At 42.6% G+C, this 71218-nt stretch overlaps 2 protein-coding genes and 4 non-coding genes across 6 annotated transcripts; 5 read left to right on the top strand and 1 right to left on the bottom strand.

Annotated features, from left to right (window-relative positions):
• Positions 1-24587: 24587 nt before the first annotated feature.
• Positions 24588-34433, bottom strand: SUMO1 (small ubiquitin like modifier 1). The gene is made up of 5 exons (XM_063162383.1): positions 34320-34433; positions 29263-29337; positions 27983-28060; positions 26292-26363; positions 24588-25457 (listed from the first exon to the last, which is right to left on the bottom strand). Exons 1-5 carry the CDS (start codon positions 34329-34331, stop codon positions 25389-25391), a joined length of 306 nt encoding a protein of 101 aa, XP_063018453.1. The 5' UTR covers positions 34332-34433; the 3' UTR covers positions 24588-25388.
• Positions 34434-38270: 3837 nt separating this feature from the next.
• NOP58 (NOP58 ribonucleoprotein) lies at positions 38271-62316 on the top strand. Its single transcript, XM_063162382.1, has 15 exons — positions 38271-38380; positions 40568-40644; positions 42652-42704; positions 44805-44929; positions 45933-46069; positions 47236-47300; positions 48589-48723; positions 49585-49730; positions 50678-50804; positions 51442-51605; positions 52308-52442; positions 53639-53700; positions 56206-56339; positions 61182-61303; positions 61988-62316. The coding sequence occupies exons 1-15, from the start codon at positions 38336-38338 to the stop codon at positions 62042-62044; spliced, it is 1584 nt and encodes a 527-aa protein (XP_063018452.1). The 5' UTR covers positions 38271-38335; the 3' UTR covers positions 62045-62316.
• Positions 42948-43036, top strand: LOC134421595 (small nucleolar RNA SNORD70). Its single transcript, XR_010028626.1, has one exon. It is a non-coding gene; the product is annotated as a small nucleolar RNA SNORD70 (small nucleolar RNA).
• LOC134421596 (small nucleolar RNA SNORD70) lies at positions 47860-47947 on the top strand. Its single transcript, XR_010028627.1, has one exon. It is a non-coding gene; the product is annotated as a small nucleolar RNA SNORD70 (small nucleolar RNA).
• Positions 49826-49909, top strand: LOC134421593 (small nucleolar RNA SNORD11B). The gene has a single exon (XR_010028624.1). It is a non-coding gene; the product is annotated as a small nucleolar RNA SNORD11B (small nucleolar RNA).
• LOC134421592 (small nucleolar RNA SNORD11) lies at positions 50976-51061 on the top strand. The gene has a single exon (XR_010028623.1). It is a non-coding gene; the product is annotated as a small nucleolar RNA SNORD11 (small nucleolar RNA).
• Positions 62317-71218: the final 8902 nt, after the last annotated feature.

The raw sequence follows: 71218 nt of genomic DNA, 5'->3' as shown, positions 1-71218 counted from the left end.
GATCATCCTCAGCACAGCAGCAGGAAAACATAACAGAGGTCCCTGTCACTCTAATATTTAAGTTTGTTACATTGCAATCAAAACTCGATGACTGCAAAGGGCTATCCTGGAGTTGTCCATAAAATGAATCATGTGCATGAGTAGTCCCACATGGTTCAGTGGGTCTCATTAGTAAGTGTTAGCAGGGGTCTTAGGTCAAGATACTGCATTCCTTAAACCAGACAGATTCCCACTGAAGTGATTAGGAGCACTTCATTTGCCAAATAGAATTCTACAGGTATTTGTTTGAAGTGTGATACGAATTTACTTTAGCCATAGTTCCACCTTTCTGTAATGTTTGCAGGAAAAAGTTGAGTGCAGAGGTATTACTGACCAAAGCAAATTTCAGACCCATATTCACAAGCATTTGGATCAGAAGTTTGTGCATGCAGTACTACCACATACATTTGTCATCTGACCAAAGCATAACAAAACAGCTACTCAAATTTCTGCCTCTCACACACACATTTACTGATTCCCAGAAACATGTGAGGTTATATTTTATACATACAAAGAAATTGTTGCCCTTTTGAAACTGAAAGGTGGACTACATTCAGTGCCAGGTAAATAATTTGGTTTGATCAGTGAGCCAGTGCTGCAACAGTGAAATGTGGTAAATTAAGCAGACATCCCGCTAAATCAGCAGCAAAGGATTGAACCCTTGGTGTTATTCACTACAAATGGATCTATTGGATTATGGGTCATTAGTTCAATCACTTTTAGCAAGTACAACCAAATTGGAATGTTATTAAACATTTATCTTCGGGGGCAGATTTACGAGTGAAGATAAGGAGATATAGAGACTCCATTAGCACTGCCTATTTCAGCATGCATTCCAGTCATCAGCACCTTTCATTCATAAAAATATCTCTGGAACCCAAAGCATCCTACAGATGTCTGCCTTTACCTGCTGGTGACTGCACCCCGGCACCCTCCAGAGGCTGACCGCTCATTTTCAATACACATCTTTTGAAAACCTCTTGCTGCTCTCCTACTCCACGCTGTCAAGACAGCAGGGTCAAACCTTTTTAAAAGCACAAATCAAAAGTTGGATTTCCAACATTCAATCCTAAGGACACTGAGACAACTGAGCTTGCATCTAGAAGTAGGCCGGTCAGTATTTTTTGAAAACCTGAAAAATTATTGTATATCTAAATTTCTTTCTCCGAAGGGTTTATTTTAACTCAGCCAGGGTGTCCATGTCTGATCCGTCTCCTCCTGATCCCCACAGCGGCTAGAGCAGGAAGGCACAGGCAAAAGAACAGCGCCTGCCTGTGAGTGCCTCGGATGACTTCCGAAAAACCAAGACAAAGAAATTCTCCCAGATCTTTTGCAGGTCTTAATCGCAGGTTGACAAGGGACTCCGAACAATGGCACCAACAAAAGCGGCAGAAAGAGATCTCCCTTTACGAGAATGGTCTGTCAGGACAAGGACAGAGAAAGAACTTCAGAAGAGAAACTGGATCAATGTACCACAGTGGCTGCAGAGTGAAATGGCTCTTACTAATGCAACTGAAGTCATCACCTTCTTGCGAAGAAAAAAGGGCAGATACACAAAAGCAGTCTCCCTTCCCTCTGAGGTCAGTTTGCGTTCTTTGAAAGTTTTACCTGGCCCCCTCTCGTGCCATTAAAAAGTAAGGAATTAACTAAGCAGAAGGAGAGTTTTCACCACCCTGGTCCATTGTTTCAGCCCCTGAAGACACTAACATTTGTCACTGCTACATTTGACTTTCCTCCATATTTGTGGTTTCCACACAAGAAATCAAAATTATTTAAATTTTTATTTAAAGGTCAAATTCCAGAAGAAAATAATCACATGAGAAAGGATGGGTTGGGAGAGTTTTTGTTGCAGGTTCTGAACAAGAATGCAATCAAAGGCAGAGTGGAATTAGCTACCTTTGCCTTACCCCGATTCTGATCATTTCCTCATTCTCTTGAAAGAGAGCCTTATCCTGATTTTAAAAGCTGGGTTTAACACTATGAAAGAAGTAAGAAGCTTAAATATAATCTCAAATTCTTTGCATTGATAGGTAAGAACTAGAAAGCTGGCGATAGAAATTGAGCCTCTTTTAGTTATGATTAAAACAACAAATCTCATTCTACCGCAACTGATACATGACTTAACACATCAATAATTGCTTTTGTTACAAAATAATTGTGACAACAAGGTTAAACCAATACTCGAGACTACGTGTCAAGTATCTAGAGAGCCAAACTTGGCCCTGATTCTTATAGAAGGACCAATAATCTGAAAATGCCTTGTTTCCTAAGAGTGGATCTCAGGCCTTTTCATATCACTTTCAGTGGATCAAGACTCAGGCAAGCTAGATTGTTACTCCATTTCAAAGTCTCAGGCCAGTTTTTAAATAGTTACAGAAATACAAAGACTGCATGTTAGCTAACCTTGTGTTACGAGGGACAGCTAGCAAAGAGGACAAACCAAAACACAGCATCAACTCTTGAAATTCCCCAACAGGCAGCAGATTTCACTGCTGAAAAGTGCATTTTTATGGAAGGGTGTTGGCTCTGTTATCAACTGCCATGCCCTTACTAGCTCTTAAAAGTAGAACAAATGTTAGGAAAGGTTTTATGACTGAATGGGGAAAGGCAGGAGACAGACTATTAAAAAAAGGCATGGGAAGGAGTTTAGCACAGAGCCAAAATAATCTTGCAGCTGCATTACATTATCCCAGTGGGATGTTGCCAGGCTGGCAGCAAAGTTAAACTCTGCATTCATGAAAGGAAAGCACTGATACCACCAGCTACAACTTGCATTAAATGAGCTTCCCACACCTCAGTGCCAACCCAGCTCAATCCTGCTCTGCAACAATTTTGCTGTTTCAGCCCTGGGCCCGTTTTACACATGGCTGCCAGTCAATCTGAACAAGCTATACATCCAAACAAGCTACACCTCCACGTAATGATTTCCAATTCAGCTTCTTTCAGACCATGACAAGAAATAGTGAGGATTGCTCTATGTAAGCAATAGCCAGCAGATTGTTACTTCTCTGCAATCTGCTTCCCACCCCAACACAGTCTGAATATAAGGCTTAAAGTCTATGTCCCAGAAAAACTCCCATGTTATTCACACTAATTATTCTACAGCACCACAAAGGTACACAACACTTTCAAAATTACAAAATAGAGACATTTTCTTTTCAAGCTGGGAGAGTTTACCATATCTCAGGGTAACAGCTTTGGAAAGGGAATTTATAGAAGAAACTGGGGTAAGATATCTTGGAAAAGTTTCATAAGGTCAAACAGATCAAGTGGTAAAATGGATAAATATCAAAAGGATAAGCTATACTTAGGTAAGAAATGGCAGAAAGCCTGGAACATTTTCATGTCCTTGTCAGCGTAAGAGAGTCTCAGGGTGCCAGCTGAATATTTCCTTTCATCTGCAACTGTACCACCATGGCCATCCCTCAGACTTTTCAACACTGTCCAAAACCTACTGTATCCAGAGACTGACAGAATTTGTTGAGACCTTCCCTGCTGATGGAAAAGTGAAGGCATGATGCAAACAGCAGTGTGGAACCAACAGAAACATAACAAATGTATTTCTTCATTTTTTCACAGAGACGCAGGCTATGGAGTTGGTTTAAAGTTGCACAGCTCCTTCAGGTTACACAAGCTCTCATGGAGGCACAGATGTTAGAATAATAGAAATTTCTATGCCATTTAATTCAAAGAACTTAAAAAAAAACATTAATAAAAACAAACCCTGGGCTATAAAAGCATCTCACTAGTGAAATGCAGCTGTATTTGCCATGCAAAATTGCAGCTAATGGTTCATGGTGACATTACACAGCCATCCAAAGTCCAGAAAAGGACAGCTCCGAGGCCACATACAGGAGCTAACTTTTATTACTTGCAGTTATGAGAACTATTTCTAATAATTCATATATTAAATCTAATTCATAGTACATTGTGGCTCTCTTGATCATCTTCACAGAAAACTTGACAGTCTTTGGAGAGAGCTGACCAGAACAAAAGAGTATGCACCATTTATGTGAGTGAGAGGAATGAGAAACACTGTGGAGGAAGAGGACTTGAGTCTGTCTTCCCACAAACCTGTAACACTATCATCCCACTGCAGAGTTATATCTGTCACCAGAACAATGATATTTAGCACTTTCAAAATGTAAAGAACAATAGAGAATCCAGTTGATGCAGTCTAAATAGATGGTTAATATTCCTATGGGGAACAAAGTCCAAAGAAAAGGATGCATCTTTTAAATTCCTCACACTGACCCCCAGGCCTCAGCTGAGCACTGCCCTTGTTGTTTCTGATCTTTGAACAGTCCACAAAATCAGCCAGAGTTAACTCATCAGTGCTGGTGAGTGGGTGAATCAGTCTTTGCTTATAGTTTTGTACTGTCTCCAACTCAAGTAGGCATTGCATCACACTGGCTTACATTAAATAGTTTTCCCAGGGGTTTTTCAATATAAAAAGAGGGGATTTTTTATTAATAGATTATTCCAGAGCAGAGTTTAATGAAAATGGGACCATACTGTAAATATAGAAGACATGGAGTCCTTCATCTGCAGTGAAGGAAACACAAGGAGACCCTTTAGTGTAGATTTCTGTAATATACTGGGTCTACTGCCCTTTATGGGGAAATGCAGATAACTTTCTTTATCTTCACCCTCTCTTCCAACAGAAAATTCCCACAAAGATGCAGAACTACCTAGGCAAATTATTTAAAGATTTTTCTTAAGAACCACTAGGGAATATTTATTCACAGACAAAGAAGGTTCCCAGTTGTTTTGTTTTTATCGTCATATTTCCCTCAACAACTTTAGCATCTACAACAGAAATCAGTATCTTCTTTTGCTAGGTTCCATATGGAAGCACAGATTCCCTCTCAAGAGCAACCAGCCACAACATAATAGTGCTGGGGGGAGAATTTTTTTAAAAACAACATCTGTATTTGTAGAGATCTATAAATGAAGAGATCACTCAGTTGATACACTGTAGGTCAACTCTTCCTTTCTTTAGTGTTCACTTTTCAGCAACTGAAATCACAAGGCATGAAGTCAATAGATATGTAAGCTATTTAAATAGCACCAAGGATAAAGGTCATGCCTCTGATGTGATTTATCTTCACAGGAACCCTACCAAATCTTGGAAACCACGGCCTTGGAGATAGGAGATTCTGGAGGCTGTATAGATAAGGGGCTGGTGTATTCAAACTACAGATAGCTTTTTCCAGAGTGTATTTAAATAGCTTAGAGCAAGGTCTTAGGTAAAAACAAACAAACAAAAAAACCCAAAACCTTCCAACAATGTGATATACTCTGGCAAATGCCCATGAAGTTGTAGAGAACTGCTCTCACCTGTACTGGCTCAGAGTCTGCTGTTTTCCCAAGTATTACACAGCAGAGGAAATCAATAGTCAGGTCTTCCAGTAACTGGTGTTTCACAGCAGCTACAAGCTAGCCCAGCAAAACAAACAAAAGAAAAGGTACAAAATAATAATAAGAGTAGTAGTAATAATAAAAATCCTGCAACAAAGTAGCAAACTGGATCACTCAGAGGTCAGTCAAACAAGAACTGATGTGACTGAGAAAAGGGAGAAGGGAAAGCCTGGAGCTCCCCATAAATATCTCCAGACACCAGTTCCTAAAGAGGGAGCAGAAATAGGCAACTCCAGCACCACAACTGCACAACATCATGTAAATATGTCAGCAGATAATTTAGTAAATATTTTTAAAAAGTAGTGAAACCAGATAAACAGAAAGGAAAGCCAGTATCTCCCTGAACTTCTGTGCACATTACTGTACACATGTGAAAAAGCTGCTCACATTACTTTTTAAAGTTTGACCAGTCCTGTGAATTCTGCTACAAAAAAAAAAAACTCATTTTTGTTTCAAATTTACTCTACGAAACAGAACTCCAGTTTGTGTAACAGACAGCAATAGCACAATTAAAAAATTCCACCTGAGGCCAATTCTGTTCAGCAACCAGAGAGGAAGAGAACTAATTAAAACCATGTTCTCTAAAATCAGAAGTGGTTAGCTGCACATTCCAAATAAACATAGTATCTGTCACAGGCAACTGACCTCAAAACAGGGGAGGGAGCAAGGGAGGTGAATGTAGTTACAACAAAACACACAGTCTGAAGGAAAAAGTGATTTAAGAGCTACTAGAATCACCAGTATTTGCGTTTGGGTGAAAAGAACAGCAGATGTGGAGCTAAAGTAGATACTAAGGGCACATTCATGCAATCCTGGCAGAGATAAACCCGATGATATAATTGGGACTTCTGCCTATTTTCTTTGAGATTGGTGTCTCAGTAATTTATTAAGCTCTCTTAACCAGTAAGTCCAGATAGGAAGGATTTCAGATTAATTAACTACAGATTTAAACCTGCAAAGGGCATTCTGTATCTCAGAGACCACCTCACACCCCTGCAGGAGGGGAGGTATCTTCTGAGACAAACATGGAGGCCATTAGTGACCAATTTTGAAATTTTCCCTGCATTCCCCCAAATCTCTATAGACTGCAGCAAGCACCATTTTTGCTTCTATGGCAGTCAGAAAGCTCTTGAATCATTAACATGGGAATAACAGCATTGCTATTATTCCCAGACATTTCTTTCTTCACTTTTCAATGTTTTCTCTGTGTTATCTGTCATTACCTTATTCTTTCATTTTCCTTTTCATTAGCAATTATTATTCAAAGGAGGAAATGTAGCACAGACTGAGAATTCATTCAGCATGAATGGACAGAGACATTTGGTCTAGCAACTTCAGCAGAGGATCAGGAGTCAGGCTGCTCCCAAGACCCAGCCTGACAGTTTCCCTTTTGGTCCTTGTGCAAGTCATTTAAGGTCAAGGATTTTATCCTCCACACAGACACAACTTCAGTAGGGGTTCAATTCCTTTGCATAAAAGAAAGGGTTAATTATGCTAACACTGATGCTCCTACCTGTAGCTATGCTGTCCTTGCATGAAGGGCAGATGCTTCCTTTAGGTTTATCCTCATCACAGTCACAACACAGGAGATCATGAGCTCAAATGTTTTGTGATCACATCAATGCATAGCATGGCTTTAAAAACACCACATGCAGGGAAAAGCTCTGTGCACTACATCAGCTGGTCAAGGCACAGTTTGACTGGGATGAGAGCCTTCTCCCAGCATGACTGAAATAAAGGACATAGGGTTTTTTTCTGATCTGCTCTAGCTGCAGACTTGTGTTTGCAAACATCACACACCGGTCCCCAGCAATAACTGGTGTTGACTGGTTCACCACAGCCAACCCATGAAGGCAACTTACTGTGGTTGACATCCAAACCAAATTTCTTCTCCTTTGGTCTTAGGGAGCTGGGAGTAAGAAGGAACTCCACAGAAAGGGGCTCTGCAGTCAACAACATGTGTGGACTCCAGGTACAGCTCCCCAGTGAGGATCCCAGCCCTCCCATCAGACTGCTGTATCTTCTCTGCACACACATATGACAAACAAAGCAGCAATGCTACTTTCAGCCTGCTTTAGTTCTCCAGCTGGATGGAATAATTTTCACTTGTTTAACAATAGAGTTGGGAAAAAGACAATACTTCACTTCAGCATTAATGGGTTTGTGTTTCTTTCTACCATACAGAAGAGCAGGACCTGACAAAATAGATCCTTCTCAGGAAACGAGTCAGTTAAAAATAAGTTGTGTGAAATTTAGCCTAATTTATGTGGCACCATTTGTTAGGTGCACCATTGCTTCTCCCTCATTTTTCTTCTAGTAAACAAGAGTACTGATGCTGAATTCAGAGAGCCTCAAACTCAGGATTGTCTCTCTCTGGAGTTTCAGATTAATGCAGGATAAAGAGATTAAGTCAGACTTTGGTTCTCTGCTGCATTCCTCTGACATACCATGGATACCTGAGGCAGAACAACAAGGTAGCATCAATTCTGTGAAAGGTGCGAGATTTTCCATCAGTTCCTAATGTTTAAATGCAAGCTTGTACATTTCAAATCAATAAGGAATTAAGGGTGAAGGAACTTATTTTCTAAGGTGAATAGATCAAGTACAGATTAGACTGATTTAGCAAGATTTTTGTCTCCTATTCCCCTTTTCCCCCACAACCAGATATTATCTTGAGGGTCATTGCTGCACTTTTCTTTCAAGGTTAGGAGAAAAAACAAACAATATCCCATTTTTCAAAGCTTCACCAACAGTCAGGTTTCCTTGCCAAATTTTTATTATAAGAGCTGTGAGCAAACGGAGGGTTCTCCAGGTGCCTTACACCTTCCACTGATGGTTTCAAAACACAGCAAACTGCAGCACTACCACAAAAAATGAAACAAAACCCACAGATTAGTGCCTATATGTCCATCCTCCCTCATTTATTCCCCTTCCATGTTCTCACTCTGATACTGCCTCATCAACATATGCCAGCAAAAGCATTTACTTGAATGGATTTGAGCTTAAAACTAACCAAGTAAGAAAGTAAAGCAAACCTCAAGTAAACCTCAATGTAACCTCATTAAAAAGCCATACATGCCTTTTCGCTGGGCAAAGGATGCAGTTATTTAGTGTCAGCTGCAAAATATTAATGAAAATAACTCTCAAAAAGAGTTATACTGGAACGCTCTGATCTAAACTGCTACATTCTCAAAGCTTTTTGAGAAGTGATATACAGAGACTTTTGAAAACATGCTATTTTTCTCCCTTCTGGAGAAGCAGGATCACACTTATCTTCCTGGCCAAAGTCAGAACCCCCCTGAACCCCATCCTCAGTACCAGTACTGGCACCTCCTCTCAACTAGTGCTTCATATCGAGTACTAGGTGGGAGGAGGAAGTTCAGGCACAAGTTTAGAGGGCATTGGCTATTTGGCATTCACTCACCACACAGGCATTAAGCAGAATGTGATTTATTTTATTTTCAAAGCTGAATGAACTGCCATGAAGAAAGGCACCATTACTGTGTGCTAAAAATATCCAAGCACAGGGGGAGCACAGAGGAGTTGGTGCACTGTAAATTCATATTCCAACATATTGCACACTAACTTTCCTGTACAGACAAGCCCTTAGACTAATGGGCACCTGGGAGTCTTCAAGTCTGAGTGCCCAATAAATAAAAAGCCTATTTTATTTTATTTTTTTTACTAGTGCTCTGGAACCAAGCTCTGATGTCCCTACTCAGACAATGCTTCCATTGAAATCAAGTCTTGGTCTATTATTAAATACTATTCCTTTTTCAGCTGCAAGCTTTCCAGGTTAGAGGATAGGGATTTCATATCAAGTCAAATCATTAATCTCTGTCCAAGGGAATTGTGCAGACATTTATTTTGATTTTATATAGGTACCTTGATACTGCTTAATTCAACAGACTTGTGCTGGTGCCTACTAAAGTAACTCCCTGCATATCCACCAACTTCCAACTCAGATGAACAGAGAACAAAAACAAAGCAAAACAAACAAAAAATTTTCAAAGTTGATCTCCTTTTAAAAACTGTTCCAGACTCAGATTTGTTTCGGACAAAGTCAGGGACTATGTTCGAAAATCATTAACACAGCTTTCAGTTCTACTCTCCCAAGCTATAAGAACACAGTGAACACTCAGAGCAGACAATGGTGTGTTAGAAGGCTCCACTGCACTGAGTTCAAAGTACCTTGAGGCTCAGTTGTGTGAGCTGCCTCCCCCAACCACAGCAATCTCCCATACCGAGACAAGCTTGAGTAGAGCCCACTGAACTCAGTGAAACCGCCAGACAAGAACTGCCAAAAGTTCACAACCCGATTTATCAATTTCCCAGCCCCAGCGAGCAGTCCTGTTTCAGCAAACCTGGCTACCCATATCCTGGCACTGCCCAGCATTATCTGCAATTCTGCACAGCTGCAGGGAAGTGACTGTAGAGGTGAGGCTTGGGCTAAAAAAGGAGACCTGTCCAGCATTTGAGTGTCAGCTCTAGCTGCAAGAAGATGCTCAGATTTTGACACAAGAACTCCAGGTAGCACACAAAGGAAACAATCACATCCATGGTATTTTAACTCCCTGCTATACTTTGTGCTTTTTTAGAATGATGGGTCAATGGCAAACATTTTCCTTCTAGGCGGTTCACTCATTTTTACAGTGGTGTTCATGGTAAGTTTGACAGCTTTATCTTTTCTCAGCTACTTACAGCTGCAACTCCATTACTTTGAAGTCAACTTGGATTTGGTTGGAATGAAGTGCAGACATCAGTGACTAGGCTTAGCATGTCACCTGCATTTGTTATCTTGCAGTAGACAATTTAATCAATTATAGTTTTTTGTCTAGGCACCAGTACAAGACAAAAACGCTGATCAGCATTTCACGGGGTTGTTTCTTCACTGCTAGCAGGCCATTTAACATCTGATAGACCATATAAAAAGGTCTTCCCAGGGGCTTAGAGTGTTTGGGCTGTTCTTTTTATAGTGCAGAAGGTCATTAATGAGCAAGCAAATGCAGTGTGGAAATAGCTAGACCAGTCTTGTTGAGTTAATAAGAAACTGTCATTCTGCTTCAGTACCTTCTCATTAAGCCTAGCAGTGCTCACGTCTAAGGAGACTGATGGTACAAATCTATTTTAATGCTCAATTTAATTCCTCAAGACTTGAATCAAAGAAAGTTTACGACTCCCTTTTTTCCCTTGGCTTTATCTGTTCAGCAATTTCTGAGAAAAAAAACCACATTATTTTCTTTTACAAATGCAGCTCAGAAGCTGAAATTCATATTTTGAAAAAGAGCCGGATGTACCTTGACTTTTCTGAACAGAAGAACAGGCACCACAAAACAAATTTTGTCCTCTTCTTCTCATAAAAGTCTATAAAGATAGACACCATATTATCATCCCATGCATATTTTTATGCAGTAGAGTCTTAAAATAGCTTAGTTGTTGGATTTAAGTGTCACACAAATTAAATTCTCCATTGCTTAAATAGGATCAAGGAACAGATACCACCTATAATTGAGTAAGAAGATCTGATCATGCAATGACAACAATAAAATCAGAAACCCACTTCTTGCTAAGAACAACAAAAGCTTTATTAACTCCTTAACTGCTCTCCTATGCCCCACTTATTTTAGGTGCTCGGACTAGAATCTTAACTGCATTCACCTGCCTTTGTTGTTACCTCTGCAGAGAATCAGCTACCTGCTGTTCAGAGCTTTTGTTGCCAGATCCATTTTCTCTTAAGCAGCTTTCACTGCTGTGATAACTATTCCAAGGAACTGACTTAATAGAAGCTCAGCATCACCCAGATGCCAGGAAAATGCTGCTCAAATGCTTAAAATTATGCACAAATGATTCATGTGCAACAGAGGTGTCCCTCAGCCTGGCCATACAGCTCAGTTAAGTGACGATGGGGTAACACATAACATCCTTGCTGTCCAGCTGCTGATGCTTGGTCACTGCGGGCTCTGTTTCTACCATCACCTCAGATGAGGCACAGAAAGCCATGCTGGCACCAATGCAGCATTTGCTAACTTTGGCCTAGCTTTAGGCATATGGATGTCCAAGAGAAGAGGGAAGGAACAGATTAGCGAGAAGTTCATCAAAGGAAATTGATGGAAAAGAATCACATGTTCCCTTTTGTACTCTACATGCACAAAACTTTCATGTGTGTATCAGGCCAGAACTGCTAACACTGAGCAGGGTGAGTTCTCTCCTGCTGTTTTGAACACTAAAGAAAACAGTCCAGTGCATTAGTGAGGGAGTTTCACTCTCTTCTCTGTTATTCTCCAGCATTTGTTAGCTGAAGCTCTTAACTCTCCTGGCTACCCATTGCTCACACCAGGGAAGTTCCTAAAGCACACCTTTTCACACAGCATGGGTTTCATCTCATAGTTGATTTCTCCTTTCTGAACTCCACACATACAGAATTTCTTGTTAGTAAGCCTGTAAGGACTGTACATCCCAGCTCTGAAAACTCCCTCCAGGGCTCTTTCCACAGAACTCATTTTTATGTTAGTTTCTTTTGCTTTTCTTCTCCTTACAACAACCTTCCAAGAAGCCCCTGGATCTTTCAAGGCAAAGCACCACTTCCTGCAGTGCAGATACTGTGGTAAGGACCTGAAGTTGCTAAAGATTTGAAACCTCAAATCATGAAGGTTATAGGAAGGTGAAAAGCATTTAAAAGACTTAAAAAGAGGTGAGCAAGATAAGGTGCAACCCAACACACCAAAAATATTGCAGGATCCCAGTAATGTAAATAAACAGTTTTTACTATAGGCCGTACTGGTTTTGTGGGATGCTTTAGAAACCCACTGATCTGAGATAACTTCAGAGAACTCTCCCATTACTGTAATTCCGTGAGTGTTTCCCGTTATTCGTTATTCACTGTTGCAGATTCAGAGCAAGAAAACTACAGACTTTTTCCCTCCCAACTACACATTTGCCAGAGCAGCACTGGTGATTTCCTCAGTACTAGAACTCTTGAAGGTAGTGCAGCTCCCAGGGAGAGGAAAAAGGGTGATGTTAGTCAAATCTATAGTACATACCCCCCATTACCTCAAAGCAGATTTAGGCTAGTGTTAGAATCATACCAAGCATTGTCACAATCCATTCTGCACCGTGTCAAAGCACAGTGGTGACAGCATGAGACCACAGAAGGAGCAGCATGGCTGCAGTAACTACCAAAAAAAGACTTGATCTGCATTTTTCCTAGTGAGGAAGATTGGGACAGCAAGGCAGCAGAAGTATATAGCCCCTAAGAACAATAAGACCTAAACATCCAGAGCAGCAAGCATACATGCTGTTATTGTTCCTGATACTTTCTGAAGCTGCTCAGCTCTGTGAAAAAGTAATTTACATACTTCCTGCAATATGAAATGATAAGAAATAAAATGTAAAATATTAGTGAGAAATATAAAAATATTAGCGAGAATTCACACAAGGTGTAAGAGCTTCTGAAGGATCAAACAAATGTGAACAAAACCAACATTGTCTCAGGAAGTTTCTTTTTTGTGTTGTGGTTGTCATTGGAAAAAAATACTCATCTTTAAAGTCGTCTCTCCATTTTGGTATTTTTATTCCATAGCCTGCATGAAATAGGTTAGGCTTTTCTTACCATATATTGTTGACCCTGGGTACCTGAAATTGTTCTCCTGAAGTCAGAACTCCATACATAAAGAAGAAACTCTGTTAAGCAATACGTAATTTCCTTGCTCTTGCCTTTGCACTTTAACCTTTAGTGACAATCATAAGATATGTCAGCAAAATGCTGGTTTCCGTGCTGCCATCACTGCTTCTTTCCAGCTGTGTCATCAGGGCCAGCCTCAGGTTGTACAGGGCTCTCTCTATGTGCCAGTATCACACACAAGCTGATACCTGACTCCTTCCTCAATTATCACTGAGTCCATAAAATCAGCCAGCATGGAGGAACTATGCAGGCGTTGCCTCCTTTCTGGAGACAAAGATACTGGAGTTTTTCTCCCTCAGGCAAGAAATAAGAAGTGTGAGATGTGATTTGTGATGAAATTCAGAACCACACTAAACTTGCCTGGTTTCAGATTTCATTACCCCCACAGTAGAAGGGTTTGGCAAAGTAAGAAATTCTGCCAATTAAGAACACATAACATCAAGAGTTCAGGAAGCTTCCAGCATGCAGCAAGATGAGAAGTTTCAGCTTTGGTCAAGCTTTCTGTTGAGATTTGTTCGGGTTTTCAATTTTTACAGGGTTTTGCTTCTGGACCATGAAGCTGTCAAGAAACTACACATACCCCAACAAAAGTAAATAGACCCATTTCAGCTTTGCAAATAGTCCTGGGCAACAGAACAGCTGGGAATGCTGTGTTCCTTGCAATATGCCAAAAAGGACTGGTGCACAGTCACAAGGAACAGTCAGAAGCTCAGAGCAGGGTGATAGCAACTGCCCCACCTAAGGATGCACACTTTCAACATTGCTAACTGACAATTTAAAGAAGAACAGTTCATAGTTCATGTTGTTAGGCTGAATTTGAACCCCAGCACATTTGACATCAGTTCCAAGACTCATAACTACATACTTGGAATTCATGTCTTTCTTTCTCTGCCCTTTCCTGACCAATGTCCCATGGCACATGAGATTGCCCCCACAGTATAAATTCTTTTGAGACAAGCTCTGCACATACCTTGGGGTAAGTTATTAAAGCCTACACACTACAGGAAGTATAAAAACAGCTGAGGCATGGATCTGGGCCTTTAATGTTGGGTGATCCCTGTGCAAATTTGTCCAGATATTGTGGGGAGGGGGAGCAAGTTTTTAGAAAGTGAAGATCCTTCTCTACAAGAATTATCTCCTTTGAAATCCACGTGAGCTTTTAGAGTCACACTGTTCAGCGTTGTGCCCTGCCAGCAAGTTGTACCATGTATGGAGCTTTCCACACATCCTTGAAATAATGGCTCTCTCTGCTGGTGCCTTGACATCCTGTACCACAGGCCAGCTCTGAGGGGAAAAGCACTGAATATCCCCAAGCAGAATGGCTTCCTTTTCTCAGGAAAAATCCTGCTCCTTCCTCTTCAGGACTGAAGTTCATTCTTTTAACACAGGTTTCCCATGTAGTGCCCTTAAAATATATATTGAGAGAACAATCTTTTACTGCTAAATAATTGCTTATTTCTACAGTTTACTTTACTCTTGTACTTTCAGATAAACCTAGCAAGAAAACTGGGGCTTCATCAGGAAGAGATGGAGATTGCTGCTTACCTGCAAGGGCTTACAGATGTGCAAAACACATTGAGAGGTTAAGGCCGGAGTAAAACAAAACCTCAGGATTTTTCTGCACCTTCCTAAGCTTTCTCTTAAGTAGAATCAAGTCTAAATTTTGATTGTTCATTTTATTGTTACTCTCTCTGATCTTTCAGTTTTTTAGATACAGGATATAGAGCTTGAATCTGAAACAACAGTTGAGATCTCCCAGTCATCAGGAAATGCAGGAAACATTCAGAATAAAAACAAGTAACTCTGAAAAGCACTAAACAGAGAGAAGGAAAGAAAATACCCAATTGACAGCAACTTTGATCTTGTAAATCCCTATGGCAGCAAAACTTCCTGCCCCTTCCCCTGCAATGTCTTTGACTATCTATTACTGTTAAAAACTGGTTTCAATCATGGTTCAGACACCAATGGCAATATATTAAGTGCTGTCTGACTTGTGGTACAGATTCTGTCTGCTTTGTACCATCAGGACAAAGTTAAGGTGGCAAAACAATCACTCACTTGCAGAAATTGTACACAGTCAACTCTCAAGTGATGTATGTGTGCACAGAAGTGCAGATACTACTGATTAATGGTAGAACAGCACTGTTCCTTACACACCCTCCCAAGGCCCTGCAGCCCTGAAAAAGCACAGCTGGAGGAGCAGAGGACAAGCTCTGTCTCAAAGCACACTGTAAGATGCCATCCCTTCTCCCTCAGCTGTTGGTCTAACCAGGGCTCTTAGGGGTAAAGGGGACCAGGAGGTCTCAGTGCACAGTACACAGCCTCCCTGGTACACTGAGAACAGGTAGCAGCCAAAACAAAGACCAGCAACTCCCCAAGGGCAAACAGCAGTTCCCCACACAAATCAGTGGACATTGGTTTAACTCTCACATAAATCCTTAACTGTAATGTATACAGGAGAACAGTTGCCTTTATTTTTTCCTCAGCATTTCTGCGTCACTGGGAGAGATTTAGATAAAACCACAACACTTGGGTCCTATTTATGATTTGTTTTCACACTTACCTGCACTACAAAAAAAAAACCCAACATAAATATAAAAATATTGACAGAAAGATCAGATTTACCTCTAGACTGAAATGTTTGTTCCCTGAAAGAACAATCACCACAGTATCTCCAGCATTCCAGTTTTCCCTGGCTCAGGCCATCTTGCCTCCAAGAGCCACCCCAGCCAGCACCTCCCACACTGCAGCAGGCAGGAGCAGAGGGGCTGTGGAGATGAGAAAGGGTGCTTGCAGGTGCTGGCAGGGACATGTGCTGAAGAAACTCCCATGAAATGAGTATAAAAACAGAGAACAAAGACTTACCCAGTGTGTCCTTCCTTCCTGGCTGTGGCTACTGCAGCCCGGCAACCCTGCCACCACCATCCACCGTGCAAAATGGCTGCTGCCTCCTCAGGGCACCTGTGGCCACCATGGAGGGACAGCCGGGCTCCCTCCCCTCACGGTGCCTTTGCAGCCACACTGAGGGACAATCGGGCTCCCCTCACAGGTGCTGTCCCACCTACACTGAGGGACAGCCAGGCTCCCCTCACAGGTGCCTTTGCAGCCACACTGAGGGACAGCCAGGCTCCCCTCACAGGTGTCTTTGCAGCCACACCGAGGGACAGCCAGGCTCCCCTCACAGGTGTCTTTGCAGCCACACTGAGGGACAGCCAGACTCTCTCTCCCCTCACAGGCGCTGTCCCAGCTCCCTCAGCACATCCTCACCCCTCGAGGCTCCCGCTCAGAGGGGCAGCAGGGGCTCAGTCCCGGGACAGGGCACTGAGGGCCGCCATTCCCCAGCTCCCCCTCTCGGCTGATCCCACAGCCTCACAGCCGGCATGGCTTCACACAACACCTGCCCCTAGGGCTGCCCCATGCCAGAAAGAGCTCCCCAGCTGCCCCAGCTCATTTTTCACCCTAAGCACAGGTGTAGCCAAGCTCAGGTAACTTCAACTCTCTTTTACTCTCACTAGCAAGAGGATTTGTGTTTTTTTTCATGTACTTCAGCATCACTCACACAGGCAGGTACGGCATTTCCCTCACACCAGGTATCCATGGCTTTTTGCTCACCTGCCCCAATTTCATGCTCCCCTGCCAATTGGCCAAGGCAGAGGTGCTGGGAAGAGCTGTGGGAGGGAGCCTGGGAGCATGAAGAGCCCTCAGCCCACCCATCCCACTGCCCACTGAGTCCAGACCCCCAAAACCTGCAATTCCAGGACTGTAAATACCCAAGATCAGTCTCACAAAAAACCTGGAGCCCAAAAGCACTCCCCAGTGCCTTCTTTAAAAGAGACACCACACAGCAAAGTAAAGCAGCTGTTCAGGTATGCATCTTAAATCTCTAAATCTCCTGGAAAAGTTTTCCTCAGCCCTAGTTTAGAACTGCAGAAATACTGGCTGTCAATAGCACTCCCATTTCACCATTGTGATCCTCCAGCTGACCACTCAGCTAACAGAGATTTATGCTTTTTTAGACTTTACCTGTTTCCTCAGTGTCCTCTTTTCTGGGGCTGGAGGAAACCCCTGTACCTGCCTCCTCCCTTGCTACAACTTCAAAAACATGAAAAAAATACAGGAAGAAATATAAAGTATGCAGAAGTTCAAGAATACAGCTCAAGTAACAATATTTTGGGACAATAAATACTAGCAAATTAGCATAAGAATTATCAGGTATCACAAAGGCAAGTATCTACTGGAAGAAAAAAAAATATATAAAAAAATTATATAAAACATTTACTATATAGTGAAAACAGGCACCATTGGTCACAGTGACTGGAAAACTCCCACAGAGTCAAAACAACTTTAATAAGTACTTAAAGCATATATCTTTCAGAAATTTTAAATCTCTGTTAATAACAGATAAATAATCATTTACAGAATATAATTAATAATGCACCTAAAGTTTATATTCTTGTTCAGATTCTTCCTGAAAAATGCCAAGAAGAGAAATATTCACAGGAAAGAGAACAAAAAAGGCAGAAAGGCAATGTCAGAAGTGAAGAGGAAGAAGGAACAATAACAGAAATGGAGAAGAGCAGTAGGAACAAATGGAAAAAGTGAAGGTAGATCTGGAAAAGGAACAAGAGAGGAGCACAGAGGACTTGTAGTTAGTTACAGGATAATGTTCTCATTGAGAAGGGAACATTTGAATGGAATGAGGACAGAGCTACTGTTGTCTTTGCTTTCCGTTTGCAAGCCAGGAACATGTATCTACACCTAAGGATGTTTCAGCATGAAAAAACAGACAACAACAAAGCATCTTCTAACATTACAGAAGACTAACAACAGAGTGTGAAGAAGCCAGCAAACTGCTTCAGCACTCCCGGGCAAATTCCGAACTCTCAAACACGTGCATAGATAAAGTTCCATATTTTAGCAGCATATTAGATTTTTCTTAAGTTTAGTACTGCATGTATGTCTTCTAAATTAACTTTAAAAAATATTTTAATCCATTGTCATTACTCTGAATTCTGACTTTTCAAAGTCTTTGTTGATAATGAAAAAAATCAGTATCAACAGTGAATCAAAGGCATTAAACAAATTTAGGTTTTCAACCTACTGTACCTAGCTTACAGTGAGTTCATGAAGATGATATTCCACACTTTCCATACAACACTAAACCCACTACTGAGTGTTTTGCCTGACAAAAACCTCAGGACGTGGTTATAAAGATCTTGTAGCAATGTAGGTTATTCCTTAATTATATAAGTATATTCCATTTTTTAAAAAATTTATATGTGTATATATATATATATATATATATAAAGGCATTAAGAGCACTTTTGTTCTTTACCTCTGCTGACATAGCTTTAGGAAAAAGTCCAAAACCAAACGCAACAAACACTTGAGGCAAAGCTCTGGGAAACCGATCAGTATCAGAAACAAGCTCTGGTGCAGTATAATTATCACATTTCTAATCACCTTTTGAAATGTTCTGCTCCCACAAACAGCGCATTTGACACCATCTCGTCCTTCGCGTCCCTCGGGTAATTTGTCATTGGAACGGCATTTCCCGGGAACAACAGCGACCTCCTCGGGTGGCCTCGCGGAGCTGCAGCCTACCTGGAAATGCCCGAAGGCACCGCAGCGCGTTCCCGGGAAAACAGGCATCCCCGAGAACGCCAGCAGGAGAAGCCGCATGTTTTAACCACATGTCTGAAAAGAAAGGCTTAAAAACTTATATACTTTTAAATTTAATTAGTGTCATGCCCCGCCTAACTTTAATTCAGGAAAAGCAAATAGGCATTCAAGTGAAACTGCTGGACTGAGAACACCAAGATGGCTGGGAAATACCTTGAACCACATTCAGTGAGGTGGAAGACCTTTAGTTTTATTTTTCTTAACTTCCCATTCCCAAAATATGGAGAATATTCCTTTGCTTCATGAACCTCCTTGATTTTCTTTGATGCTCCCTACTCTCAGTGCGAATCCTCCTGCAAAAATAGCCCATTTTACTGTCATTCTGTTTACATTTAAATGTCAGCCAAGGCTTTCCATTGCCTCATTTGTTGCATAGCTCGGGTTCTTGTTCTGAGTTTGTGACCTTGTTACACTAAGATGCATTTCAGTTTTTTTCTGCCAGCTCTTATTTTCCTAACTGTTCCTATGTACTCCTCCATCCCTTTTCTCCAAATCTTTGTTCCATGTAAGCCGCATACCCATATCCTGTAATCCTCATATCCTTCTCAAAAGCACATGTGAAAAACGCAACACAGGTTTTTGCCCCTTTACAAATAGCATCAAGGAAAGTAGACAGTAATTTTAAAAAATATTTCTGAACCAACCAGATATATGCTACACAACACTAATCAGCACCTATTCTCCCTTTATTCTCAGTTCTCTCCCCTCACTTTGGCAATCTGCTGAGCTCCTCTGGCTAGGATCTGCTCTTCTGGCAAGAATGCTCAGCAAACCCAAGGTTGCTATAGCAATTAATAATCATTTATATTTTAGTTTACAGAAACAGAAACTAGAGGAGTGGAGGTGCCATGAGGAGGAGGTGGCAGCAAAGAAGTCACAATTAGGGAAAACAGCACAAGAACATATTTGGCAGCAGCAGGATTACCACAGGAAGCTTCTGCAGTTCCAGAAGAAGCAACAGCTAGAGGAACAGGGAGCAGCAGATGGTCTCTAGAAAGACTGATGCTTACTTTAGCAGTAGATGGTTCATTAGAATGGAGGATTTCTGGTAAAGACTTGGCCTGTGTATCTATCTGCCTGAAATTCCTGTGACACTACATCCCAAACTTGCAGTACCTAAGCTGCTTCTCTGTTAAACAGATATGGTAACAATAGTCCTCCATACCACAGTCCCTGCAGCCTGAAAAAAGAGAAATTCCACAGCCTATCTACGCTGCAGTGTGCAAGATTCCTGGCAATTACTACATTCATGCTACATCTGATTGTTTTGTCTCTGGAAGCCCAACTCCCAGCATCTACAGTTAAAAAAAAAAGATATTCTAACAAACAGCTGCAGAGAAAGGCTTGAACAAAACTCCAGTTACAATTAAGGAAAAACTCATGTGAGACAGTATTAAATGCTTGTAATGTCAGTATTGTAACAGTATTTTTTTATCTGTAACTCATAGTTATTTTCTAAATAGAAAGCATGTAAACAACCAATAGTTGTTGGTGATGTTTCTAAGAGGGACAAAAATGCAGACAAAAAGAAGGGGCAATGTGGTTAGAGGAAGTGTGCCAGCAGCTGGTTGACATGGCAATAGAAAACCTGGAATTCAAAGGAAAAAACTGAGAAATTGCAACATATAAGGCTGAGGAGCAAATGAAGAAAGAGGAAGATGCTAGTCTACCTCTACAGGAAGCCAAAACACAAGCACAGCTTTTAAATTTAATCAGGTATGTAGCTATTAAGCAAAAAGTTTGGTTTTTTTTTCCCTCAGTTATATCAATGCATCTCTATACCTAGCACCAGCCTATAGAAAAATAGCTCTGTAGTAGGAGTTCCATCAGTGTAGTTAACACTGGAGAGCACCACTGGTACCTCAGGAGTTAAACTGCCATCAATTCCAGCCCCAAGGTACAATACTCTTCTTTTACTATTTAACCAGTTTTTCAGTATTTCTCCAAATTGCACCAGCAATTGACATCCACCTGTCTTCTAAAATCATTTTAGTGTTTATAACATATTACAGAAAGAAACCCAACTGCATTTCCCTGAACACCTGAAGTTATGGTTACCTTTACACAATCAATCAGAGCAGTCTCCAGAGCTACAACTTCCTGCAGCACCTCCGAACACAGGAGCTGGGAGGCTGGATAGTACACATTAAAACACTGCAAACTGTCAAACAGGCCAATTTATGAGCCACAGAGCACTGCCAGGGACAAGAGGCCGAGCAAGAACTACAGCTGAGCAGCAACTGGCACCTACCACTTGCTCTACTCTTAGTGCTGTGACAGGAGGACAAGCTGGCCCACAAGGAGGTATTCTGAACCTTGCTCAAAGACAACTCCCAGGGGAAGCCCAGGCTCCTGCCCAGCCTCAGTGCTACAGAAGGCACACGTACACTGTGGCAGAGTCAAAGGAAGTGCCGGTGCACCAGCAATGAGCTCACCAAGCGTGTACATGTCAAGTCAATGCACTGGCTTTCTAACCCCAGAAGGAATTCTGTCTCTTACTAACTCCCTTTGGAGGCAAAGAACAAACCTGAATCACCCCAGCAGTCCAAGGAACATGATCAATGGAAGCTACCAGACAGGAACACACTCAACACGTCCTTCCATCCATGAGTGTTTTCTCACGTTCACCTGTTTGAAAAGCTAGGCCTGAAACAAGAATGAAAGAGTAAATGCCTGGTGCTAGGAATGTGTCACTGCAGAGTTCTTGCAGCTGCACTCAAATTCAAGGATCCAGTCTGGTTCAAGAGAAACCTTTTGGCACAGCTGCTACTCACTCACATATTTTCCTAGACTGCAGCACTGGTCTGTGTTGACATCACAACAACAGGAAGTAAAAGCATTCATGTTTGGTCAGCCAATAGAAATTAATCCAGACAGACCTGAGGTGCCAAATAGATTCTTTGGTCCATTTTGTGTTAAGAGACAAAACAATGATATCACCAGGTTACAAAAAGGTATGAAGACCTCAGTGCTGACTTCAGGAGGAATTCTGCAAAACAGCAAGTTGCAATAAACATGCTACTGTAAGAAGCAGCTAGATTTCAGATTCAGCAATAAAAAGACTACAAAGATTACAGAGAAACTGTAGCAAAGTGTGGTTTGTTTTTTTTTTTTTTTTTTTGCGCTTCCCTGATATTTTCTAGCAAAGTGTAACACTTGTAGATTCAATTCATATTGCAGTTCCTGTAGAGTTTCCTGTGGAGAAGTGTTTTGAGTTTTTGCAGTCTCTAAACTGGAGCTGAACTTCGTTAGATATACATTAAGTACTGGTTCTAAAGCAAACCAAAACCAGTCTAAACATCCACCACAATTCCTTCCTACTGGTCTCTGTAGAGTGCTTCAGAGGTTGATTTTCTCATTTAAGGAAACTTACCTGAACAGCAATAATTCAAGCGTGCACACAGAAGATGCACAGCACAGATCAACATATATATTTTAATACTGTATTCTTAAATAATATCCATTTAAATTATGAAAAGCTAAAAACTACAGTAAACAACTGTAGCATTTCTAAAACAATATATGGCTAGTCAAAATTCATGGCAGAATTTATGTGTTAGCATTATCTAACATTAACTGAAGTCTAAATCCTGCCAACATTTATGCATTTAACTTAAAAACATCCTAATTTTATCAAACTGGTGATCATGCAGACATGTTTATACTGAGAATACACAAATCCTCCAGGCACAGCAGCTTTGAGAAAAGCTGTTAAGACGGATGGTTTTGTAAAGTTCCTTTCAATAAAGCTTTTATACATCACCATAGTGAAAATTAAATATATTGTCACAATTCAAAAGAAAGTATTAGCTTCCACCTTCTGTTCCATTAACTGACTCAGTGAAGAGGGTTTTGTTCTCCCAACACTTTTTTAAAGGAGTTAAAACCAACCTATTTCCAATATACAAGTAAGCAAAGACAAAAATTGCAAGAGGAAAGATTTTCTGGTTTTCTCCAACATATGAAATCCAACTTTATTCCCAGTTACAGCATTGGAAACTGTGAGTGCTTTAAAACTTCCGCTCTAGACCATGTTTTTAAAAAGAAATTCTTTGAAAAGGACTAGGTCTTTCAAAAAGAAAAGAAAGAAAAAAAAAAGTCTAGCTTCTTGACTTCAAAACTCAGGTTGGTTTTACTTTAAAATTCAGATGTCAACCTGTAATTCCAAAGAATTAACTTCTTTAAAAAGGGCACTAGTGGATCTGCAGCACATGTATCTTCTCAATTTGCACAGAGTTCTCAATATTAATCTTTGAGGCAGGGGACAGTTTTCCCCTTATAATTGTTCTATCAAGTTCTATCAGCAAAGGCATGACTTTAGACCAGCAGCTCTATTGAGGCTCTTTGAGGCTTCACAATCAGCCTGAGAAAGAGGTCAAATCAGTCTGTCACTGGTTCCACATGCACTCACTAAAGAGATGTATTTTAGGACAAGGTTACAGAACAAAAAGCAATCTTCGCCTTGAGCTTCATCCTACTGAAGCTGCATTTTGCAGAAAACCCTCCTCCACAGTCTCAAGAGAACCAAATGCAGTGCTTCAGCTAGAAAGCTGATATAAATGAGCATATAAAAACTGATTTGGAAGAGGAAAGTGAGCAGCTAGAAGCAAAGATAGTCAGGGCAGCCACTTGAGTACTAGCATCAAACCCCAGGGACGTGGATTGAGTTCTCAGCTCTGCTTTCAGCTTCCACAGTGACCCCAGCAGCTGCACTTCAGTTCCTAGTTTGCAGAAGAGAGATAATAGGAACTTGCCTACAAAAAAAAGCATTATACCAATTTTAATTTAAAAGATGATCTGGTAATTGTCACGAGGCTGTTTTATTTCTGGTATTCTGAAGCAAATGTATTTAGAATTTTAAAAAGCAATAGGAGGTAGATGCAGAAAAGTTGTGTCATTCTACGTCATCATAGCAATCTCTCTTTCCTTAAGAACTGAATTACATAAAATACTTTAAGAAAACCCCATATTCTGACATTTTGTAAACAAAAATTTTAATCTTTAAAAAATTGCTTAGTGCAACTACGCATACAAAATTACTAAATCAGGAACAGGACAACCACAAACATGAAAGAAAATGCACTCTAGCTTTACAGCAAATGCCATTTTTAAAAAAAAGTACTTAAAACCTGCTATTTTATCCAAGTATGCCAGCACGTGCTTGTAATTGAAGCTGGCATTTATATGGAACTTGATTTACCAAAGAAGTCCTATTCACCTGCAAAAGAGGTGAAGCAGAGAGAGTAGTGAAATCTTCTCTTCACACTACTCTGCTCATTATCTCCCACCTCAGCTTTCATATCGAGTAACAAGTTCTCCAACTGACCATTTATAACCTGCAGGCAGCTGGAACATGTAGACCCTGATAAATTATGCCCAATGAACTGTCATGACACTTCCATGTCATCAACCATAGATTATTTAATGGTACCATATCATATGAAATGTAGACATTAAAAGCCATCTTTATTTACTTCCAAGTTGCATTTTCAGTTTAAATTCTGTGCATGAAGTGAAGATTTACGTAACTGTACGTGAATAGTCTCTTCTAAGAAAAGAAACAGCTAGCAGTCTCTAAGAGTCACCTGAAAAACAAGCAGATCAAGTATTTTACGAGGGCAAGTAGGAAAAAAAATATTTATGAGGTATATTTACAGAGCACAGTTTTTTTCTGGCTTCAACTTATAGTCACAGGAAAAGCATACCCTAATTAGAACTTCTAATGGTTTTGCTCATTTCCAATCCTTTGAAAAGAAAATGCAAGTTGTTTATAAAATTGGTTTTCTTGTTTATTTTAAATGAAGCTGGTACAGACAATGTCCATTTAAAACCCACGTCCCAGGCCAAAAGGTACAAACAAGCGTGTCAAAGTAACACCAGTTGGCTGCTGTGAACATTCCTGCATGGATACCTGCGCGCACTAATTGCTATATGAGGTTAAAATGCTTCTGAGCTCTTCTGGTAATATTTAAAAATCATTAGAGTTTTCAATTTCACGTCTTCAGCAAAGCCATCTCTGGAGGAAGGAACAGATGACAACAGTTCTAGCTTTTCCATTTCCAACTCGTCGATCTTCCTCATTGGGCCATCAGCATAATTTAAGCAAAATAGCTCTGAGTTATGGATACACAACTTCTCCACAGTTTAGTTCTCTGAAAAACTTCATCTCGCACTGAAAGTTATAGTCCAGGAGTGAGACAGTCACACATCAAAACTTCAGGGCAGATATGGAAGTCATTAAGAACACTCGCCCACCTGGCAGATCTTACAGCCTTCGTGCCTGAAATGCACGAACCCAGTGAACATACAAATGCATGTGAGTACATGTATTCCTAAAGGGGAGGGCAGAAGGGAAGAGGGGAGCAAGGTTGCAGCTGGATCACAGAAGTTCAGCACAATGAAAACAGAAACAATAGTGTATAATGAGCACGAGAATTCAAAATACCAGACGCTTGAAAGTAAACTCCCAGAGATGGGGTGCCAGTTTCAGTGTTGAACACCACATTACAAAAGAACTATTATTTAAAAATAAAAAAGGATTAAGGGGGAAGAAAATCAGAAGGATCTAAACTGTTGAGTGACCCCCCGTCTGTTCCTGATAAACTTCAATCACATCTTCCTCCTCCATCCCCAGCTGTGAGAACAGAGAAAAAAAACAGCAAATAATTATTAATAACAATTGTATAAATCTGTGTGATGAAATCAGAGCAGGTCCTAGACAAATTATACAATGCTTTGTTCCTTTGTCCCATCATAATTCATCAAAGGGTGAAGGAAGTTTCAGTCTCCATCTCACTAGACAATATTCAAATTTTTGGGCATTTTTCTCCACACTTAGGTATTTGAGTCAAAACAAAAGCATTACAGCAAAGACCCACTTGTGGAGCAGTCCACATCAGCCTGGAAGTTGCTGGCTTTACCTTTCTCCAAGCCCCTTGTTTAGGGGGAACAAGGACATCACCAACATCACAATGAAAGCATCAGCTGTGGAGCCACATAAATTACATCTATAGTGCACTACTAGCTCACAGTGCAGCTTAACACCTACACCTTGCAACTCAAAGCCTGTTTACAACTATTCTCTCAGAGAGAGCAACTTGTTCAATTTCATAGTCAACAAGTTTGTTTGACATTTCCAGAAGGTCATTATTATGGGTTTCTTCCTGCTTTTTTGTAACAATTGGTGGAAGTCACTGGACAGAAGTAACTGTTTTCTGTTTATTTACACTTTGATCTACTAAATGTGAACTCAATACGTATTTACTCCAAAGTCATACTGAAGTTCAAGTTCAACAATGGGAAGATTCCCTTTGTGTTTTTCCCCCCCAGCAAGCAGTGACTACACCCTCCTTTCTGGGGCATTACACATGGAGGTCCAAGCAGGCTCTTTCTAAACTGCCTATCTGCTGTACTAAAAGATCCTAGTTAAAGAAATACAGTCAAACCATATTTCTAGGAAGAAACTCACCTCCTTGGGGGTATGATTATCAGTAATCCTCTGACCCTCGAAGAGAAACCTGAGTGAATTCATTGGAACACCCTAAAAAAAGAAACACACATATAAGGAAAAAGCCCAACTTATTGAATCTTGTATGGGTTTGCAAGAAAAAAACATTTTAAATCAAAACAACACAAAGTCATAAAAGAGTGTTAGTTCCTGTTACACAGGGAGCTCAGATATTCTATTGCATTCAAATAGACTACCAAGAAGTGACTCAAAAAGTATGATAGCGCCAAAATGGGTTTGTTCCAGAGTCTCAGTGGAGTTGTAGCTAAACAACCTGGACATTTCCTTAGCTTTTTTAACTTGTCTTTATTTATTAATTAAGTACTGACTATGCCCTCTCTCCCAAGATATGTTTACACAAGTATTTTTCTCAACAGTGTATCAGCCTTATTTAAGGATCCTAAGACAACAGGAGAAACACGATGTTTACTTCATGAACTCCTACCCTTGCTTTCCCAATCTTCTATGGCTACAGGAAGGAATCACAACCTTTACCATTATCAATTCTGCAAATGCTCAGCACTGCGAACAAGAAAGAGCAGAGCTGAGGGGAAGAAAAACGATCAGCATTCAAACAAAGTGAAACAAGCATCCCAAAGGTAAACAGAGTTAAAGTATGTCTATTGCACAAGGTGCCCATGTTCTGGCAGAACGTCATACTCCACATCAATAGATAAGGCAAACACCTCATCATCTTTTCCTTCTCTTACAGGTTATGAGCAAAAAAAGCTCATGTGGAATACGACACAATTTTATCACTTAGCTCTCAAATATCGTTTGCAACTAGGGAGAAAATTGTCTCAGGTAAGGACAGATCTTCACACTGTTACAACAATCCCTTTGGCCAATGGGGAAGAAATGTTCATAGTCCCTTTACCAGAGAAAGGCTACTTGACACCAAAAACTGCACTGACTGCTGCAAAGGAAATCACAGACCCTCCAGAATTCAGCTCAGGAGATAAGAGATGTGTTTACTCAAACAATTATTTCTTTCTTTAAGAAAGAATTCCACACATGCATGTTCCTTAGTCAGTAAGAATGCTGCATTAATTATTTCCAAGATGATTTAAAAAAAACCCCAGGTTTTTAAAATTAATCATAATTTTAACCATTTGGATTGTGCTACAAATGTATCTGGTGTTTGATCTTTTCTTTCCTCCTACACCAGAAAGGCAGCAAAAAATAACGTTTCATGAAAGAACACTTCAATGACAAGTTCAACTTGTCTCGAAGTATTAGGAAAAAGCCCCCAAAGTATTATTACTTATGATTATATCTCCTGAAGTGAACTCCAACACACTTATCCAAGAAAAGGCCACACAAGGCATCTATCCCCAAAGCTGAGGGCAAACTAGGCCAGGGCTTCTGGAAATAGCAGCTGTGAATCCACAGTATCTGCCACAGAATCTGGAAGTAAAGAGATGCTTTTGGTCTGTAACAACTGTCACTATTTACCAACATACACAATTAATATTGCAGATTTCTTTAACTTAGAGTATAACTTCACAATTGTCTTACATAGGAGCACTTTTACTTGTTAAAAGAAACAAGGAGATCCATTATGTTTGCACCATCAGATACCTCCAAAGTCTTTATTTGAAAGCACAGTGGGTTTTTATTTTCTTTTTAAAGAATGTCATTGTTTCACAAACCTGTCTTTGACAGTATGATTCTTTGAGTTTCTTGAGGTGTGTTGTCATTTTCACCTTGAAGTGAATTTCACTGCTGTCCTAAGGACAGAAAAGAAAAAAAATTACTCTCCTTGTAGTAACTGCTAACTTCATCTATTTTATTTTTAAACATTTCATTAAGAAAAAAAATTATATAAAACTTACATGAAACATGGAATGTGATTTAACTATCACCATGCATACCTTGGTGCATCATGATGTGAACCTCCAGGATGATTTATCAGTCACTAAATTTGCTGTGTACTTCCACAGGAAACGCTTTTTAAAAAAACAGATGGCATCGTAGCCTTAGGCTCAACATGGAGCTTTTGGATTTCAAGTTACTAAAATCCATCCATGGTTCAGTCTGTGCTGCCATCTTTACCCAGATGATATACTTATGAAATACAAACATACATATGCAGGGATGTCTGTTCTAAGATTCTTAAGAGACAAGTTAAAGCTTGCACTTCAAAATATATACGAAACCTCGTTCAATTAAGAGTAATTATCTAGAACTTAGGATACAGGCAGACTTGGCAACATGAGACTAACCTAAGGAGAACTCACAGATCTTATTATTCTGTAGTCCTTCCCACTAGCCCTAAGATGCAAGTAGCTGCAGGTGTCAAAATGGCTACAGATAAAACAGACTGCAAGAGGTTCTGTGCAAAAAGCATGTGGGCCACTTCCAGCTTTTCAATGTGTTCTTGTAACTGCTGATTAGGCCAGCAAGAGGTAAAGCAGTTTCTCTGTCAGTCCTACTTGAAAGTCATCTGCCTCCACCCAACTGCAGCAAACACTACATCTCCAACAAACAATCCTAGCTGTCATCTGAGCTAGGGGCTCTTTGCACAGAAGATGCCAACATTCTCAACATTCACATTCCAATGCAGCCACAATTCAGACTTCTAATCCACCATTCATCTAGTTGCTACATCTACCAACAGGGCAGCCAACAATCCTTTTCCCATCCCTGAAAAATAAAGCTGATCTCATGCCTAGGATACTACACAAACTTTGAGGACCTGAATTTATCAAGTTTGCCACTTATTTCATTCATACCCTTGGATAAATTAATCCCTCAATGCATAAAAAAACATACCAGAGTACACTAATACACATTTCTGGAAAATGCAACTGGAAGTAGTTTATGGCAGAGGAGGATCCACACTGAAGAGCTGAAAGCATTTGGTCATTTCTACCATGCAAAAAGTCACACCTACATCAAATGTCAACAAGCAATTATGTAAAAAACTCACCTGCCCAATGACTTTGAGTTTAATGTACTCCCCTTCTTTCTTATCTCCTAAGTCCTCAGCTGAAGGTTTTGCTTCCTGCAAGAAATACATAAAAAAACCTATTCAGTTAACAGTTTATTATTTTCACTGGACAATATGGCAGCTCTCATCCTCTATTGTGTGAAATCAGACTACTCAAGGTGTCTTCTTTGCTTCCCTGTATGTGTGTGCACAAAAATAACAGCAACATAGTATTATGAAAGGTTGTCTGTCTACCTGTGAGACGTTCAATCAATGAGAGAAAAGAAACACCATGAAGAACATAAGAAATGAGAGACAAACCATTTGGAAATAGATGACATACAAAAAGAAGTATGATTTTATACCTCTAACTCCTGGACAACCAACAGCAAAAACCCACAGGAAGCATACTAAGAGTACTACGAGGCTCTGCTATTTGATAGAAAAAAGGAACATCATGAGGAGAGTAAACAGAAAGTACTTGTAACACCCTATCAACTTAAAGAGAGTGAAACATGCAAACATTTTTCAACCCACTGCATCAAAGGTAGTCCTTATTTTCAAAAGACTGGCCAGCTAGCTTCTTTTCTATGACAAACAAAAGAACAAGTTTGTCTTAAAGACCACAATACCTCAAAGTTTAAAAAGGTGCAGGTCCAAGCACTACAGTGTTTTGATATCTTTCCAGGGTAAGAACTAACTGCACAGACAAGTTTGATTCAACAGCTTGAGCACTAAAGCTCATCAAAAGGTTTTAAGTGTTATACGCTCTAAGACATTAATTAAGGACATCAGACTTTTCATGTCACCAGTTGATAGATGAAACAAGGGAGAAATCAGGTGTTATTAACCCCATTCCTTGCCTGTCACTACATATCCTGCACCAGGCCTTTAGCTATGTTCCTCTGCAGGACAAAGGGATTTACACAGACATCAGATCTAGAGGGTGCTCCATGAAGAATTGTTCCCAAGTAATCATAACCACAGGTACCCTGCTGATCATGTTGGAAATCATCCTTTTCTAATAAACAAAACATCTACAGGTGTCTACCACAGGCTCCCATCCCAAAAGAGATTTTTTGCAAAATGTACAGAAATATCCTTTATATGGTTGGGCTTGAAATTTAGGATCGAGTGCCAAAAACACACAAAATAATAACCTTCTCTATTAAGTCCCTCCAGATAGGTCTCTAACTCCAGATTAAAACATTTTTAAGTTTTTTCCCCCTGCTCCCTAAAGAAGTTAAACACACACTACTTCTTTGAACATTAAAAGATCAGGGAAGGGCACAGGGCAAGTCAGCAACCACCCTTCCCAGCTGTACCAGTCTCAATCTGGAGTAAAGAAAGAGAGGAAGTGTTCTTTCTATCAGTTTGACTCACTGCCTCAACCCAGATCAATTCAGTTTCTACAATGGAAAGAAGTACGAGCCAGAGACTCCACCTGGTTTGAATACCTTTTATTTTTTTAATACCCATCCAGGCACAACCTAAACAGCAAGGACTGATTCATCACCCTTCAAGCTCAAATCCAAAATCTCAACCCAGGCTTTCAAAAGGCCTGACATACACAGGCCTTCAAGCAAGTCACTTGAGAAGCATGAAAGGAGTTCTTCACAGGTAACACAGTCAGATCACCTGTGCTCCATAAAGTTTTCCCTAACACATTTGGACTCTAAGCTTCTGGGACTAGTTGCAGGAATAGAAACACACTGGTATATTCACTCCTGACCAGAAAGAAAACCAAGAAGCTGCAACTTGTTCTGATAACTTGCACAGCTGTTTCAATGCAGCACTACTAACTTCTAGGAATCAGACCAAGATTCAGATCTCTACTGATCTGGTTTGTAGCTTCAAAACTAGCTCCTGTTTCACTATTACTGAAAGAACCTCTGCATGACATCTCAGGTCAGTCACTGTCTAAATTTACTTTACAAATGGCATGACAGCATATTATCCCAGCAGTAGAGGTATTTGTAGTAGTTATATAGTTCTGCACATTGTAACAGATCTACCTACTCAGTCTTCCAAGCCAAATCATCCTGTACAAGGTATTACTAATGATCATTGCTGCTATGACAGTGCCTCTGGCCAATATGAGTGATAAAACTATGATTCATATTTGATATCTACCCTCAGGGAAAGAGGGCTCTGGTATTAAAAACAAATAGGGAAAGCACCAAACAGTAGAATAAGCAGAGGGAATTGAAGTCTTCAAACCGTAAAGATGAGGGGCTTGTTTCAAGCCCCACAAGCTCTCTCACCCACAAAATAAGAGGAAAGAAAGCTGTGGCTTCAGGAGAAGAGAAAAAATATAAAGTCAAATAATAGAAGTGCCAATAATCAAAACTTAAAATAGGAGAAAAATACCTTACACTAGGATACAAGACCCAGAAGTCTGAAAATGCTCTCTGCAGTTTGTCAGTGAACTATATTGCCATTCAATGCCAAATGGTTAAGGCAACACAAAAACACTTAGGAATAAAGAAAGGAAGAGGACTGCAAAGTTGTTAAACTACTAGCATTCATTAACAAAATCCTGATCAGCAATTAGCAAGCAAGCCTCCAGACTTCTTGCCCTATGAAAAGAATGGGTGCTTTAGGGTACCTCCTGAAATAGGACATAAAAAAAGACCACCACACAAAGGGAACAGAAATACCACAACACTCCAAGTCCTAACTTTTCATTAGATGCCTGACATTTTAAAGGCTTCATTGCAGTTTTCCTGAAGAGCACAAAATAAGGCGACTAGCACTGTCCCACACTTACATAAGGACCCTAAAAAGCACGAAAAATTTCTTGGATGAAACACACTGGTATTGCTATTGCAACTAACAAAACCAAAACACACACAAAACAAACATCATGAGGCAACATATCGCAAGTTTCCTCCTCCAATCTGCAGAAGAGCTCAAACTTCAATGTCTAACCTTAAAAAAAACCAAACTCTATTCTCAGCATTTTCAAGAAAAATAATCAAAACCAAAATTACTAGAGGAACAGATGTACAACATACTTCCTAACAAAGCAAATACACTTACATTTTTTTACATACAAACTATAGCATTCTTTATAAGCAGTACATGAACAGATAACCTTTAGATTCAAATAACTCAAAAACGGCCTAAGACACTTGAAGGGAGGGGAAAACAATTTGTGTTTTGTTTCATTTTTGCTTAGATCCCACTAAGCAACCGTGTGGGTTTTATTTGAAGTCTGCTCTTCTTTCCTACTTCTCATAAAAGTCAATTTCACACTGAAAACAAAGTAATCCCTTCTTTTACTGATGATAAATGATCCCCCTTCTGACTTAATTCCAGGGCCAAAAAGAATGATACTCTAAGCAACTCACAATTTTAGGTAATCCAGTTATTCTTGTAGGATTGATAAAGAGAAGAATGAGATTTACAGTGCTGCATAACCTTATGTTATCCTTCCACTTAAGCATCTGTTTAGCTCTTGTTGCACAGTCCCCCAGAAATGAATGACACGTCTAACAGTGTTTTGCTTATCTATTAAAAATAAACAGCAGGCTCCTTATTCACAGACCTTTAAAATACATAGCCACAACAGGTTATCACATACACGGAATTTTACATACTTCAAGGAGTCCCAAAGACAAAATACACATGTGTTTTAGCAGAACTCGCCTGGGGAAGGATTCACCTAACTAATGAAAGCTGCTATTTGTTAAAACACGCCTTGGTTCACATATGCAGACAACTACAGAGCAGGTCACATGAACATCTGCCTACAAAATCTAGTTCAGAAATTGTCGGTGGGTTTGTCTGGCTTTTTTTTAAATGCAGTCACTTTCACGTATTTTGCTACAGAGACAACGCGTCCGCCTAGGAGGCGGCAATCGCCGTGCTCGCAGCTGCCCCTGTGGCAGGCACAGGCCGGAGGGGCAGCAGCAGCATTGTCAGCTGCATTGTGCCGGGAAGCCGGGGGCGGGGAGGCAGGCAGACCACCAGCGCACACGGCGCTGGCTCCTCTTCACCGCTCACACTGCACCGAGGCTGCTCCCCAAAGCACACACGGCGTGCCCTAAGCTGAGCCTTGTCTCTGGGGGCTTTTCATTTCCCGGCTGGCACCAGTACTACTCCTGACTTCACAGCACTACGAGAAACGTTTGTAGGTATTGACATTATCGCGACGGCTACGCTCCGGGAAAAGTCAAAGGTAGGAAACAGTGCCCTATGACGACAATACAAAAAAATAAAGCAAAACAGAATACCAATTAAAACCGGAACGCTGTTTTAACGTTCCAGCAGCAGGTCGCATAGCCTAAAGCAATAGTTGTAAGCAAAGCACTGTATTACGTGCCAGGCCGAGCAACCCAGGAACTTGCGGTACAAGCAACTCTTGAGGTCCCCGGCTCAGAAGACAGAAATGACGGGGGCATAACGAGAATATTACTTGGAGCGAAAGCAGGACAGAGCCTTGATAAAGGACGGGGTGTTTAATCCAGGCTAACAACGCTCAGCTGAGAAAGGAGGGGGAGAAAACCAGGCTTTCGCATTCCTAGGGCGAACAGAGGACCTGGCAAACCTAGCCTAACCCGCACAAAGCCCGCTCCGGGGGAAAACCATCCTACCACACACCCGGGAAATGGAAACGGAAAGAAAACAACAGTTGTGCAACACAGCTCATCCCTCGCTGCATTCCCGGGTTTCCAGGGCCGGGGCTGCCCCGGAGGCGATCCCGCTCCCTCCGGACGCCGCCCCGGCCCCCGAATATCCCCTCCTGGAGCCCGACCGCGCTCCTCGAGAAACACCCCGAGGGAAGAGGGAAAAAGGATTAAAATACACGGGCAGAGAGGCCCGAATCTGGCCGAGGTCGGAGATCGGCATCCATACATACACACACACTCCCCTGGGGGAACGTTTCCCCGGCGCCCTCCGGGCGACCGCGACTCCGCTCGCCCCGGGCCGGGGCTGCCCCGCGGCGGCGGAGAGTGCGGGCGGGGGGGAGGGGGGCAGGCAGCTCCTCCCGCGCCCCCGGGGCCGCCGCGCTCACCGTGCCGTCCCCCCGCGGCCGGGACAGCCGCCCGTACCTGGTCAGACATGGCTCGGCCCCGTGTCGTGCGGCAGGCTCGGCTGGGCCGCTGCAGGCGCTCCGCTCCTTTCTCTGCCCGCAGCGCAAACACAGGGCCGCGGCACGGGCGGGATTTCCGGTGCGCCTGAGCTCACTTCCCTGCCGGGCTCCGCCCGCCGCCGCGCCCGGACCTCGCTCGGAGCGGCGCCGGTACCGGCTCCCACCCAGGCCGCGGCCGAGAGGCGCGATCGCCGTTGGAAGAAGCGACGGACGTTAAGGGCACCGTGGCGACCGGAGCAGTGGGGAGAGGCCAGCGGATGGCACAACGATGCCGAAGGGGCTGCAGCATCTCTGCTCATGAGGAGAGACTGCGGGAGCTGGGCCTGTTCGGTCTGAGGAGATTGTGAGCGGATCTCATGGATCACAGAAATACCTCAAAGGCGGGTGCCAAGAGATGGTGCCAGACACTTCTCAGTGGTGCTCAGTGACAGGACGAAGAGTAACGGCCATAAACTAAAGCATAATAAGCTCCACCTCAGCTTGAGAAAGAACTTACTTACATTGAGGGTGGCAGAGCACTGGAACAGGCTGCCCAGGGAAGCCATGGAGTCTCTGTCTCTGGAGACATTCAGACCCCACCTGGACATGTTCCTGTGTCACCTGCTGCAGGTGACCCTGCCATGGCAGGGGTTGGACTCAATGCTCTCCAGAGATCCCTTCCAACCCTGACAATTCCGTGAAGTCACATAACCCTTTCCACAACAGCAGATCTTGGAGCAAAAGTCACTTTCATTCTGCCTACCTCTGATATCTTGCTGAGGTTGTTATTAAGATGGAATAACAAAACTCACTTTTCTGTTGAGACACAGTGCATTTTTTTAAAGTCATTGCAACCATGCAAGCAATGGGATATGCATGTATTAAGCAAATCTGCCCCCAGGCAGTTGCATTTGAACAAATTTGCAAAGATACATCATTAAAACAGAACAGATGCCCTGCTTTACATTGCCACAACATGGCTATTCAGAAGTGTGCACAAAAAGTAACATCTACCTTAAAGATTACATTTAGGCTGCAAGCTGTTTGGACTATAGCATGGACTCCTAACATCCCCTCTCCAACTGCTCAGGCAACTCCTACATGGCATCTCTGCTGGCACAGGCATTAGCTCTAAGAAGCCAGCAAGTAGAAAAAAACTCCACACATCAGAACCATAAAATAACGTGAATGTAAAATCAATGAACCAACAGAAATTTGCTCAATTGAAATAGGAGATTATTATCCTCATGCTACTAAACAGAGTTTTAACTTCATCAGCTACCTTTGGGAAAGGGCATTAGCTCTGGGCAGGGGGCATTCATTAACACAAACAGCTCCATGCTCTGTGCCATGTTCCCCTATAATAACACCAAACACCAAAGTGGCTGCACTCTGCCTGCATTTCTGCTTGTCACTGAATGCCAAGTTACAAACACAGCTACACCAAGAGGTGCACTTTTACCAGCCAGTGGAATAATCAGTATCTAGACTCATGGGAATTATTTTTGTTAAACAACTGTTAAAACAATTCAGAATTAACAAGGGAGGGAAAAATAAATAAAGAGAACCAAAACAAATGCTATACAGAGCTACAGAATGAAGAAGATCTTTTTTAGGCAAGGCCAAGCAGTTAGAAAAGCCAAATACGTTCATGCCATGCCAAGCTCACAGTAAGAGCTCATTATGAGCTTAATAACAAACACAATGCACCTAAATAAGCCATGCAAGGGCTCCACAACAACACACAATACTAACAAAATGGAAAATGACAAATATTCTTTCCTGAACACTACTGCTTTTTATAAATTCTGAAGGGATTTTTTAAAACAGAGTCTTACTGTGCTAAGGCCAAAGTCTCAGACCCTGGCACAAACCCAACTTGTTCAAGTAATCCCACAATAAAAGCTAACACTCACATGAGTCAGAATGCAGTTACCTATCCACATACCTAGCCATAAAGAGTTAGAATGTGCTCATCAGCATACACACTAAATGTAGTGCCACCTGTCTTGACTCCTTTCTTATTCCATTAGTTGTGGCTTCATTAGCTCTTCAGGACACAAGCCAGATTTGTACAGGATCTTCAAAGTTAATCTCCACTGAGCCTGTGAAAACTGTGGATGTACAGCAGTAAAGCCTCCACTTTTTTTCTTTTTCGACTGCTCAATTCAACATAGAATACACTTAATCAGAAAACAACAAAAGCTGTTTTAAAAATACCACATGTACTTACACGAGTTTCTTCCCACAAAACCCTAAATCAGCCTTGTATTTACACACACTGCTAATAGTACGTACCCTGATAACCTCACTGAAATCTCAGGTGTTTTATAATGTCTCTTATTTCCCTATCTGCGCTTAATCTCTGTCACCTGAAGCCAATAAAGTTCACCTCCACTGATGGATTTCTCCCAAGCTGCCGTATAGTTTAGGAGCCAGTAGCTGTAAGAGGTTTTCTCAAAGCCCCGCACATACGGTCTGTGCAAAGCTGCTTCAGTCCATCAGAAACAGATTTCTTAAAAAAGCAGACTTTAACATAAGAACAATCTGTAGTCTCATCATGCCAATTTGTTTGCCTGAGAGGGGTTAGTGCTAGCAAACAGGATGGATGCAATGTTCTAGGGCAGCCAGCTAAGTAACAGTGGCTCTTACATAATAACGGTCCTCTGCCAGCCGGGCCAGAAACAGTACTTTAAAACTAGGTGAAAGCTGGAAATTCTCTACCACCCCGAACATAATTTCTTTGGCAATATTACTGGTTGTGGGATTTTAAGAAAATTGGTTGTGTAATGTAAAGTACCAAAGACTTTCCTTTGAAAAAAAAAACAAATCTTCAGAAATATTCAAGTCCACAGATTCCTCTCACTGTTGGCTTTCCAGCATACTCCTTACATGGACGAAACAAAAGCGTGCTGACTCATACAGATGGTTGCATAAAATGCAGCAATGAACGCCTGATATAAATCAAAACCCAAGCGTTTCTCGGAGCCTCTCTTCCTGCGGGCAGGAAAATCTCTGCCTGTTTTTCAGTACAGATAACCCTGCCTGTGAAATAAGCGGGGATTTCTAAGGGCAAGGAGCGGCGCCCTCCGCCTGCCTCCCACCGGCCGGCAGCTGCTCGGTTCCCCGGCAGGACCGCGGCACAGAAGTAGGTCAGCCAGGCACGGCGCTGTGCGCGCGGGGCTGTGCCAAGGACAAAGCACGAGGTGGCACCAAAGCCCGAAAGGACACCAGAGTAGGAGGGGGCACAAAGGGCCGCCCAGCGCCCGGGCCCTGCCTTCCCCCCGGACAGGACTGCCCCTGCCCCGGGAGACGGCAGCAGCCTGGGGAAACACGCAGCTTTCAAACGCTCACGTGGTCTACGTGAGCACAATGTGGTGCTTCTCTGGCGGCGAAGCCAAGCTTTTAAACACGCACAATCGCACTCTGTCAACAATTCTTTATGTAAATAAACTGTTTTCGGTGCGATGAGCTGCAGGTCAGGGAGCGGAGCGGGCAGATAACGCAACCCGTCGTGTGCGGAGGGCCGGGAGCGCCGCCTGCACCCCGGCACCACGGCCGCTCCGGCTAGGGATCGCCGGGGGGACCACCCGCTCAGGGATCCGTTCGGGAAACAAAGTCGCCAGCAGGACCACCCGCGTCCCTGGGAACACACCCGCTTCCTATCTACGGTGGCCGACCCTGCCGCCAACTGCGGCACCGGGGAAGCGGGGGCAGCTCGGGTGAGGTGCCACAGGGGGACCCCGGCGGCTCCCGCGCCCTTGTGCGTCGGGAGGCTCGAACCCGCGGCGGGGGCGGTGACCGGGCGGGGGCGCGGGCGCGGCCCCGCCACGTGGCTCGCGGGCGGAAGGTGGCCCCGCCGCTTCCGCTCCCCGCGCGCGCTCGCTTCCGCTGCCGCCGCCGCTTCCTGTTCCGGTTCCGCTGCGAGGCGCGCGCGTGCTTGAGCGGGTCCGGTGCGGCGGCGCACGTGGCGCCCCCCTGCCGCCCGCCGCAGCGATGCTGGTGCTGTTCGAGACCGCCGCCGGCTACGCCATCTTCAAGGTGAGCCCCGGGCTGCGGCGCGCTGCCTCCCGTCCGGCGGGGCGCGGCCGCCGACCTGCGGCGGGGCAGAAGGGAGGGCGAAGGGGAGCGCGTCGGGCCTGCGGTGGGAATTACGGGCATGAGAGGGAGGGAGGGTCCCCGCATCCCGTGCGGCGCCTCGCGGCGGGGAGCAGGGCCGGGGGTGGGAGCAGAGGGGCCGCGTTGTGAGCGAGGCCCCGCGGAAGGGGCTGCCGGAGGAGGCTGAAGGTGCTCGGCGGGCAGAAGCAGAGCTGCTGGGGCCTGCCGAGCGTCACCCCTGGCCCTCGCTCCCTCCCCTCTGCCGGCCTGGATTTGGTAGGACGTTGTGCTCTCGTGGCCGTGCCCCTTTCCCCGGGTTTGGGAGTGCTGATCCCTTTGTTCCCGGCCGTGCCCTCGCTGTTCCCGCCGAGCCCCGCGGGTGCGTGAGGGAGGGGGCGGTGCGAGGCGGGCAGCGCATCCCGGCCGTGCGGGGCCGTGCCTGGAAGCGGGATCGCGGGAACGGTGCGGGTCCCTGCAGGATTCTCGTGTCCCGACTTCGCTCTCCCAGAGGGACAAGCAGCCACTTTCCCAGGGCTTTGCCAGCCTCCTGAGCGGGTGGCTCAGGCTGCAGCTCCCTGGGGCTTTGAGCAAGCCTAAACTAGAGTTGCTACAGTGTCCTGCTCCTTTCTGGCTTTTGTCTTGCTCGAGTGTTGATTCATGTACAGTTTTACCAGCTTGGTCATAGTTTGACCATAACATCCTTATTTTTTTCCCTCCAACTGAGTCTTAGGGTTTAACTTGTGTGAACATGAGTGCAGGTGTGAAGAGAGGAAGGCTCTGGTTTCCTCTACCTTTGCCTGCAGCAGAATTGCACCCTTGCTGCTCTGTGGAGCATGATATTTCCTTCCTATGCCCTGAAACCTTTTCTGCTCATTGGGATGAAGCCGTGCAGTTCAGGCAATATTTTAATATAAATTTTGATATTTTAATTTCTGAAGGTAGGCTAGGCATGAAGCAAAGGTAGGGGGAGGAACATACAGAGAGAACTGCAGGGAGGTATCTGCAGAGGTGCTGCAGTGTTTGCTGCAGCTGTCAGCAGTTATCCATAGGTGTGTCATTTTTATACATTAACAGTCTTGATTTTAGCAGTTTCTATGTCTTTAATTTTCTTTATGTCCTCATGTCTGTTTATAGAGGCTGAAAATTCTGTAGGTCTTGGTGTAGGAAAAATGAACTGCAGGAAAGAATTGTCTGGCTGAGGAAAGGAAGAGTTGCCCCAAGGTTTTGCTGTGCCTCACAGTCATGTGGGATGTTAATTGCTAGGTTTATTTGCTCAGCTACTAATTGAGTTTAAAAAAAGACAACCTCCTTCAACCAGAGTTAAAAAATCTTCCAGGGAGCAAAATTCATGATACTAGGAGTGATTTCTGCACTGGGTTAAATTGCAATTGCATTTGCGTTGTGGGGACAAAACCACAAGGAGTGAGATGTAAAGAACACAGTGTTGTAAAGATTTTGACTATTCCCCTAAGCCATTTTCTGGGAATTTGCCATGCACTACACATTTTGTGAAATGCTTATAGGTTCCAAGAGCATAAGTGTTAATCTTGTGCTGTTTAAAAGCTGAGGGGGTTCCCCGTGTACAGAGATGGGATTGAGCCATTGCTTTAGGCTCTTGGGCAATTGTTGGTGTGGTTGATGACCAAGCTGTGGTGACGACTGTTCTTTACAGAGATGTTTTCTTTTTTGTTTGGGTTAGCTCTGATTAATGAAAGTAACTTGGGGGATCACTGCTTTCTGTTCGATTTCCCAGATGGTTTTTTTTTTCCAAAACAGTGGCAAATTTGGGTTTGGGTCACTGTGGTTATGAGTGAGTCTTGTAGAGCAGGTGGGGCAAGCCCAGTTTTGATAAAGAGGAAGAGGGTTTTGCTTTAATGTTCCAGATCCAGAAGGACGCAACCGTTATTGAAGAACTTCTGCAATCCAGGTGAAAGTAGAAATGTTGCACTATTGTCTATTAGTAGGGTAAAGCTGCTGAGTGAGAATGGTGAAACAGAGATCACTGAAGATGAGTTTGTTGACTCAATCAGTGTTAAATATTGCAGAGTGGTTGGATGCACTGTAAATGTTTCAGGTCTCCTGTGTTGAAGAACTAAATATAGTTGTGTGTTGTGGTTTTTATCCCTGCAGGTTCTGAATGAGAAAAAGCTTCAAGAAGTTGACAGTCTATGGAAAGAATTTGAAACTCCTGAAAAAGCAAACAAAATGTAAGCAGGTTTGTGTGGGGATAGCTGTAGGGGAATAGAATATAAGGAAATAAAGATAGTGTAGAAAGTAATCTTACTCCTAAGGAGTTGCAGCTGGGCCAATTAGCAAAGATGAGGGAGAGGCCTGACTTTAACAGGCTACAGCTGCAAGCAATGAGAAGCAGAGTGCTATAAAAGAGTGGGGTGGCTTGGTGAGAAGGGAGCTGGAGTCAGTGGGCTGCTTTGTGAAGAGGAAAGAGTCAGTGCTCTGAGGAGGTGCCCATGAGAAACACCAATAGGCATGGAACTTTTGTGATAAGGAGACAAAAGTATGGAACCCCTGCAATAAGAAGACAACAGGTAGTACTGTGGCTTGTGGAAGGACATGGCTGCCTGTAGTTACACACAGCTGAGGTTCAAAATGAAGTACTGATTTTTGGGTTTCAGTATTGTAAAAGCTGTGGGCAATGATAATGTGAAATTAGATACTCTTGAGATGCTTACAATGGAATATCAAAGTGAAAGAAATATTTCACAGTGTAATTAAGTAGCAGAAGTCATTACCATGTGTTGCCAAAGCAAAAAAGTTGACCAATACTTTAGGGTGATGTTGGTGATTTGACAAATACATCCAAGCTTGTAATGCTGGAAGTGTCAGTGGAATGATAAGGTTTTGTGCTCACAGAAAATTCTTTTTGGGAAAAATGAAGCTTAATCCAGGTGGAAGCGCGTAAATCACTGATTTGAGAGCTGTGTTGTTGCCCATGCCATCAGTGAGAGTTAGCACCACTGCAGAATTGCATAGGGAATGCAGGGTCCACTAATCACTGGCCTTTCTAGCAAATTGCCCTAAAGCTGGGAACAACGGTGGATTCCTTCCAAGTCTTTCCAGTGGTTTTATTGGAAGATTTCTAACCAGCTTTGATTATAACGGATGCATGTGAGCAAGCTTTGCATTTCATATTTATCCTGCTCTGTAGCAGTACTTAGAGCAGAGGCCGGAATATCCCACATCTGCCTGTTTGTAGTGTGGTTAATCTCATCCTGGAGACATCATCTTGGGCACTTGCTATACAGGATGTGGCTCTTAATGAGATCTCTACTCTGATAAAAATAATTCCTCTTTTGCCGTTCTGTAAAGGCATCAGTGTAAGCCTGAAGCTTTTGTTGGGATCTGCAAATGCTTAACTCAAGTATTCAGCTGTATCTGTGACCTTGCTTCCTTTGCTGATACCTGACTCACAACCAGCAGTGGTTAATCAGAGCTGGATTAGTTAAATGCCTGTCCCTGACAAGGAATTTACTGGATTGAGATAGCTTCTTAGCTGTAACTGTATATCAGCACCACAGGCTCTGTGAGGGGTAGAGGGAAGCTGTGCCTGGGGATCTGACACAGTGTGGTTAAACACTCTTCTGATGATTCTTGGCTCTGGTCAGCACTTAGGGCTTTAAAGAAATTTTTGTTGTTTGTCTTAAACTCAGCTCAGAACTTTTATTCTAACATCTAATTACAGGGGAGGACTTGAGCATTCGTGGGCAATGAATCAGTTCAAATTTAAAGTCTTTGAAGATGTATTTGGTTGAAAAGCATGTTAAATCTGAGCTGTGCAGGCTCTGCATTCCACAGAGGCAGAATATTTCCTTTTGAAGATGAGTGAAAAGATGCTATCATCAGTCAGTCAGTCAGGGTGCAGTGTTGAAATTTAAATGGATGATGTCTGTCTTTAAATATGAACTACAAAGCAAAAAGAGGGGGGTTAGGTTTTCTGGTGATGTCGGTCCAAGAAATACCAAATCAAAATTCCCTTTTTTTTTCCTTTATATATTTATTGTGGGACCCAGCTGCAATGTCACACCAGACTCAGTTGGCCAGTTGAGTGCTCTCAGTCCTCTTTGAGGGTCTGCATATTGGTCTTTACTCTCTTAAAGCCATAGGGAAAAGAGAGGAGCAGAGGCAGAAAATGATAAAATGGTTCTAGCATGTGGTTTATGTACACTTGTTTACACACTTCTATTTTATTTCTGTAGAGTAAAGCTGAAACACTTTGAAAAATTTCAGGACACAACAGAAGCACTTGCTGGTGAGTTAACACTTACTACAAAAAATCAAATCTCTATCATGCATTAGTTCACTCATTACTTGCCTGTGTTCATGCTCTCTTTCTTTTCTTAGCTTTTACATTACAGGTTTTATAAGTGAGCTGGTTTTGATGGTTATGAGGTCACCTATCCAGTGTATAGCGCAGTAAAGATGTAATAAAGTCTAGTTTTTTCCTTCAGTGCATATTTTTAAGCAGTGTAATGTTGTGACTGATACATACAGCCTGTCTGTTGTCAATGATGCATTCTTGTTGAAGCTGAATATCACTGATTTGAGTCAACAATTCGTCACTACCACTGAGACAACAGACAGGTATTAGAGAACGTTCATTATTACAAACACCTGGGTTTTATGGATACGTGTTATGCCTGTGGTTTTCAGCCTAAGAAAAGTCTGTGTTCTCCTCAAATTCAGGAGTTCAAGCAAAATGGAAAACCTTATATTCAATAATTTTAGTGGGTTTTGCATTTAAATGCTTGATGTGTGGCCTGATTTGAACAGAAATGGTAGGAATTCTAGGCAATAATTGAGAAATGGTGTGACACTTACTGCTGAATGTGCTGTATGATTTAAGTAGGTGAGTGTTCCAGGTCACATTTATAATTAAAGATGAGTTCTTCATATTCTGATGCAGTAGGGGGAGCTTATAGAGGAAGCAAAGAAACAAGAATAGAGACACAACCATGAAACATGAGATGCAAATAAAAGAGCTGAGATTGAAGCTGTTGTATGTTCCTCTCCACAGCGTATTTTTTGGATTATTTTGCTTTTGCATAGGTTTGGATTCAGTTCATGTATAGTTAGGCTGATTAAAAAAGCCTCAAAAACATCCAGCACCTTCTACTACTTTGCTTCAAGTTGACTTATCTGTAAAATGGAGATGTTCAGACTACTTATGGCTCATTTATTTTGAAGGCAGGACTATGTATGTGACTGTTTGCAGGGGGATAATAAGAAAATAAAAACAGTGTAGAAAGTAATCTTACCCCTAAGGAGTTGCAGCTGGGCCAATTAGCAAAGATTAGGAACAGGCCTGACTTTGACAGGCCACAGCTGCAAGCAATGAGAAAAGAGTGCTATAAAAGAGTGGGGTGGCTGGGTGAGAAGGGAGCTGGAGTCAGTTGGCTGCTTTGTGAAGAAGAGTCAGTGCTCTGAGAGCTGCCCATGAGGAACACCAAGAAGGTATGAAACTTTTATGATAAGGAGACAACAGTATGGAACCCCTGCAATAAGATGACAAAAACTGTTTCAAGGGTTTAGATGCTATTGGCCAGCTTGTAGGGTAGAAAATTATCTGCGTTGCAGAAAGGTTGTGCGGAAACTCAGCACAGCACTTTGATTTTACTCTTAAATGTTATTAGGTTCTGGAAACAAAAAATCACTAGCTGCTGCTCTGTTACTGTGGTGGTGATGTATCAGTCCCAGAAGTTCAGTGGAGCACAGAGCTGACCCTCAGAGTTGTATAAGTGCCTGCTTAAAATATATTGTGTGGGATTGTAAAGCTTTTACAGGTCTATTAATATTTAAGAATTAAGAACATCCTTTATAGATTCTTCTGTCTGCATGCTGTATTAAAATAGTCTGTCTGACTGTCCAGTTTGGCATCATTCCTGGGGCTTTAGATAGTACATTATCCTCACCAGAGAATGCAAATAAGCCATTACTCAATTTAGGATATCATGGTTGCTGCCTAAGGGACATGGCAAATTGTTTGTTAATTTAATTATACACAAGATATTCCCATCTAACTTTGCCATTGGAAATGTTAAACGTGTATCATAAGCATATGGCATACTGTTTGTAGAGATCCTTAAACAAAATTGGCAAAAATAGAACTGAAAACATATGGAGAAAGGAGAGGCAACTGGGAGAAAAGTTTTTTATTTAGGCCTTCAGAGGAGGATGTGTATAATTTTCTTCTGTATTGATTTTGAACTATTGCATGGTGAAGTAGTAATTGCAGCTCAGACTAGAGCTACTGTGGACAGTTAAAATAAATACATGAAGTTAGGAGTAATATTTTTTACATATTTTTAGGAGGGGAAAGAAACAACATCTTTGGTCTTTTTGTTTTATACAGCATCCACAGCTCTTGTAGAAGGCAAGCTCAGCAAGAACTTGAAGAAGATTCTCAAGAAGATAGTGGCAAAAGATGCCCACGAGCAGTTGGCTGTGGCAGATGCCAAACTTGGAGGTGTCATAAAGGTGATAACTGATTTTGCTTTTTTATCTTTTGTTTTATGCTACTGAAATGCTATAGTCAGATTCCAGAGATTTTGCAGTTGCTAGCAATGGATTATGCTGCCAGTGCTGTGTTTGCAGCATAGAGGATAGTTAATCTCAGTATGTGCACAGGGAAGATGTTGTCTTGAGAACACAGGTGACTGACATGGTAAGAATGCACTGAGGTCTTCAGGTTTGCTTAATTTCTCTCTTAAATATTTGTTAGAAATCTAGCAAGTAGAAAAACTAATTTTCTAATTATTCAATCTAGAAAAAGAGTGGAGGCAGGAACCAACCAAAAAACCCAAGCCAGGCAGACACATATTCCTCACTAACAGATGCAGCAATAGTAGGGTGATGATTTTTTGTCTTTCTGGGAGTGGGCATTGTTGTGCCTTCCTCAGTGTGCAGGTAGCTGTGCACACCCCTTGTTCCTTGTGTACCCAGAGGAAGGAGGTGGTTCAGTGATGGTGGTTTGCCTTTTCTGGAGTCTCCTAGGTGTCAAATACCAGTTTCCCATCTCATGTCCAATTGCTCCCTGTTCCACTGAACTTTGTTCTGACAACCTCCTCATGCTGTCTTAGGAGACTGTGTAGGCTGCAAAATGAGGGCTTAATGTTAGTAAATAATAGCAAGGACTTTGAACTAGTTATTCACTCTTGTTCTCTGAAAAAGATGCAAAGCTCCTAACCCTTACCTCTGTATTTTCTTTCTGGGACCAAACTGTTTCTAGTAGACTTCAAAATCTTGAATGTTCTGCATAGCAGATAGAGCATTAATTATAAATCTGCTCTTCAAAGTGGAATATTAACTGTGTGGGGAACTGAGGGTGTCACTACCTTAAACATCAAAAATGAATGAAACTTGTGTGATCACAGGATTGCAGTGGGATGACCAGTTAAAATGATGTAAGGCTGCTGGAAGAATGACTTCAGAGGAATGTTGTGTTGTGCCTGACTTTGGACCATTGATTTCCACACTGCAGGAGAAGCTGAATTTGAGTTGTATACACAGCCCAATGGTTACAGAGCTGATGAGAGGAATTCGCTCACAGATCGAAGGGCTCATAACAGGCCTCCCTTCTCGAGAGATGGCAGCTATGTGCCTGGGTCTGGCACACAGGTGAGTTCCTACAGCAGCTCTGTTGCATCCTGTCTGCCCCTCCCTGTGCTGTGCTGCTTGAAGTGTTTCTGAGTATGTGGCATGGTCTCGTACTCTGTGAGTCAAGGTACTTCTGTATCTAAAATCTTGTTTTAAAAGGAAAGGCTTTCAGTTTGCACCCACCCTTTAGGGATAGGCTTCATCTTCACCCAAAGTGGAAGCTGGTAGCTTTCCTTTTCATGTTATATACTTGAAGGTACACTTCTGGACTGTGTCTGGAGCAGTCCAGGGAGTCATTTAAAGCTCCATTGCCACTAAGAGACAATGTGGAGACCACAATTTGATGATTTCTGCAGAATAAATATCCATATAATAGATAATGCAAATATTAAAGGCAGGATTGTTCTTCTCACCTTGTTCTTGCTGCTTTTTAGATTTAGTGGAGTAGTAGTTAAATACCAAGTTGTTGGATCACCATGGGATCAAGTATCCATTAGCGAGTCACTTTTTAATCCATATTCTGACATGAGCTTGTCATGTCACAAGCCATTGGCAAGTTAGAGAAATGCTTTGCTGTAGCCAATTCCTTAAAGGTCTGTTTGCTTACAAAATGGGCATTAATATTGAAAAAGGACTTTTAAGATGCAATTCCTCATTGATACCGAGTGACTTTCACTGTAGCTTACAGAGGAATTGTTAACATAACATTAAAGCCAGATGGTAATGGGCTTTCTCAGACAGTGAGAATCTGTTCCAGGAAGTTTCTTTTGTTGCTTCACATTAGTGTTGCTGGTATTTGCTGTGGGGGAGGTGCAGTTTTGTGGATTGCTTCCAGCTGCTGCCCAACTGGAAATGCTGTTGACAAAGACATTTTGTGGAGAACCATGCAGAAAAACCAAGAGCCAATTAATTTCCTGCCAGTGCACTTGTGTTCAGTCTGCAGCAGGTGGTACAAATAACCTTCATTTTCACCCTGGTCACAGGGTATGGGAGGGACTCCTGTCAGGGCTGTTGTGGAGCTTGTGTCAGTGTGGCTTCTGGCCCCAGCTGAGAGCAGTCAGTGGCACAGAACTGAGCTTGGTTTCAATGAACCTGTGAACAACTGTATTTGTGTTAAAAAGGAACAGGTGGGGCATATTCTGCAGCAGGATGTCAGGATACTGATGAAACTGTGTTTGTCTCCTCAGCCTTTCCCGATACAAGCTGAAGTTCAGCCCAGACAAAGTAGATACCATGATTATCCAGGCAATTTGTAAGTATATTTAGAGCTTACATTATTAATGGATTTGGCTTCAGATAGCTGACTTCTTTACATCGGCTAAAGAAAAGTATTGCTGTCAATTTCCTCCTAGGATGTCTGAGTAAATTGGACACTGATGTTCATCTAGGCATACAGTGTGTTTTCCACAAGCAGGAACATTTTTAGGGCAATACAATAAACTGGCATGCACTTTTTCTTAGCATAGAAATCAGCTGAACTACAGACTGTGTTAGTTCAGTCCTTTAAGGGCTTTCCTTCCTCACATGCCTCCCTTCTGAGTGGTGCTGTGAGCCACGGGATAGCATTTCCTGACCCATCATTTAGGTGGTGTCTTGCATAGAGGGCAATGTAGAAATGGACTCCTATGTAAGTCACACTGCCGTGTGTAATGCTGCATTTTGTCTCCCTGCTTTCTAAATGGGAAACAGACTGAAATTGTTAAAGCATCTTGGAAAGCCCATTCCTCATTTTTCCTTGAAGAGACACACATCATAATTTGCATGCTTGCTGTGAAGCAGTGGTGAGGAATCCTGTTTGGAATATTAATTCCCAGACTGTTGCCAATGATGAAACATAGTTAAACTGAAATTAATGATGTAATTCAGTTCCTTCGTCACTACCACTGAGACAACAGATGGGAATGTTGGTATTGCACTAGCAGGAAATATTTTAGCCTCAGGGCTCTCTAGCAATACATACTGTAGGTACTGTGCTCTAATAAACTATAAATTTGGTTATTTGTCATATCTAGTAAATGGTGAGCCCGTTGGCTTTGTATTTGGTATATTTATATTATAACAGTAACTAAAAGGCTTACTTTCTTAAATCAAGTAATGGAACACAAGATCGTTTAGTTATCAGTAAAACACTTTTTCCTCAAATTTAATTGGATGCCTAGATTTTACATCAACCTTGTGTCTAGCCCTTTGGTTGACTAAGAGGAAGGAGAACTGGCTGCTGTGCTCCTAGGGGAATGTGCTTTGCAGCTGTTAGGGAGTTTGTCCAAGATGGTCACAGTGATAGAACTTTGAGGCCACACTTACGGGAATTCCAACATTTCTGTAGTATTCTGCCAACATATTCCAACATTTCTGTAGTATTACACAGTTCTCTGAAAAGTAAAGACTTCTAAGTGTACTGCAGTTGGGCTTATTCCAATATTTAAAGAATGAAATACTTCAGGTAGTCTCCCCTTATACTATTTAAATTGGTTGGTTTGAGAGTACCACATTTTTAGGTTGCCCTTTTAGGAAAAGAACTCTGTCCTTCTTTCCTTTAGCACTTCTTGATGACTTGGACAAGGAGCTGAATAACTACATCATGCGCTGCCGGGAGTGGTACGGCTGGCACTTCCCTGAGCTGGGCAAAATCATCACGGATAACCTGACCTACTGCAAATGCGTGCGCAAAGTCGGTGAGTGGTGAGGCCGTGGCAGGGGGCACCGTGTGAGTGAGTGGCACTGGTGTGACACCCACTCTGCTCGTCCAGCTGCCATCACCCTGAGCAGTGCTGCCTTCAGCAGCAGGGTAGATGTGGCCAGCAGAAAAGGAGGGTATGTTTGCATCTGGATCGTGGTGCAGTGCCATTTGGAAACTTAAGTGAAAAATAATGCCACATCACCAACCAGTCCTTCATGGACCACCAGCACATCTTAGAATCTCAATTAGTCAGCAGACCAGTTTGGAAATTAGCTCTTAAAAACTGATATAAAGAGAAGTGTTGCCTGTCTCTGGATGTTCTTGAAGAGAGCAGTTAGTAGAATTACTTACAAGAGCAGAAAGAATGCCATATTTTGGACACTTGCCTCACCTCTTGGGCTCATATACTTTGTATTGATTTATTTTTTGCTTGGTTGGTTTTTTGTAACAATGAAGTTTGCAGTCCAGAGAGAGTTGTGGTTTTAAAGGCGGCTTTCCCCCCCCAGTTGTAGAAACGGTTAAATAGATTTGGTTAGTGGTAAGTGTCTGCTTCCTGGAGTTCTCTTCTAATATTGTCATTGAAAATTTTGCAGCAACCAGCTACTGAAAAGGTGAAATATGTAGTATGGGCTTTCTGAGTTTTTTTTCTAGTTTCAAATTTAATATTACCAACCATTCCTAGTTAGTATAAACACGAAGTCAGAACACTGACATATATTTTAGGAATTCGGAATAGTGTGATGGCAGACTTGACTCACTGTTTTTATTTTGGCCTTTTATCTTCATCTGTTTCTGTGCCTTTTTTGCTAGTTCATCTCGCCCCCAGCACAAACACGCTTTCATCTGTCCCCCACAGGAGACAGAAGCAATTTTGCTTCCTCTGATGTTTCTGACATCCTACCAGAGGAGATTGAGGAGGATGTGAAGGCTGCTGCTGAGATTTCCATGGGGACAGAAGTGTCAGAAGAAGACATAAACAACATAATCCATCTCTGTGATCAGGTATGTACACATGAATGGATAGCAGTAGGACTCTATTGCTGCTCAGAAGAGCCACTTCTGCCAAGGAGAGCTTTTCCCAGGGCAGTGCTAACTTGTGATGGCAGTGATGATTCCTATATTGTTGCTTTCCTGATGTTCAGACATGAGGGTGCACAGTCACTACCTCATCTGAGCCATCTCAGACTGTTGATGCCTGCACAAGGCCTTCTGAAACTGGCAGTCTTACTTTTGGGGGAAATTTTGCTATCATTGTACTTTCAAGAATTTGAGATAGTAGCATTGTATAGCCTCTTTTTAATCTGTCACTGTGGAAGCTAGGTGATGAACCCTGGGTTAAAAATGGACCACTAAGGCCCCAAAAGAATTAGGAGTTCTACCCTGCTCTTGTCTGGGCCGTGTGTGAACAAACACCCTCTGACTTCAGTTGTGTCAGTTGGATCCCTTTGTGACTTTACCAGCAGTGGCAGGGTTAGGAGTTCCTGTTCTTGGTCTGGACCAGGCTGCTTTTTAATGTGCATTCTAATTGTGTCTGTATGAAACAAGTAAAGAGCATGTATCCCATTTCAAGAGAATGGTGGCAAAGATTTATGTGAAAACTGAATATTCCAGAGTTTTGTCCTAAAGAAAATGTCTTTACTAAGTATTTTTGTTCTGCTTCTCTGTCTTTGGCATGTTATCAACTCCTTTATCGGGAGTTTTGCTGAGAAAATAAGTTGCATATGGGAATTAGCAGAACAGATCCAATATACTTCGTGGATGTAGCTCTGCTCTGGCAATATGCTCTACATAAAGCTTCCCATAAGTCTGGCTCTTGGCTGTTTGCATTTTGCAATTTGTTAGTCTCCTACAGTGGAATTCTCAGCACTTCCTCATGTCAGTATATTTATTTCTTTCCATTTTCTGGTTGGCTGATACTGACTCCTGTAACTAAATTCTGTCTGTGCCAGGTGATTGAAATCTCAGAGTATCGGACCCAGCTCTATGACTACCTGAAGAACAGAATGATGGCCATTGCTCCCAATCTCACTGTCATGGTGGGAGAACTAGTGGGAGCAAGACTCATTGCTCATGCAGGTGGGTTACAGTGATCAACATGAATGAATCCTAGGTGATCTCATCAGAGGTTTTCTCTGAGGAGCTGGTCAGCTAACAGCATTATGCAAGGCCTGGTGCACATACATATTGTGGTAAATGGGGTGAAGGCAGCACTTCAGGAATCTTGAGAATACCGGCATGAGCTTGGTAGTAGTCTGTGATGACGAAGTTCTCAGTTGGCCTGAATTCTTTTTGGAATATGAGGGCAACTTAAGTCACTACCTCTTCTGAGACACTTACTGAGCCTCCTGCTGATAGTTCTGTCACTTGTGAGGTATAAAACCAGCACTGGGCTTTTGTAGTCAGACTGGCTCAAGATAGCAGCCTTATTTCAGTTATCTGTGCTGCAGTTCTGTGATAAAATGTTCTTGCTGTCAGGAGTAGGCATTATTCCAATGGAATGTTTTATTGAGTCAGCCTTCTTTCCTGATGCTCAAATCAAACCAAGACAGTTGAGGCATGAAAGACTGAAATGGTTTACCTATCCTTCAGGAAGCAAATGGGAAGCAGCTCTCATGGAAACAGATGGATCTGAGCTTCTTACACTATTCAAAAGCAGGAATCTAGCCTAGCTGTTTGTCTGACAAATTCCTCTTGCTGTGTCACCTCTTCCTAGGTTCCCTCCTGAATCTGGCAAAACATCCAGCTTCTACAGTTCAGTTGCTGGGTGCTGAGAAGGCACTCTTCAGAGCACTGAAGACTAAAAGGGACACACCTAAGTTTGGCCTTATCTATCATGCCTCCCTGGTGGGACAAAGCAATACCAAAAATAAAGGAAAGGTAAGCTGCGTAGTTCTTCACTGGGTTGGCTTTTTCCAGGGCATTAATATCTTGAGCTTCATGATGGCTTGAGCTTCACAGTGAGGCTTTTCCATGGCTTGCTTTACTGTATTGCTTTGTGGTGACATGGAAAATACTACTGTCCTACAAATCCTTGAATATTGTTCACTCCTGTTCAAAAGAAGGGGATAAAACTGTCTGTTTGACATAGCTGAGCAATAACAGGTGTATTCCAGATGAGTTCAGATGTACACTGGCTTTCTCAAGGGGTATGTTACTACTTTCTTCTATGTGATAGTAAACTAAGATGTTAAAGGCTTTGGTCTTTCTTGAAAATTGGACTCTTAACAGCTTGGTCTTAAAGTCTTTCATAATGCAGGTGGATGCATATGTGTTTAAATTGTGGAGAAATCTGGAAATTACACTTCAGACTAACCTGGTCTGAAGGTTGGGGTAGAGTAGGTAGGATATGTGTAACTGACTTGCTGTCTCAGACATTTTGTCTATTTATCAAGGAAGCAAGGTGTTACATTAACAGTATTTCAGTGTTAAAAGAATGAGACACTAATTACTTCTTGGACTGAACACTGCTAGTAAATGGTTACTTTGTGCTTTTGTATGTGGGTATGGTTTCCAGATCAGAGTGAATCACAGTGCCTTATGTTAAGTTTTAGCATTTAATATTATTTTTGGCTTTTCCAGATTTCTCGAATGCTGGCAGCCAAGACTGCCTTGACTATTCGTTACGATGCCCTTGGAGAGAACACCAGTGCTGAAATGGGAGCTGAGAACAGACTAAAAGTAGAGACAAGGCTGAGGCTTTTGGAAGAGAGAGGGGTAAGTCTTACAGAGAACTGCATGAAGCTGTTGTTTTTGTTCAGGGTGTGATTTCCTGACACTGCTTTTTGACTCTTCTCTCTCAGTAACATGTCACTCTTACCCTGTAGTTTCTCCCAGCTTTGGCTGGAGTGGCCAAGTGTGTAAGTTGGCTGCAGGCATTTGTGTATCAGCTGTTCTTGTTTACAGGGCTGTCTTTATTTGCTTTATACTGAAAAATCTTGATAGCGACCAAGGTTAATAAGATCACACCTTTACATTCCCTCCATCTCTATGAATTGCAAGGGATAGGCTTATTACTTCATAGTTCCTTTCTCTTTACTTAGAAGGAGCATTTGTGTCAATATTTTTTCCACTCTGCTTCCTGGAATCTGGACAGAATCTGGTGGTGCTTAGTCTTCGGGAGCTTTCTCTGTAGCTAAAGCAAGATGTTATTCTGCAAGTTGCTGCACTGCCCTCCTACCACCTGATGCATATCCTGGCTCTCCACACCTACTGTTCATGTTGCCATCAGCACAGGGTGCTGGGAGCATAGGGACCCTTTCCTCTTTCAGTGGCTGCTGCATGTGATCTTGTGAATGACAGCTAGGTTCAGCCTTCCAAGCTAGACCTGATGCAGTGCTCTAGTACTGGCATTACTAGAACAGAAAAGAAATGTCCAGAAAAACCTGCTTTCTCTCCATGGACAGTGAAACTCCCCATCAGAACAAAGGCAAGGAGAGATGTTAACACCAAAAGACAAACCACTCACCTGACAAGTACATATTTAATTTAGTTTGGGGCCTGTGTTGTGGCTTTAAAGCATGGCTTAATGCCAGCTGTAGGGTGGTACCTGCGCTTAAATGCAGTTAATCTTGCCAAAGGAAGAAAGTGCACAAATCTGAGCTGCTTTTGGGAATTTGGAAGTACAATGTTATGTCACGTTACTGTTGCATATTTGATCCAGTATTAGATATACCTTACTTGGATTGGGCCCTTGAAGAGCAGCATTAGGAAGGCCATTCTCACCTCAGCCTTGCTCACCTCAGTTACTACCTCCCTGTCACTACTCTACACTCAGGTGTAAAGCTAATGCAAGTACACAAGAGCTTGACCCATAATGCATCTGTCTTTCCATTTCAAGAGCTGAATAACTTGTGTTGTGAATTCTTTTCCATATGAGTAATTTGTTTTTCCTATCTAAATTTTTCTTGTAGATAAGAAGAATTAGTGGCACTGGAAAAGCCTTGGCCAAGGCAGACAAATATCAAAACAAGAGGTGAATAATTTTTCCTTTCAGCTTGGCTGAGTAAAAATAACTCTCCATGGTTTTATTTCTGAAAAGCTTTTTGGTTGTGGGCTGGGTTGACCTAAGATCCAGGAAACATTTTCTGTGCTATTTAAACATTGCTAATAAGTTCTGTTGCTAACAAGAATTTCCTTTTCCCCAGATTTTCTAATAGTAAATCACTGACATCATCAGATAGCAAGTACTTTAGGTGCTACCAGCAGCACCCCAAAAAGCAGGTTCTTAATATATAGCAGCTTTATTTATTACAATTCCAAATGAAATAAATGGGAGAAAATCAGAGTATTAATTAATTTATTTGACATGGAAGCTGTCCTGGAGACCTACTTATTCCACTTATTCTTGAAAAAAGGAAAAAAACTAACCACCTCTTGTTCTAAGTGAAGCTTCATCTCCTTATTTAAGTCATGTATGTAATAAATAACACGTCTTGAGCAATAAATAAGGTGTTTCTGTACTCTGGACACTGTTAGAACAGTTTCTCGTGCCCAAAGTGACACTGCAAATTGCAACTGGGGCAGCTAAACATCTGAGGATTTGAACAAGGTATTATTAGTCTGTGCTGTGACATCTGGGTTTACTGCTTAATTTGGCTGCAGGCTTCTTGCTTAGCTTGCCCTGCTTATTTTGCTGAGCTTTTGGTGTAGAGAGGGCAAGAGCTCAGCAAAACCAGGTTTCAGTGCTTGTTCTGTGAGAAAAAATTAGCACTGTTGCACCCATCTGCAGCCCCCAGACATCTTTCTGGAGTCTAGCTGTGACTTCTATTTCCATATGCCAGGTATTTCCATGTGTGATGACGGCTGTGATTTCTGGAGCAGCTTTTGCAGACAGTGTCAGTCAGTAAATGAAGCATCAGGGCGTGTCAGGAGGCAGGAGCTGAGGGAGGAGGTTGTTAAAGAGACAACATAGATGCTGGGGTTTGACCTCTGGAAATGAGGAATCATGAACTCCTGCCAGGACATGTTCCTGCTGGTAGACATGCTTTGCAAACATGTCTAGGCTTGGGGAGAATCTGAAGATAATTCCTGGCTATTTGGCATAGTCTGGCTACCTAAAAGGGAAACTAAACTCAGTACTTGTCAAATTGTCCTTGCAGTACAAAAATGGCAGTACTGCTGCATGAGCATGTTAGAAAGGCTAAAATAGTGTTTTAAGGAGATGGGCAGGAATGTTAGTCTTGTATGGAACTATGGATTTTGTTTGAATTAGCTAAATTAAAGTAATGTATCAGAGGGTAAATGAGAGTTATTTTTTAGAGATGAGATTCAAATGAAACATTTCTGTATGCTTTCCAAAAAAGATGCAAGTGATGCTATATTTGTCTTATTTATGGTTTTGTGGTTTCGGTTTTAGTTTTTGGTTTGGTTTTATTTTTAATTAGCAGTATTATGACAATGACAAGGAAGCCATTGAGCACTCATTTGTGTTTTTCTGAAGTAGACTCCACCTTTTGCAAGAGGCTGCATAATCAATTTCTTTAAACCGATATGCGGTGTTAATACCCATAACAATAATTTCCCATGTTTAGAGAATGAGCTGATGGTACTGTCTGCTGGCATTACCACATGCTTGCTAGCCCAGTCACTCAGCTTCAGTTGCTTTTATAACCTGTGCAAGGTGTGTTTTTCAGATTCCTCTTTTAGAAAAGTTCAGATGACCATTATGTATCTGGGAACGAAATATTTTAGACTTAGTGTTTTAAAACAACTTCTTTCTTCAGTAGGAATTCTGTTCTGATTAAGAAAAGAACTGCTTCATTGTTATTTGATGATTCAGTTGTCCCTTACAAGTTCCAATTAAAGAGCACTGGACAGCCTGTAGAGGAGTTTGGAACTGAACAAATGAGCATGCAGTAACTGAGAAGAGGCAGTTTCAGACACAGATATTTGAATGTCCCATAAATTCAGTGATACAGGTGCTACAGCAATGAGCTGTAATGTTACCCTGCCTTGTGAGTTTGCCCTCTCAGTTTAATGGTGGAGAGGCAGTGTAGAAAAAGCAGAAGTAAAGCTACTTCTAATGCTTTGTGTGTGTGTATTATTACCCCTAGGGTACAGTTATGGGATAATATACCAAATACAATGCAATAATACACTAAGTGATGGGGAGCTGTGTGCTTGTGACCATATGGCTATGCTGGATAGGCTTTCAGCATCAGAGAAATCAATGTAATGGGTAATTCAAGTGCTCTGTAGAGCCTTGAGCAGGTATAAACCAGGATGAAACTCTTAGTTAACTGGTATTTTCAGATCAGACAATTGTACTTTGTGGGATATCTCTTTCCTAGTCATGATTACTGATAAAGGCACTTATGTATTGGTGGGAGGGCCTCACTACCTGTAGATGCTTTGTCAGCTGAGCAAAATTGATTTACAGATATTCTTGGTAGGTTGTGTTGGAAAGTTTATGTTCAACTGCAGGGTCTTCCCTGAAGGTTTGCTCTTCTTAATGCACAAACCTTTTTCTTCATTACAGTGAAGTGAAGGTGTTTGACCCCTCTGGTGACTCGACACTTCCTGTTGTTTCCAAGAAGCGCAAAATTCAGGAGGTGGATGAACAAGACACAGAGGTTGCAGTGAAAGCAAAGAAGTTCAAAGCAGAGATGAAAGGTTGGTTGCTGTACCTGTGCTGCTGCCATGTCACTGTTTGCATCCTGCAGTTGGGTTTAGCAGTTACAGCCAGCCACAGTACCTGGGTATTCTCCTTGAGAATGGCAGTGTATTTAAAAAAGTGACTGACACCAGACTGCAGTCAATTTACAAGCAGTTGTAAATGTGTAAGAACATGTAAAAACACAACTTTGCTCATATTCTTGCAGAATTTCTTGCTCAGCAGGTTTGTATTTAGTATCTTGAAGACAGAAAAGCTGCTCTCTGTAAAACCAGAACTTGCCCTATTTTCTTTCAAGAATACTATTTTATTCTGTGTAGAAGTGTTTTCTGGCATTTCTCAACATATAAAAAGGTCAGAATTTGACTTGAAATGACACTTGGAAATTTCCATGTGAATTTACATAGTACATGAACACTTGTTATTCTCTGGGGAGCTAAAACTGAACTATGTCCACAGTTCTTTCTTTCTCTGATAAGTTACTGTGTGAAGAATGTTTTGCAGTAACAGCTCAGAATCTATCTAGTTTAACATTATGGTTCATTTTAAGAAACATTCTGTTCTCACCAGTGTGTAACTTGTGAGGGGGAAAAATGAGGAAAAAGATGACTTAAATTCACTTCTGTGAGATCCAGAGCCAGATCTGGCCATGCACTACTCCTCTTTTGCCAACTACCCGTGCCTGCAGCAGGTGAGGCTGTCAGAGCCTTCCATTTCTGCCTTCTCTGCTGCTCTGCTCTAGGGGATCAGAGTGCAGATACACTGGTTCAATGCCTCTTCATGCTCAGGTGATGGGAAGTGTGATCATTCCAGACACCACTTAGTCCATGGTGTCTGTACATAGAGGGAGCAACTTGCAGGAATCTAAACACAGCTGAGAAGTACAGTTACACTGGGGGAAAGGAGAATCCTTTGTGCTGTAAAGCTGAGATCTGTGCTCTGCCTTGTTCACTTGTATTTAACATAATGAGAAAAGGACATGAGTACTTTGGAAGCTTGAACTTTGCCCATTTGCTTTTGGAGAATTGGTGTTCTCACAGCTACTGCTTTTGAACCAACTTCCCTTACTGTAGCCAGAATTGTTCCCTTGGGCTTCCCTTGCACTATCAAAGCAAGTGTTGACATCTCACAGGCAGGTGAAATATTACGTTGCCTTCCAGCCTGCTCTTCTGTAGTTTGAGGAGGATATTTCAGTTCATAGTTCTATTATTCAGTGGTTGGTCCTTTTATACACAAACCTGCTTGTGTTTGCTTCATTTACTTTATTTCCAGATTTGGGGATTGGGTGGAGCTTAGCAGATATCCTTGAGCTGGAAGTAGTGTCCAGAACACTTATGGACTACTGAAATCTGTGCTGTTTGGCTGTTTGTTTTGCAAATTTCCCTAAACCTGAAGTACAGGCTTCAGATGTATTGCTTTTCTTCCTTAAAAGATGGGTAATTCTACAAATGTATGGTTAATAGCTCCTACTTTTTCCCAGATCTTTCTAAAAACTGGGTTTTATTTGACTACCTGGGCATTAGTGCTAACTATGCCAGTTGTTTCAGACTATAGAATAAATGTTTCCAGAGTGTTTATTTATCTTATGTCACACCTGTGCAGAATTAATCCCTTTAGCCTGTCCTCTTGTACCCTTGAAAATAGCATTGCCTCATGTTTGCAGATTATATTTGAGAACTCAGCATGGGTACACGAATTTCCCTGACACCTGCTAGACAGAGGTGCCTTGCTGTTTTGCAGCATGATTTCTCTGACTGCAGTGTGCTGGTGGGGGCTTGGTGGTGCTAGAAGGTTGAGGAGTTCAGCAAGTCACATAATACACAAAAGGGTGCAGAGGATGTCCCAGCATTAAGATTTATATTGCACATCCACTTGAATGTGCATGTGAGCCTTTAATGTCTGCTGTTCTTGGCTCTGTTGTTTTTTGCTGCAGTGCTCTATTCAGCTTTTGCCTGGTCAGAGATAACACATCCAGACAGCGTGTTGTGAAAGAAGTCTCTGCCTCCTCCTTCCCCATGCTGTTTGTGCAGCTGCATAAAAAATGGGGGCGGTGGGAAAAGCAGTCCCAGAAAAAAAGGCATTCTTCAGCTAGATTTTTTTATTGGGCTTGTGTTACAAGAGGAAGGTAAAGGACAGGAAGGAGTGGGAAGCTGCCGCTGAAGAGTTTTGGTCAAACCATTGCTTTTAATATCTGTTGTAAAGAGGGACAGTATTTTGCATTATGCCAGCCTGAAGTGTAAATGTTACTGCAAGATGAGATGTGTGGTGTTTTCTCTCTCCCTGTTTGGGGTGCATGAATGGCAGTGCTTTGGGTGGGACCTGGCAGGGGGTTGGGGGTTGAGGTATGTATTCACCTTTTATACCTATCAGGAAACCAGGTGGAAGGATTAGTGCCTGAAACAAGTTACATTCCACTTCAGGAGCTGTTAAAACCTGGTTTTGTGTTGGTGAAGGGAAATAGGGCAGGTGTTTTTGTGACTGTGGTCTCTGCAGTTGGATGTGGCCAAACAGAATTCATACCACCAGCAAGGCTAGCCAGTCTCCTCAGGGAAGCCTTCAGCTTGCATCTAGCATCAGGATATAGTAGCAGTTAGTGACTTGGGAAGGTATCTCTTGAAAAGAGAAATATCTTCAGTTAATGGTGTTAATGGAGTGAACCCTGCAAGTCACAAAAGCAACAACTTGGTAGGATGTTCTTTTCTGATAGACAGTGTGACTTCATTCTGTACACTCTGTGGAGCATTGTCTGGAGGAGGGAGGGTACACCAGGACATCAGGCTTGTGTGTAAAAGCTTAGACAAAAATGGTGAGTGGAACTACTGCTGGTGATGTCCAGCACTTCCAGGGCCATCAGTCAGATTGATCCTCAGGCTGCTGCTGCTTTCTGTGCTCTGTGCCTGAGTCAGAGCTATTGGTTTCCTTGTCAGCTGCTGTGTATCACAAAGAAACCCCCACTGGCCTTGCCTGACTTGGCAGTATTGCACCTAGAGGGAAAAGACCAGCACCCCTGGAGCCTTTATCCTCATTCTAGGTACAAATATGTGAGGCCTTGTGATGAGCTTTGCTAGAAGGCAACAGCTGAAATCTTCAGAGAGGGCTCTGCTGCTTGCTGTGAGAAGTGACAGTGCCTGTGAGCACCCAGTGCATCATTGCACAGCAAATTGTGCCAGGTTCCACTGCCTGCTGTGTCAGAATTGATGACATCTAGGGTAATAACAAGAAATAATTTTTTCAAGGTTATCACCCAACATTTTTCTTGGAAATGTATATCTTACCAATCCAGCTGAGTAAAAACATGTAGCATAGCAAAATACAATGTGTATGCTCCTGTTATACAGTGTGGCTTTAATATAGTTTATGCTTATTTTTCAGCTGCTTTTACTTTCCCCATGTCATTCATAGGGTGGTGAGGACACTTATTTTTATACCTGCTTTGAATGCCTTATGCTTGCACACTGTTCTCTGTGAATTTTGTGGCACAATCCACTCAAAGTTACATTTACCAGGTTTTTTATCTAGAATCTTTTGCTGTTTTGTTTCTGGTATGTTTTTTGATGTCAGAAAACTGCATGTGTTGGCTGCATTCTTCTGTAGACATGTCTAGAAATTACTTACCCTGAAGCCAACTTTTTTTGTCTGAAGCTAGTGTTAGAGCCAGAGTTTGAAGTGTTATTTTTGACTCATATAATCCTTTTTCTGGCTTGAGGAACTAAACTCGTGACAAAGTACAATCAAGACATTAGGAGGTTATGTGGTTTGGGTCTTTTTTGTAATTGAACTTGTTCTTTTTCTAAGTGGTGAGTGAGTGTTCTTGAAAATGAAATTGGTTCTTTCCTGGGGGACATATGGTGAGAAAATGACGTCTTGAGTCAAACCTCCAGTAGCAAAGATACATACCACAAACACCTCTGGTTTCACCATCAGTTTTGTAGCTACTGAAGGATGGTCGTTCCTGCATTCAGAACTTAGTCATGAGTACTGTGTGAAACTTGGTATCCAGCACTGACTCAGCTGTGCAAATAAATTTAACTTGGGTATGCTCCAGTAACAGCCTGGCTGCTGCATAGGCTGTCAGCTTGGTAATGATTTTTGCTTGGTATCTTTACCTCGAGATTCCTAAGACTGTGGGATGTATTCTAGGAAGTGAGTGGTAAATCACAGTTCCATTACCCTGTGATTAGATAGGGCAGCTGTTGATGAATTGTTCTGAAAAGTAACTCTAAGGCCATTAGTAAATCTTTCCCTGGGTTGACATTCCTCTCAGCTTATATAAATAATATTATAAATAATTCCTGTCGTCCAGGATAGGAAAGTGTTTCTGCATTAAATGCTTGAAGTTGCATTGAGATCATTGTGTTTGCCAATCTAAACAGTAAGGAAAACCGGTCTGCTTCTTCACAAATTTCCAACATCAAGATGGAGAAATCAGTTGTGACCAAGCTACTGCTGGCTAAATGTGTTTCTAAGGGGGGATTTAGAGTCCTTTTGCTGCTCCTGTGTTGCTGGTAAAAATACTTGCCAGACTGTGGACAGTCACTTTTCCCATGGAGTACTTGAAGGTAATTTGGCAAATACAACATGCAAGTTTGTTTTAAATTCTGGGAGCAGCATATAGGAATAGGATGATGTGAATTCACCAGGAGCTGGGAATAGTGCTGTCTAAACACTGTCACTGTCTGAAGTAGCTTTATGTTTTGATTATAGCAGGGAGTAGTTCTGCAGGTAAGTTAACACAGACAGTAAATAGGAGTCATTGCATCCCCTGCTGTCTCATAGCGTTTCCTTTTGCACTCTCAATAACTGACAACCTGCCTTTCATTTTTGTCCTTTTTCTGCTACAGAAGGGGCAGCTGTAGAAGATGGTGAACCTGTCAAAAAGAAGAAAAAGAAAAAGGATAAGGAAAAGCAAGCTGAAGAAGATGTGGTAATGAGTGAGGAGCTCCCCACCAGCCCCATAACTGAGGTGAGGCAGAATTGCACAGCAACCTGATCATTTTTGAGAATATTCTCTCCAAAACATAGTGTAGAGTGAGGGGTGGGGAGAAATTCTTCTATGTGTAATCCATGGCATGCAAATAGTTTTGCTCTAGTAACTTTATTTTGTGATCTCCACCTCTGTAATGTCCAAGAAGATTTGCATTGCAAAATAATATCCGGAAAGTTTGTGACCGCAATGCCTCCATTCCCCTCCTGTCCTCTGCTCACCCCCAGCTCTTGTCTTCCCCCTCTTTTCATCTTTTCTAGTGGGAAGAGTGTCCCTTGGGGCCAATCCACAGGCATCTGTCTCCACTTTGGGACCTTTAGGGAGCAGAGGCTGTACCTGTTGATTTGGTACCTTCTAGAGCAGCAGAGCAGATGGGACCAAACCCAGCTTTTGGCCCAGTTCTGAAGTCTTGTTCTTAACCCAGGGTTGAATTTTGTCCCCTTGGTGTGTGTCATTGCAGGGCTGAGGACAGGGCTGAGCTGTGACAGCGTGGCACAGCCTCCCTGGCCCTGTGAGCAGCTGAGGGAGGACATGGCCTGGGCTGTGCTCTGCTGAGCATGGCAGCTGGGGTGATGCTTGGGCTCTGAGCCCTGTTGCCTAGCTACTCGTGTTGCTTTGCTCTTCCACTATGCTTTGTTCATGGCAACATTTGTTTGTTTGCAGAATCCAGAGAAAAAGAAGAAGAAAAAAAAGAAAATGAAAGATGAGGGTGAAGACTGATGTGGAACAGGGGAAAACACTGGCCCTTGGACAGCTGCTTTGGAGTAGCATTTATCTACATAATTTGTTTAGCCTCTTGCTGAAAACTAACTTCCCTGTGTTGCAAGAGGGCAAGGAGATGGGTTTGATAGCTGTCTTCTCCCTGGAACAGGATACCCTGGTGTCTCTGATAATTAGGAGGATTACTGGTTTCTTTTGTTTAAAAGCTCACAATAGGTCCTCTTTTCATAACCAGTCTCCACTGATAAGGAATAAAAACATTTTTATGGAGATTTTATGCCTCTATCTTTTAACTTGTTTGCTGTTTTCTCTAGCCATTATTGGGACTGTTTCTAAGATATATTGTTTTAAATGACTCGTCAGTTCTGAAGTTCTGAATTTGTAAATGTTCTGTTGCAGTTTATTCCCCAAAGATTTCAAAGGTTGTAATATCCCTACATTTTCTGTAAAATGGATACAACTATCTGTGCATGATACCAAAGATGCTTTGAACAGTTGAGGTATGTTACCAAGTCTGCACTGTATTCTCTTGATAAAACCTTTTTAAAGCATCTTCCAAATGTTTTAGTTTTGCTGCACTGGCTAACAAAATTCAGATGCGTGTTTTGAACAAATGTGAGGTAGCTTTCAAATTGCTTCATGGTGATTGTAGCAATTTCCCTCACCTGATTTAAAAACAAAACAAAGCAAGAACCAAACAAACCCTTGAAACTAACAAACAACAATCCAAGAAAAAAGCCCCTAAATCCCAGCCAAGCCAAACCCAAGGCAAAATTACTTCAGCTATCTGATAATGAAGCAGAAAAGACAAGTGTTTTATTAGTAGCAGAAATCAGCCATTTGCTAATTCTGCTTTCTTGTGGGAATACAGATGCACTGAAGTAGCATCATGTGATCAAGACTCTAAAGCTCTTATGGTGGAAAAGGAAAATTTTTTTAAACTGTGCTTAGCACTCAATTTATTAATTGTTATGAAGGACTTTTTTTTTCTCCTGTATAGTGGTAGAGTATTACCTGAACAGAAATGAGTTTCTTCAGCTGAGTAACCTTTGGTAACTGCAGCCAGTGTAGCTGGTGGCTTTTCTGGAATACTGGAGCTTCTTCCTGAGCAGCTCCTTGGTACTGAACTGCCCATGGCCTGGAAGAGCAAGTGGATCCCTGAGGAGATGGGTAACAAGTTACTAATGCACTGTTCTACCAGTATCAAGAATATGAACTGCCTTTTTTCCCCCCTTAGGAAGGTTGCAGTGAGTTTAACTGCTGTAATTGAGATTGCTTGGGTATACTGAGACCATTCCAGTTTATCTGCTTTTTGCTAGACAAGTAAAATGAATCTAAGCTGAAATGTTTAAATGGGCAGCAAAGGTATTAAAAAGTATTCATAATGAAATAGAAGAGTTGACTGTTACTGCCTTTAGGTTTTTTTATTGTAAATGCGTTTTCAAACAGGAGTCCTACCAAACATAAAGTTCAGTTTCCTCTGAACTATTAATGTAGTTTTCTTCTTCAGAAGTGTCAGATAAATTATGTATGTGCTGTTCAAGAAACTGTCATGTATAATTTACCCTAATCAGAAAATTTATATGAACATCAGTTGCTAGTAGATCTAATCAGTGGGATTGAAATGGAGAGGTTATTTTTGCATGGCCACTTTTTCCTTCCTTTTGCTTATTCCTCTGATAACAAGGGAATGAGATTCACCTCTTTCCTTACCTAGCACATTTTAGTGGTTTATCATTGCAAGCCAGTGTCCAGTGCAGGCCAGCTTCCATCTCCCAAGGCACCCATTGGAGCTCAGTCATGAAGCAGCATGTCTTCCCTCTCCTGCTCCCATGCTGAGAATGTTGGTTTTAATATCCAGTTAACTAGAACTTCTGCTTTATTCTCTTTCAAAATGTCTGTGACCCTGAAATACTGGGTGGAGATGAGGAAGCAAATTTGAAGTTTTTCAGTGCTGGATAGACCACACTCATCTGCCATCACCTCTTTTAAGCAGGTAAAGGAAAATAAGTACTCTGGGTTCTGGTTTGAGCTGTTACAAACTCCTCATCTTCAGAACAATGAGCTGCCTATCCACGAGGGCTACTGCTGAAACACTGGTAAGTAAGTGTATTCAGCTCAAGTGCTAAATATCATCAGTGAAAATAAACAGTGGTGATAGACTACAGTCACTGTAGGCCAGGTCACTGCATTTCAGGTTGCTTATCAGTTCAGGCTGATTACATTGGTTTTCCACAAACAGGGGTTTGGGCATTTATGTACAGTCTTGCACCTTAAAATAATAATAAAACCTGTAGTTGTAGCTGGGAAATATTGCAGCCTCTTTGCACAGAGAAGTGGTGATTCTTACCTGAGAAGTGTGACAGGCCTTTAGTTGGGACCCAAACCTTTTATCTCTTTACAGTAGATAGTAGTAAGATACAGTAGTAAGGATAGAGGCTTTGAGTATTTCGAATGCAGAAAGAAGAGTTAGCCAGACTGATGATGGCACTTAAAGCAAAACAGCAAGACCTGTAGAACAGAAGGATGTAAAATGACAATGTAATCCTTAGACCATTTTACCAATAGGGGTTACTCTAAGCCAAAACTAGCAGTGGAAGATGGTTGATGAACTAGAGCTAAGCCTAGAAGAGGGTGAATGAGGGTGTTTCAAAGGGATGGTTGGCAGTTTGAAAGGGATATAACATGACTTTTGAAAATTATTCTCATGCTGACCGAGAGCTGGAGAGACAGGCATCCTTCCTTCACAGCCCACAGTAAGTTTCAATTCCTAGCTGACAGTCCCCTGGACTGAGCAGTTACTGGAGAAGGGGTTCCACACAGCCTGCACTTCTCTGCCAGGGACACAACCACAGGCCCAGCCTTCTGGGAGCTGCCAGGTGCTCATCCAGTGACAGTGCAGCCTTTCTGAGTGTGCTGGTGACAACATCTCGTGTTCCCTCTGAGGGGGCCGGTTCTGTGAGGTACATGGGCCTGGCAGCTTCTGGCTGAGGTCCTCCACATTTCCTACCTGGTTTTCCTTGTCATTCACACTGACCCAAAAGGAAAGTCATGCTGGCTGTCAGCTGCAAAGCACCTGGCAAAATTAGTGGTTTGGGTTTTGGTGGGGGCTTTTTTTTGGTTTGGTTGGGTTTTTTTGTTTGGGTTGGGGCTTTTTGAGGGGAGTTTTCTGCTTGTTTTTTTCTTTGGAACTGAACAGCTGTGTTGTGCTCTCATCCCTGCTCTGCAGGATGGGCATCAGTGAGTGCAGGGGCTGCTCACTGTCTGCTTCTGCTGGGCACCCTCTCACCAGAGACATCATCCAGCTTTTTGAGTTGCTACTTAGCACCATGTCAGGAAATGAGTGTTTTCTTCAGGCTAAGACTGTAGTCTTTATTTGTTTGTTTGTTGCCTGGGAATTTGCCTGGTAGCATTCCCTATGCATGAGGAGTTGTTTTCATGGGAACATTGAGAGGCCCTGCAGCAGCCCCTCACCCCAGTGCCTAGAGGCCATGGATGTGCACTTCCTTTCAGTCTCCTGCAGGCAATCCTGCTTGCTCTAGCCATCCTGAAGTTGTTCCTAGCACCCACAGACACTCCAGAGCCCTTCTGCTCTGCAGTGGAGAAGTTCTCCAGAGCTATCCTGGGATTTTGTGTGTCCCTGCAGTGAGAGGTGCCTGGTGTGGAGACACAGCAGTAACTGCTCTCAGGGATCACACAAAGCCTGCCTGCTGTGGGAGGGACAGAACCACTGGTGTTTTTCAGGTAAAACCTTCAGCTCACCCATCTCTCTCAAGCTATTTCTTTGCATGGAAAATCCCACAAGTCGGCTTCCTGCTGTCTGTGCTGCATCCTGGTGCCTGTGTGGTCCTTCAGCAAGGCTTCACTTTCACTGGAAAAAATAATAATTTTATTATAAACTATAGACAGCTCAGCAGTAGCTTCCTGTTTCTCAGGGAGAAGCACAGCAGCATGTTGTCTTTTGGAGCAGCTTAAAATTTGGACTAGAAATCTTGTTGTCTGAGTTGTCAGGTTCAGCCTCTGTGCCTTTCCAGCCACAGGGTGTGATGTGCAGCCCTCAGCATCAATCAGCCTGGCCTCCACAGAGCTGCTGATGCCCTGAGATGGAGGCTGCCTCTTCTGGCTAACATGGAGTGCTGTCAAATGCTCCATCCATGCTTGCATTTCCTTATGCTTAATTAGCCCCTGCTGGAAATCCAGGAGCTTCTGCAGGGAGTGCTTGTCCTCCAAGGGTGAGCCCTAGCTCTGAGCTTTCATTTTATTTCCATGTCCTTTGCACTTTGTTGCATTTCTTAAGAAAAAGGTTGTTCCTCTTACAGGAGTGAACATCCCTATGTTCAATAATTCCCAAGTTTTCAGCAGTATTAATCTACAATAGATTTTCTGATGTTTAATTTCTCATCTTAGTTACTGTCCAATGGAATCAGCAATTTTGTCTCTACAGACCTCAAGCAAAATACAGTGAGTGGCAGACAGTGATGTTCCTGTGTAAAATTTTTGAGGTACCCTGGACAGAAGGGATGGGGCAGGACAGAAATGCTAGGATGAAGTAGTGGAAAAGCTGGGCTGACTGTGCAAGCCAGGAAAGGGTTCCAAATGTAAGGGGAATGAATTAGAAGAACTCTTGTTTGGATCACAGCCCATTGGACTTGCCACCTTTAATCTCTGATCTTCATATTCCACTCTTAAAAACTGAGATAATGCCTCCCAAATCCCACAAGTGTACAGGGCTCTCATTATCGCATTATTTATGAGGCACTAGAAGAGCTCTCAATAGGATGTGATGTAGAAGTGTTGGGAAGAAGAGGAAGGAAACCTGTCTGACAGCACAATGGCTGCGAGCGAGGTTGTCTAAGTCCATGATGAAATCTGTTGATAAAGCTCCAGCCAGTCCCAGAGCAGCCACACTGAGCTCCCCCTTCTTGAAAAGGATCTAAAGCTGGCTGTGCCAACACCCAAACATTTTCTTTTGCAGGGTGGCAATAAGGTTGCTTTTGTAGCAATGTAGAAGCACACTTTCAAATTACTTTTTTAGAACTGGTGTGGCACTGGTTGGGTGGGGAGCAGCACCAAAACATGAGCTCAGTCTTTGGTGCTGCTCTCTGCTGCAGGATCAGCAAGGTCACACACAATGGAAGTTACCGTGGATGGGAGGCAGGCTCCTGTTTAGACAGCTGTGAATGTAACACCATAACACTGCAGATAGAGATAAATGCAATATAATTGCCAGTTGCTCAATCAGTGTATTGCAGCATGGTGAAGCAACCGTGGGCAGTGCTGTGGCAGGGGAAGCTGCTTCCTCCCAATGGCCAGCCTGCCTGTGCCCACCTGGAAGAGCAGGACAAGGTAAAAACCTTCCCCTTAGTACAATTCTCCATGGCTTTGCTTGGCTCACAGCAAGGAGATGTGGGCAAGGAGGTGCCAAGGTGGGTGAGGAAAGCCAAGAGAGAGCTCCTGTGCCCAGGCCCAGGTGTGCCACCTGCAGTGCATGAAAGGAGGGGGTATTTGAACCTTTACACCAGTGTCAGGTGCTTTCCTGTGAGACCCCTGTGCTGCCCCTTGTGCTCCTCAGATCAACTGAGGCTTCTCAAGCAGGGCTGACACGGGCCCAGACCCACTCATGGTCTCCCCAGGAGGCAGTTTCAGCGCAGGCAGCTCTTGTTCCTGCCTGACAGCCCATCCATGCAAATAGTGATACCCATCCATTAGAACCCCGGGGGGTAGAGTACTTCTAGAGTGTAGTGGTTTAATAAAACAACCAAAGATGTGGAAATAATTTCCAGCATGTTCTGGATGTGTGAAGCTGTCACAGGTATCCACAGTGTAAAAATAGAAATTTAAGTCTTAGGATCTGTACTGTAGCATCCTTTAAAAATGTCATCAAAAACAAATCAAAAGAAGGCAGCTTTGTCTAGACGTTTGTTTCCTAACACCAAATGCCAGGAGTTATTGCGCCTGTACCTTTCTGGAGACTTTCTGGCTGGGGAATGTTCTCTTTGCAGAGGAAATCCTTTTAACTTTCAGCAGTTCAAGACTCTAATTGGGTGAAATAATAGCTTGGCACTCCCCCAAGCAATATGATTTTTATCTTTTTTTGTTGTCTGCAAAAGCCTGACTTGTCCAATCCTATGAGTCACGAAGGGAATGTGGATGTCAGACTGCCCTTGCATGCAGGGATGGGCTTCTGGTGAGACTGGCATGGGGTCCTTGGTCAGTGACCAGTGGGGAGCTGAAACATCCTCTACAGAACTGCCCCCCTCTGGCCTCACCTGGGCTGAGGATGTGGTGTTGATGATGTGCACGTTTTTAGGTATTTTAGGCATTTTCTTTCCCATTGAGTTATTCAGAGGGGTTTTTTTGTTGGCTACTGCTCTGGTTTCTCCAGGTGACTCACAATAATTATGGATTCGTGCTTTTTCTTTGCCAAACACTAACTATTCATTAGTTGCAGCTAGCATGTTTAGATGTTTTCAGCTGAGACTTAGATTTTGATGGTTTATTTAGCCCAGAAATAAGCCTGATAGAATAAACACTGGAGCTTTGAACCTCTCAGGCTTTTGTTTCTGTACGGTGGATTAAACAAACTGAGGTACTTAGCACAAGTCTCTTTTCCTTGTTCTGGAAAAAGAAATGACCTTGAGCCTCAGGGCACAAAGCAGCAGCTGTGGCTTTCACTGTAAGTACCCTGCCATTCCCTGGGGTCCCCGGGGTGTGCAACTGCCCACGGTGCTCTGGCACAGCTGTGGACCCTCTGGCCCAGTCCTGTTGCTCCTGTGCTCCAGGTCCAGTGCATGCCAGGAACCACAGCTCAGCCACTTGTGAGGACAAGGTGCTGGTTTAACTTGGAGATGCATCAAGCCAAAAAGTGCAGCAGGAAGCTGTGTGGATTATCTCAGGTCTTATCTTGGGTCTTGTCTCAGGTCTTGTCTGGCTCCCAGAGTTTATCACCAGTCAGTTGAATTCCAACAGGACTGAGCCGGTCCCAAGCCCACAGCTCCTCTCTGTGCTCTCAGCAGGGCTCCTGTGGGGCTGCAGGTGCTGGGTTTAGCCTCCAGACTGTAGAGAACCAAAACCACATGTTGTGCAGTGCTGTTTCCCACCTCAACATGTAAAACTCAGCTGCCCCTGGCCTCCCTGCCCTCACACCATCCTCACTGTCCAGCTGGAGACTCCATCCTCCTGTTGTTGTGGATTGGAGCAATGGAGAAAGGGCCATAAACCAGGAAACTATGCTGTATAAAATACCTGTGGGACAGGTGAATGCAAATGGGCTAAACTGGAACTAGGATTTCCCCTTGAATCCTTGCCTTGCTTGAAGCAAGATGCTCAAGCAGTAAAACCTTCATCTGTAAGGAAGTGGTGCCCTCCGTGGACCCTCTGTGAAGGTCCTTGTTCTCTTTGTACATCCACAGGACAGACTGAATGCAGGGCCTCACCCATGGATGCAGCAGGAGGCTAAATCTGGAAGAGCAACCAGGCATCCCAAACAAGCAAACGTGAGAGAGAGCCTGAGTGCTGAGCTTGGTTTGTGAGCAGCAGGGGCTGCTGGGATGGCTCTGCTGTTCTTGCTGTACCTCACCTGTCACCTCTCCTGTGGGAGCAGCCTTTGATCATCCTCCCAACTGTGCCAGCAAATGCTTCTCCTGCTGCCACTGAAATACTGACCAGGTGAGCAGCCCCACAAATTGTTTCCGAGGTAGGTCTTGTCCCTGTGAGCACAGCAGCCCCTGCTGCAGGTGGCTTCACAGCCAGTGTCCCAGCTGCTTGTTCAGGACAGTTTGCAGGCAACCGGGGGTGTGGGTGGACTGCACCACCTCCTGCCGAGGTCCTGGCACCCTGCCCCAGCACTGGCTGCCCTGGGAGGTGCAGAACACACAAGTGAGGGGGATTCTTCATGCAGGACATGACTTGTGCTGTGCAAGTTTGTCTCAGCCTTACTGTGCCCTTCGCTTTGTCTCCTGCCGGTGCTGCTTCCCTTGAGGCATATTTTCCCTTCTCCTTTTGCCATCTTTACAGCTTGTTTTCCTTCCTGCATCTGCAAGGCTGCCTCCAACAAAGCCCTGGCAGACAATCTTATCTCGAAGCACAACCAGTCCTGCTCCTTTCACTGGAGTACGTGCCTGCTCAAACACTTGGCTGGAGCACAGCCCCACACACAGCCCTGCCTGGGCACTGCCAGCTCTGGTCCCTGGCAGGGGCATGGCAGGGCCAGGGAGGGCAGGAGAGGGGCACTGCAGGGGCTGGGCTGTACACAGGCACCCAGAGAGGTTGGCTCTGCGTGTGCCCCTTCTGAAGTGGAATGCTATTAATGAAATGGGTAGGAGAAATGACTGAGTCCATTTTTTCCCCCTTGGCTTATTCACTTGATTTGAAAGGCTTTCCCCCCACCCTGAGTTTGCAGGTTTAATATTTTGGCGATCAAAATAGCATCTGTGGGAAAGTGCCTCACATTTACTTTGGGAGAGAAGGCAGGGGAAGGCAGAATTAAGAACTGTCACTGCTTATGCCTTGCAGCAGATATTCCTGATAATTTGTGCACCTGAAACTATGAAAGAAAGTGAAGATACGAATAGCAACAAAATTAATTAAAGAAAAGGAGCTCTTCCTTTTGCCTGACCACACCTTGCAAACCAGGAAATACTTCCTCTCATGTGGAAACAGAAAAACTGTGCTGTCCTGGCCAGGGTAGTCTGCAAGTCTCTGGTAATTTGCTTTGTTTATGTTGTTGGGGCAGGATGGTGAAGTCAGTAGAGCTACAAGTGAAAGCCTTCATTCTCCAAAGGTTTGTAAAAGCTTATTTTTTCTTGAAAAATCAGTAGAAAACAGAGTTGGGTGCAGCATTTCACCTGGATCCAACTCCTACTGTGGCCAGTGGTGACCTTTCTGTTTGCTTAGGCACTGGTAAATGGCCTCAGTCTTATAGGTGAACACTCAAGCCACTTGGTCTGGAGTGAGGGTCAGGGCCCTTGTTCAGGAACCAGGCATCTGTTCTATCAGACTGGTCACCTTTTGTTTCCAAAGTCCAACTGATGTGCATCATTTTGCCAATAAAGGAGGCTGAGAAGACCATTTTTATCAAATGCTCTGCCTAAAGCACAAAGCAGGACTTGTAAATATTCCTTTGTACTAAATATCTTCCGATATGCTAGGCTGAGATTTATTTTTCCTTTGTTG

The sequence above is a fragment of the Melospiza melodia genome, chromosome 8 (assembly GCF_035770615.1).
Source record: "Melospiza melodia melodia isolate bMelMel2 chromosome 8, bMelMel2.pri, whole genome shotgun sequence".
Lineage (NCBI taxonomy): Eukaryota > Metazoa > Chordata > Aves > Passeriformes > Passerellidae > Melospiza > Melospiza melodia.
The sequence above is the reverse complement of the archived record's forward strand: the minus strand, read 5'-3'. Positions and strand labels throughout refer to the sequence as shown.

Excerpts from the sequence above, each read along its gene's own strand:
- SUMO1 (XM_063162383.1), bottom strand. Across the intron at positions 28,061-29,262 it reads AACTCAAAGTCATTGGGCAG|GACAGCAGTGAAATTCACTT; the intron begins GTGAGTTTTTTA and ends TTCTGTCCTTAG. Across the intron at positions 25,458-26,291 it reads ATAATCATACCCCCAAGGAG|CTGGGGATGGAGGAGGAAGA; the intron begins GTGAGTTTCTTC and ends CTGTTCTCACAG.
- NOP58 (XM_063162382.1), top strand. The coding sequence starts at position 38,336 with ATGCTGGTGCTGTTCGAGACCGCCGCCGGCTACGCCATCTTCAAG. Across the intron at positions 47,301-48,588 it reads CATGATTATCCAGGCAATTT|CACTTCTTGATGACTTGGAC; the intron begins GTAAGTATATTT and ends TCTTTCCTTTAG. Across the intron at positions 48,724-49,584 it reads CAAATGCGTGCGCAAAGTCG|GAGACAGAAGCAATTTTGCT; the intron begins GTGAGTGGTGAG and ends TGTCCCCCACAG.